The sequence below is a fragment of the Tachysurus vachellii genome, chromosome 1 (assembly GCF_030014155.1).
Source record: "Tachysurus vachellii isolate PV-2020 chromosome 1, HZAU_Pvac_v1, whole genome shotgun sequence".
Classification (NCBI taxonomy): domain Eukaryota; kingdom Metazoa; phylum Chordata; class Actinopteri; order Siluriformes; family Bagridae; genus Tachysurus; species Tachysurus vachellii.
In genome coordinates, this window is record NC_083460.1 from 14,114,183 (window position 1) to 14,175,130 (window position 60,948).

At 41.4% G+C, this 60,948-nt stretch overlaps 3 protein-coding genes across 4 annotated transcripts in view; 2 read left to right on the forward strand and 1 right to left on the reverse strand.

Annotated features, from left to right (window-relative positions):
- The window catches only part of lyn (LYN proto-oncogene, Src family tyrosine kinase), a 15,384-nt gene extending 5,445 nt beyond the window's left edge, over window positions 1–9,939 (forward strand). The window contains exons 2-13 of one of the 2 annotated variants that reach the window (XM_060873638.1): window positions 1,806–1,942; window positions 2,685–2,739; window positions 2,831–2,936; window positions 3,283–3,381; window positions 3,622–3,725; window positions 4,175–4,324; window positions 4,451–4,603; window positions 5,806–5,988; window positions 6,317–6,393; window positions 7,329–7,482; window positions 7,669–7,800; window positions 8,626–9,939. In XM_060873638.1, coding sequence (XP_060729621.1) covers window positions 1,811–1,942; window positions 2,685–2,739; window positions 2,831–2,936; window positions 3,283–3,381; window positions 3,622–3,725; window positions 4,175–4,324; window positions 4,451–4,603; window positions 5,806–5,988; window positions 6,317–6,393; window positions 7,329–7,482; window positions 7,669–7,800; window positions 8,626–8,828 — 1,548 coding nt within the window. In that variant the 5' untranslated portion in view covers window positions 1,806–1,810 and the 3' untranslated portion in view covers window positions 8,829–9,939. The remainder of the gene's footprint in view (window positions 1–1,805; window positions 1,943–2,684; window positions 2,740–2,830; window positions 2,937–3,282; window positions 3,382–3,621; window positions 3,726–4,174; window positions 4,325–4,450; window positions 4,604–5,805; window positions 5,989–6,316; window positions 6,394–7,328; window positions 7,483–7,668; window positions 7,801–8,625) is intronic. The other variant, XM_060873647.1, reaches the window with a different exon arrangement.
- Window positions 9,940–10,911: 972 nt separating this feature from the next.
- Window positions 10,912–16,853, forward strand: urod (uroporphyrinogen decarboxylase). The gene is made up of 10 exons (XM_060873660.1): window positions 10,912–11,145; window positions 11,817–11,929; window positions 13,377–13,456; window positions 13,550–13,612; window positions 13,756–13,953; window positions 14,217–14,378; window positions 15,130–15,267; window positions 15,640–15,740; window positions 15,834–15,900; window positions 16,442–16,853. The coding sequence occupies exons 1-10, from the start codon at window positions 11,123–11,125 to the stop codon at window positions 16,604–16,606; spliced, it is 1,110 nt and encodes a 369-aa protein (XP_060729643.1). The 5' UTR covers window positions 10,912–11,122; the 3' UTR covers window positions 16,607–16,853.
- Window positions 16,854–21,056: 4,203 nt separating this feature from the next.
- On the reverse strand, window positions 21,057–60,065 carry zswim5 (zinc finger, SWIM-type containing 5). Its single transcript, XM_060873672.1, has 14 exons — window positions 59,488–60,065; window positions 33,734–34,090; window positions 31,797–31,945; window positions 31,306–31,456; window positions 30,185–30,361; window positions 29,483–29,659; window positions 29,222–29,368; window positions 28,025–28,162; window positions 26,630–26,887; window positions 26,393–26,528; window positions 25,515–25,672; window positions 25,197–25,360; window positions 25,006–25,087; window positions 21,057–24,871 (listed from the first exon to the last, which is right to left on the reverse strand). Exons 1-14 carry the CDS (start codon window positions 59,996–59,998, stop codon window positions 24,009–24,011), a joined length of 3,468 nt encoding a protein of 1,155 aa, XP_060729655.1. The 5' UTR covers window positions 59,999–60,065; the 3' UTR covers window positions 21,057–24,008.
- Between the last annotated feature and the right edge of the window lie 883 nt (window positions 60,066–60,948).

Sequence of the window (60,948 nt, forward strand, 5' to 3'; positions counted from 1 at the left end):
TTTTTCTTTTGTTTTTGTTTGTTGTGAGACATTATCACAGATGTTTCTGGTAGATACCCACCAGCCGGTCTGGCACCAGCAGAGTTTTTATGATTTCCCTGATCGTGATTGTTGTGAACATTACTTAAAGCTCCTGACCTGTATCTGCATTATACCATAGCCACATGAATAGCCGGCTCATAACTGGCAGGTTATTGTATGAATAAACAAACTCACAGGTTTCCTTAATAAAGTGTTCGGCGAGTGGAGGATGTGGTGCCGTCTTTAGATTTCCTCAAATTAGATTTGAGGAAATACAAAACAAAGCCAATTATTTGCAGATTGGACTTTGGCCTCAAGAAAGAATTGAGTCTGAATTGTGTTTAAGATTCATGTTTTTCCACCAGAGGGAAGTTAACCTTTTTCCCTAACAAGGAAGTAAAATGACCGAATAATGCCTCAGACGTATTGTTGTAGGTTTATACATGGCAGGTCACCCTGTCTCAATTCTCCTGACTTGTATTAGTTACTGATTAAGTGGCACCTATTAATTGATAAACCAAGCCGGGTTTTGGGTTTCGTTGAGGGAAGATTTCCTGAAAGTGTAGTACAGCTTGCGTTGCATGTCAGTATTTTATTCTTATCTGAAAGTGACGACTGGAATATTAGACAAATCATTGCTCTCTAACAGTGTCTTACTTCACCGCTTGAACTTTTCTACATTGTTTATTTCATTTTTATTCTGAGTTTGTGTAACACTTCAAGATGTGAATTTCCAGCTCTGTAAATACACCTGGTAGAAATATTTCTTCAAAGGCATTAACACCTGAACTTCTTTGCGTGTGTATCGGTAAACTCTTGGTGTAGAGTGTATATGATGTAAACACCTGAGATAGAGCAGTGTATCTGTTTTCACCCAGTTTGGTCTTTAAATGTGAGAACAAAGAAGTGTAAAGTGATTGTTCAGCTAATGATAAGGTGTAAAAGATTTCTACCTCCACCCTCAATGGGATTAATCGGTCAAGACATGTCCGTGCCTGTTCTTTAGTTTTTAAATTTAGTACAGCATGATGTTCAAATCGTCAAAATCAGCTTTCTCTGAACATGAATAAAAAGATACCCCTCACATCCTCATCAGTTTCATTTGTATTTGAGTCCAAGACAAGATCTGGAAGATGATTATTAATTATTAAGGTAATGTAATTTTAATGTAATTTTAAAATGACAAATATCATGTTCTAAACAAAAAATTGCTTTATAGTTCACATTAGAGAAAAAAGTACAAAATATCCTAGTATAAAATAAATACCAAATGATTTATTCTGTATGACTATTTAGATTTTTTTTAATTAATTATGAATTTGTGATGAAAATATTCACATCCCTTTTAGCTGTTTATTAAATTATCTCTTATTAAAGATATTTAATTGTTGATTTATTTATTTATTCATTCATTCATTCGTTTATTCATTCATTCATTCATTCATTCATTCATTCATCATCATAGGTTAGCACTTTATCCTGGTCAGAATCTTAATGGATCCCTTTTGGAGTGTAAGCCAGGAATATTGATTAGCTGTGACATCAGTACACCTCAGGACACACGCATCATTCCCTGTGTACCGTTTTCTGTTGTAAAAATGTCTTTCTGTTATTTCCTGAAAAGTGTTTAGACCCATTGCTAATCCGGAAGCTATAAGCTACATGTTAGCTATATTAGCTCAAGATTCAACGTTATCATGTCTAATCAGGCAGATCAAATGCTTGTTTTTGTCTGCAGTGTCACTTGCGTCTCCTGACTGCTCTTTTCGTCTCTTCTCTGACAGAAACCATGGGTTGTAAAAAATCCAAGCCTGCCGAGGGGCAGAGTGGAGGTTCGTTTGGTGTGAAGAAGCGCGAGCCTGTACATCCTGAAAAAACGGTATATGTGAGAGATCCAACCTCCCCTAAACCCCACACTATAGTAAGTAGTGAGTCAGGATGTGAAAAGTCTTCTCACTCTAGCTGGCACCTCTACAGATGTTTAATTTCAGATCGTATCAATCGTATCAGTCTCATGAATGTCACGGGGATGAGTGTGAACATATTATTTGTATATTACAGATAAGAACTGAGGAACATTTCTCTGTTAAAGAGCTTCACACTTTTAAGAAGTCTTTCACACTTGTTGGGTTTGTTTATTTTTTCCTTTATGTTTCAAACACTGGAGCAGTTTCAGTGTTAATAAGCTGAGAGAAAAATCCCTTGCAGTATATTTTAAATGTGCTCATGTGGAAATACGTGTGAAGGTGACTGTTACACCCTGTAAAAAATAAACATGTGATGATGTGAAATCCTGCCTGTGAAATATTAGCATGTGAAAGTAAAGGTTGCAAAAAAATTAAACCAACAAAATTGGTGAAACATAACATGTGACTGTTCTGTAAGGGTAATGACACCCAACACACACCCTGTCTAAACTAGCACATGCTAGGCTAGCAACGGTTAGCATCTGTTAGCATTTTGCTAGCATCCGGTAGCTAACTCACTAACCTATCTATAGATTAGATTTATTAAAATTAATCTTTGGGATATAAAGATTGCTGTTCAACTCCTGAATTTTTTCTTCCAAAGCTACAATGAACACAAACAAAAACACATTAAGTTTGAACACATCTTTACACACTCGCTCACTGAGGTTCTCACTCTCCGTTCCCCAATTACAGAATAATGCTCCTTCATCAGGACTCCTACCCGGGCAGAGATTCCAACAAATGGAAGGTTTGACATGACTGATATGATCAATGATTAGTATGTCCTTTTTTAAATGGCTTATGGATTATTTAATAACTAGTTTTCTTTTCTCCCAAAGAGCAACACGAACACGGCAAAATAGTGGTCGCTCTCTACCCCTACGAGGCGATCCACCCGGATGACCTGGGATTTAAGAAGGGGGAGAAGATGCAGGTTCTGGAAGAGTAAGTGTACAGTACGACTTGTGTTAATGGTTTAAGGAGATATTTTAAAATGTGAACAATTACAACAGAGCAAATGTTGAACGAATTCTGAAATCTGATTGGTTGATTCCTTTTTTCCTCACTTAGCAGACTTAAGTTAATGAGCTTGTTACCGTTTCCATAGTAACAGCTCACTTGAAATTCGTACGCTCCACATGATCTAAGACTAACCAAAAACAGATTACAAAATCTTTGTTACAGCAAGGTTTTCTTTAAAGATGTATATTTAATTTTTATTTATAGAAAGAGTCTCCACTGTTAGTGCTCTTTTTGTTCATTTTTTTAAATCATTATTATTTTTGTGCAGACATGGCGAATGGTGGAAGGCAAAATCTCTGAGCTCAAGGAAAGAAGGTTTCGTCCCCTCCAATTATGTCGCCCAGGTCGACACGATGGAGACGGAAGAGTAAGTGCTATAACACAATTACTGCCATCCCACTATTATTTTTTTTTTATAGCATGCATAGCTTGGCATTATGGGTCTATGCTACAAACAGGTCATATCCCAGTCCTGTTTAGAGAGCTAAAAACCCTGAACAGCTAATGGATTACCTAGCAAAGGATTACCTGTTTTGTATGAGCTAAACATTTGTGACGGATAGTTATCCAGAAGTGCCATTTTTTTTTGTTTGTTTCTGATTTTCAGATGGTTCTATAAAGATATCACAAGAAAAGATGCAGAGCGACAACTGCTAGCACCTGCTAACAAACCTGGTTCCTACCTCATCAGAGAGAGCGAGACATCCAAAGGTTTATACTACAATGCTAATTAATTAGACAATGTACTTGAGATGTTTACATGCAACATGTGTTTAGAATTTGGGGTAATTAATTATAAAGATGGATGCTAAGCTAAAGCCAGCATATGAAGCAGGAATAACAACATATCTCCAAGATGGTAAATTACTAATATAAATCTCCATATAACTAAAATTACATTGCAATGATGTTCTGTGTGATTTTTTTGCAAGCTAGCAACTGATTGAGCCTTATGATGTAACTAGCTAGGATAAAATTAATTAAAACAATGGAAAATTGTTGGAAAATTACTAAGAATTCATTGATAATTCATTTGGTTCACCAAAGAGTGGCGTATAACTAGCGTACGTTGCTACATTACTAGTACATTATTCCGGTAGATGATGCAGATTCTCGTAGAGCTTACCAGTTATACAGTTGTTTGACATTCCTTTTCACAGGAAGCTACTCGCTCTCCATCCGAGACGTAGGTCCTCAGGGTTCAGATGTTGTAAAACATTACAAAATCCGGAGTCTGGACAATGGTGGCTACTACATTTCCCCCAAAATCACATTCCCAGATATCAAGAAAATGATCCAGCATTACCACAGTAGGTAGCACTCCAATAAAACCAGCTTTGATTTATAATAAAAGAAGACTTGATTTGGCTGCACGGTTCTGTATCAGCAACAGCAGTACTTCCCTTTACTGACGGTTTATGTTTGTTTTGACTCAGAGCAATCAGATGGACTTTGTCGTAAACTGGAGAAGCCGTGCGAAAAGCCAAAAGCCCAGAAACCATGGGATAAAGATGCCTGGGAGATCTCGAAAGAGTCCATCAAGATGGTGAAGAAGCTTGGGGCGGGGCAGTTCGGAGAGGTGTGGATGGGTGAGTTAAGGGATTTAATCTCAATATGACAAAATACAGGAACTGCTCCCTGTTTTAGTCACGTTTCTAAGCTAAAAAACAAGTAAAATAACTGCGTCTTTAATGGTGTATCAGATCTGGAGCTCTCAATTGGTTCATTCCAAACTTTTAATCTCTTATACATCCTGTATCCTGGGCAGGCTTTATATTAGCATAACATTAGCCACATAGGAACCACATAGACAGTCGTCAACTTTAGTTAAATGTCTCCTGCTGCTAATTGAAACCTCAGAGCTGAGCGTCTGCCACCAAAGCCACTTATCAGGAAGATCGAAGAAGGAAGCTGTGGTATGGTTGGTGGTAGATTTGCATTCGCATTAATTTTTCCATTATTATTCGCTCAGCTTCTTCCCGCTTGGCAAGCGCGATGAGTGCAGGAAGTGGTCGACTTTGCAAATATACAAATAGAACTCAAGGCTTAAAGCTGTTTCCTCATGACATGTGCTACCGGTGCAATGCCAGATCTAAAACCTGCAGGTGTCTAAATCGGTAGATCTGCTTCGTGCAATCAGCTCCCCATGGTGCTTGGGGCCCTATTCATTGCACTTAAATTAAGTTGATTTTCAGTGTCGCTAATTCATTTATGACACTAGCAAAAAGTCTTAACTCATGTAAGTCTTAACTCATTGTAGCGACAGAATAATGAACTTTTAGATTTAATGAATAACTGGATAATAGATTACTGGATCACTGAATAATAAGCAGAGAGTTTATGGACTTGCTATAAACTATTAAGAGACCAAAGGCTACAGTAGTTACAGTACAGTTAGGTAGCTAACTGGCTAGTTGCAGGATGAGGATACGGTTATTCAGCAGTGTAGGGTGTGTGTACTGGGAAAGCATGGTGTCATGTTTACAGTAATGTTCTGAGAAATGACAACACTACATGTGCTAAACACATGCTAAACATACTATATCTCTCTATCTTGCCTCACTAGTATTGCAAAATATGGACATGTGTGTGTCTGTATTACTTATTTAAGTAAACTTTTTGAAAGCAAAAAGAGACAGAAAGCAGTGTCTCAAATTCCTGTAGCTCTGTTGAAACAGGCAGGAATTCCCCAGCTGCTTTCAACATTTCTTTCCATCTTTTGTCTAAAACCAACTCAGTGACTGACCTTTAGAAGCGACCGTGACCTCTGAGAACCCTCATGTTTTCACAGCGTATTACAACAACAGCACGAAGGTGGCGGTAAAGACACTGAAGCCCGGCACAATGTCAGTCGAGGCTTTCATGGAGGAAGCGAACCTGATGAAGACGCTTCAGCACGATCGGCTCGTTCGACTGTACGCCGTCGTCACCAAGTGCGAGCCCATCTACATCATCACCGAGTTCATGGCTAACGGTACTGCTGGATAAACACACCTATACATACTGGATAAATCACCTAGAAAATAATTTAAATAATATCCAGAACTGAGAGAATTCAGTTTTAATAACAGCACAGCTTGGGGCTTGGATATTAGTCCCAGGTCTAATAATGTGCATGTTCTATAAGTTATCGTTTCCATGGTAACAGCTCATTTGATATAGTGAAGTTTCCTGTAAGGCAATGTTTTTATGGAAGGAGTCTCCAATGTCAGCATTCCTCATGTATATGATAATATATGATGATGATGATAGTCATTACTGTGATGTAAAATCCTGTACAATTATGATTTTTCTCTTTCCAGGCAGCTTGTTGGATTTCTTGAAAAGCACCACAGGCTCCAGTTTACAGCTTCCCAAACTGATCGATTTCTCCGCTCAGGTAAAAAAAATGCTGAAAATGCTCTGTGGGGAGATTTTGTATTTTATTTGTTTAATTTCTTGTCTTCTTCCTCTTTTCTCTCATGTCGTAACTTTGGGCATCTGGGTTGTGCTTGCATGCAGGGTTTGGAAACGCTGATGTCACTGTTTCCATTAAAAAAGAGGAACCAGTACTTTGGTGTCAAGTCTGTCTTTATAAAATCACCCACAAATTTCCCGAAAGTTTTAAACACTTAAAGATGTTTTTTTAATGATCCGGGTTTATTCGCTTTAATTGATCAAGCTTTTGAAATATTGATTGTATTTTTTATTTAAATTTGCAAGATGCAAGAATGGAAAAGGGAGCAGGAACGATTCTTTTTATTAAATTTCACTTTCAACTTTCTCCAAAATTGCTTAGAGTTGCTTTTTGTGAAATCCAGCTTTCGACTTGTACATCCCGTTTCTGAGAGGAAACGAGGGACACCGAAGGAGAAGAGAAACTTTATTTATGTCTCTGTATAGACCAGTCCGCATCAACGCCTCTCAGATAAAGCAGTGTGGTTAGGTTTGGGCTTAAAGGAGAGTATTTAAGTATAAGTCTTGTTTCATTAACTAGAGATCACAGTCTAGCTGCAGATTTCACACCAGTTCAGTCCAGTCGTAAGTTACTGTGGTTCTCAGCAGCGACTTTTTGTAGATTCCGGGCTTTGACCTCACATCCTAATTATCAAAACACACACGTCACACATGTCACTTTTACACCACAGAGACGTTAGATATTACATACAGCATGGAATAAAACACTTTGTGGTGTAATGTCTAAAATAATGTCTCAACAGCTGATTGAGAGTTTCCATTACTACCTTGAAAAAGTTGATTACAATAAATTTACTAATTTGCTTCATTTACTAATTTACTTGACTCTGGTTTTTATTTATTCAACGGCGTGTGCAGATTGCAGAAGGCATGGCCTACATTGAGAAGAAGAATTACATCCACCGAGACCTGAGAGCCGCAAACGTGCTGGTGTCTGAAAGCCTGCTGTGTAAGATCGCAGACTTTGGCTTGGCCAGAGTTATCGAGGACGACCAGTACACGGCCAGAGAAGGTGTGTGTGTGCGTGTGTGCGTGTGTGTGTGTGCGTGTGCGTGCGTGTGTGTGTGTGTGTGTGAGCGAGGCGAAGGTCCTCTCTGCAAGTTTCAGAGGTCGTTCTCAGAGGTTTTTCTTTTCCTCTTTACAACAGAGAGTTTGTCAGATTAATAAATGTTTATTGTTTATTAAATGTGTCTTACAGGAGCAAAGTTCCCCATCAAATGGACCGCACCAGAGGCAATAAATTACGGTTCCTTCACCATAAAGTCTGACATGTGGTCTTTTGGTATTCTCATCTATGAAATAATCACGTTTGGGAAAATCCCTTATCCAGGTAATGAACGTGTTTTTATAAATCACTGACTAACATCCATCTTAAAGCTGTTACTCATTTCTCAGTAGTTATGAATTGGAAGTTTGGCATTTAATCCTGCATCGCCCTCTTCTGGAGAAGAGCAGCAACTACAAGAGACAAGTCATGAAAAGTTCTCTTTCCTTTATTTTTTTTGATGGCCGGAATCCACATGAATGAAAATAATAAGATATAAATATACATATGTTGCATATTATCCATATCTCAATACAATTGTTGAATTCTTGAATTCTTGAATCTCTTAACAAGTTTGAAATTGACCTTAGATTGAAATATCCACCTCTATTAGACTTTTGGAATTATTTTTATTTTCTCTGATTAATCTAAAAAAACAGTCTTTAATAGTTTATTAAGATAGAGCGTTTTTATTTTGACACGTTTTTACACGTTTACGGCGTCACAATTTCATCTTGCTAGTGAAATCCCTGTGTGTTTACTGCTCTGTTCTGCCCCCTAGTGGAATAGCAGAGACTAGCGTGTTTTTTTTTTAAACCGTTCCATTCAATTAACTTGTATAGTTTGTAAGTCATATAATCTGCAATATCATCTTAATTAACTTTAACCATCTTAATTAAAATTTTGTATATGTAGCATATTTTATTTATATTTCATTTATATTTATTTGTCTTGTATTAAGTGTATTAGTGGACTCCCTTTATGAGCCTGAACTACGCTGTATAAAAATGAAGATTTCTGATTTTATTTTCCCAAAAGGTTAATAATAACCTGTGTATATTAACCTTGTCTTGCTTACACTTTTGTCACGTTTTATCTTTCTGTCTTTAGGAATGAGCAATGGTGAGGTCATGACCTCAGTGCAGCGTGGTTACCGCATGCCCAAGCCTGAAAACTGCCCTGCCGAACTGTATGAAATCATGAACTCCTGCTGGAAAAGTAAACCCGAAGACCGACCCACCTTCGACTACATGCAGAGCGTCCTAGACGACTTCTACACTGCCACCGAGGGCCAATACCAGCAGCAGCCCTGAGCCTCACTCCTGCTCTTCCCAGGCACGCCGCTGCACCTACGTTATTTATACTTACCCTGAAAAACCATGCGTCTGGACAACATCATGTGTAAATGTATGTAAATAAGTATAATAAATGTGTATATATAGATATATTTTTTGCTGTCTACCAGCTTGCTTGCTTTTAAGCAAGATCTACACGGCTTCTTCAAATTGAAGTTTTAGCTGCTTGCATGTAAAATGATAAAAACGATTATTGTGATTTTACATGAAATTTTTCTTCCAATTGTATAATCCGACTGTTAAAAAAGGCCACGGAGCTATGAGAGCGATGAATTTAGAATCCAACACTTCAAAAAAACATGCATCAGGACATAATAACAGAAGTGTAATAATATATATCTTAATTTCTGCTTCATTAGCCAGTAATATATTCGCAGACGTTTTATAGAAGCAATAAACATGTATTTTCTATCCGTAATAATTAAAATATATTCAAAATGGTTTGGGATTGTCAGGAGAAACTGCTCCTGATTACTGTGATGATTACTGTGTGCTAATCATCAAGCTGTAGCTGATTTGTCGGTCATGTCGTTAATGTCAATCACTTTGAGTCGACTCTTAACATGTATATATACATGTGCCATCTTCTTCTCTTTCTTCTTCTTCTTCTTCTTCTAGTTATATTCAATAACTTTACCCTCTTGTTAATTAATTAATTTATTTTTTATTTACTTTGTATATTATATATTAATCCATAAGGTGATGGTATAGTATGAAATACATGGTATAGTATGATCTAAGATGCACTGAGGTTTTGAGCAGGATCGCACATGGTTCTGCAATAATATGGGGGGGGCATCTTTTTAAGGGACTGATACTAAAACTGTTCAAATCCTGAAATGATTCATTAAAAAGGTTCATTTAAGTGAATGCACGGTACTGTGTTGATATTCAGTTGTAATTAAAATCTTCTTGTATCTTAAATACTGTTAATGAGATTTATGAGATGAGATTAATGAGATTATGTTTGCTGTACATAAATTTCTGTGTAGAAATATTAGACCTGCTGTTTTGATATCAATGTGCGTTACATTTTTACATTTTTAAAATAAACTGTATAGACCTTAAATCTGTCTGCAACTTAATGTCTTTACTTGTCTCCTTTTTACTAATGTGATATACAAACACTGGAATAATAAAACATATTGAATTTATTTATGATAACCTCCATAATTAAATTCAGTTTATTTACAATAAATGATTCTACGTACAAAGACCATATTGTAACAATTAGTACTATTCATTCATTCATTCATTCATCTTCTACCGCTTATCCGAACTACCTCGGGTCACGGGGAGCCTGTGCCTATCTCAGGCATCATTGGGCATCAAGGCAGGATACACCCTGGACGGAGTGCCAACCCATCACAGGGCACACACACACACACACTCATTCACTCATGCAATCACACACTAGGGACAATTTTCCAGAGATGCCAATCACCCTACCATGCATGTCTTTGGACCGGGGGAGGAAACCGGAGTACCCGGAGGAAACCCCCGAGGCACAGGGAGAACATGCAAACTCCACACACACAAGGCGGAGGCAGGAATCGAACCCCCAACCCTGGAGGTAACCACTAAGCCACCGTGCCCCCCTATATATAGATAGATATATATATATATATATATATATATATATATATATATATATATATATATATATATAAATATAGGGTGTGTGTGTGTGTGTGTGAAAAAAGGTTACATGAATGTAGTGAAATTAAAGTTGGTAAAGTTTAATTTAAGTAAATAATTAACTTTAATTACTAATTTACCATAATTAACACACACACACACATATACAGTATGTGTTAATTGTGAAGCCATGTTCACACTTGTTCACTTTTTTTAAATATATATATTCTTAATTTATAACAATTTATTTATAAAAAAACATTTATACCACAATGATGTCTTTGTTTTATTTGCAGTATAAAGTTTAACAGTGATATAAGAATCTAATGAAACTTTAAAGCTATGTCGACTTTTTTCAGCCCTAAAAAACAAACCACGCCCACTCGTGATCACGTGACCGATTCAAGATGGCCGCGCCCTTGCGCTAGGAGGCGGAACGTCGGTTAAAATACAAAGCGCTTCATATCGGCCTTATAGTGCACTGTGTAACCCTTCACTCCATACCCTTAGTAGTGCACATGTGGGGATTAGTGATACATTTCGGATCCAGTCGTGTTTTAGGAACGAGTCTGTAGTTAAAGACGCTGTTGTGTTGATCTTTCGAGCTTTGCACGATGGATAAAGACGATCATATCCTGTAAGTGTATTTAGCATCCTGACTGAGACTAGAAATGTTTGTCTCTGTGTGCATTTTATGGAAATTAATGCAAATCCTGTTGTTTTTAAGGAATCAAGTGTTCAGTCGTCACATGACAGCCTTGTATTATTATTATTATTGTTGTTGTTGTTGTTGTTAATAATAATAATAACAACAACAACAACAATAATAATATCATATTCATCATTATTATTATTGCTATTATTATTATTTTTATTATTATTTGAGCTTGAATACTGTCACATTCCCATCTAGAACTCTTGATCAGGGTATAGAATAGTTTTTATCATGTTAGATGTTAACTCATGTTTGTGACAATCACTAAATATCATTTGCTTATATCCACGTTTGAAGTGTTTAGTGTTTTATATTGTTATCTATTTAGCTGTTCTTTAAATAGTCCTATAAGAATAATGAGCTTTATTTGCAGTGTCTGCAGACTTCCTGGGGAATTGTACCGTTATTTGGGAGTTATGGGAAGGTCTTATCTTGTCTCTCCACCTTTCCCTTGTTAAAGCTGTCGATCATGATTACAGAGAGAAGAGGGAGAGGCAGCTGAACCTGGAGACAGATGATAACCCCCTTACTGCATTGTTAGAGTTGAGGGTTCGAGTCATGAACATTTCTAAACTCACTGCTTCCCTTTACAGGCCAAAAGACTTTCCTGAGCTGAAAAATGACACGTTTTTGCGAGCAGCTCGAGGTGAAGAGGTCGAGTATGTTCCAGTGTGGTGTATGCGTCAAGCCGGACGATACCTGCCAGGTATGTGCGTGTTAATCCGTCATGTCTCTACTTGTCTTTATTGTCTTGTGTACAGATTGAACTGACTTACAGGATTCACTGTTGGATTGATCATGCTTATGCACAAAGAACCCAGAGAAGTTGATTACATATCGGAAGGTTGTGAGTTCAATCCCAGGTCCACTAAGCTGTTGGGCGCCTGAGCAAGGTCCTTAACCCTCAATTGCTCAGTTGTATAGAAATGAGATAATGTAAGTCGCTCTGGATAAGTAGATGATAATGTAAACGTAAATGTTATCCCTAGGACTAAGCTACAGTAAATAGGAAGTTGTGTATGTGCTGTCTGTGTCCCTACACCTGGAAATAATCTCCCTGTTTCCTGACATTTAGTTTTTCAGATTCAGTAAACAATTTAAGAAATATCTTAAAAGCAAGTTTAGCAGTCTTACGTTAAGCGGCTCTTAGTACTATCACTTTTCTTCTCATCATATTAGTACATGTGTAATCTCTTCATTTCTTATATTCTGTCTTACAAATGCACTTTATTTGTATTATTTTCTGTAAGACATACAATGGATTATAAATAAGATTTACATACTTATTTACATTTTTTTCAAATAATCTAAATAACATACTAATTTATTAACTAAGTTACTGACTTACCATCTGAGTATCTTACTAACTTACTACCATTCCTACTTACTAACTTCTTTTCTAACTAAGAATCTAACTTGTTGACTTACTATCTTAAGTACATACTAACTAGCTTACTAATGTATTTACTACCTGACTTACTAATCTATTCACTCTTTAACTTGCCCACTTACTAACATGCCTGCTTTATAATTTACAGTCTGACGTACTCTCATATTAACTGGCGTACATACAAACTACTTGTTTTTTAACTCGCTTACTATGTAATTATCAGCTTATTACCATGCTTACTAAGTCACTAACTTGTTTGCTTATTCAATTACATATGAACTAATTAACGTACACGTTTATATACTTCCTAACATGCTTACTGTGGGACTAACTTACTAACATGTACTCAATAATTTACTTATTTAACTATTTAATTGATTGCGTGTGTGAATGAGAGTGTGTGTGTGTGTGTGCCCTGCGATGGGTTGGCACTCCGTCCAGGGTGTATCCTGCCTTGATGCCCGATGATGCCTGAGATAGGCACAGGCTCCCCGTGACCCGAGGTAGTTCGGATAAGCGGTAGAAGATGAATGAATGAATGAATATTTACTAATTTTAGTAACATTCTAACTAACTAGATTTTGTCAGAGTTGACATTTTATTAGCTGAAATCACCATGTAGGTCTTGTATAACTGACTGTAGGCCATCTATTAATCTGCACAATATATTGGCACCCCTTTACCCATGTGTGTGTGTGTGGATGGACACGTACAACAACAAGTTTAAAATGTAAAAAAAAAGCTGATTGCACTTTTATTTTAGAGTTCAGGGAATTCAGAGCAGGCAAGGACTTTTTTGACACGTGCCGCTCTCCAGAAGACTGCTGTGAGCTCACGCTGCAGGTCTGCAAATTAACACGCACAAACCTCTAAACTGACATGTCAGAATTTGCCTCTGAGGTAAATTAGTACTGTAAATGTCTTATCCTCCTGCAGCCACTGAGACGATTCCCTTTTGACGCTGCGATCATCTTCTCTGACATCCTGGTGGTGCCGCAGGTAAGGAGATACTTCAGTAATTTCACACATAAAAACATTAAAAATAGAAAACTGAAACCCAGTTTCTCAGCACAGTTTTAATGAGCACGCCTGGAACAATAATGCAACATAAATATATTATGTGTGTGTGTGTGTGTGTGTAGGCTCTAGGTATGGATGTCCAGATGGTAGCAGGAAAAGGTCCAACATTCCCAGAGCCCCTGAAAGAGCCGGATGACCTGCAGAGACTCCGCTCCAAAGTAGACGTGGCGTCTGACCTGGGCTACGTGTTCAGGGCTATTACACTGACACGACACAAACTGGAAGGCAAAGTTCCTCTCATCGGCTTCAGTGGTGCACCAGTGAGTGGATGGGGATTAAATACAATTTTCTTTTTACTTTTAATGACAACACAAAATCAGCTGCAGGATGATGTGATCTGAGTGGAAGAAAATGGGAAAGAAGAGTGACAGCCCTGCCATAAGGATTGGTACTCTGTGGGCAGGATGTGACTGTGTGTGTGTGTGTGTGTGTGTGTGTGTGTGTGCGCGTGCATGTGGGTGTTTGTGTGATGTTAACTGTAAGAAATAATGAAACGGTTTCCGTGTTTTTCTCCAATGTGCAGTGGACTCTGATGTCCTATATGATTGAAGGCGGAGGCTCCACCACCCACTCGAAGGCAAAGCGCTGGTTATACCGACACCCCGAAGCCAGTCACACGCTCCTCAAACGCCTTACTGATGTTATTGTGGAGTATCTACTGGGTCAGGTCAGAGCCGGCGCTCAGGTGAGGGGTTTCTTACACAAAGGTTTTTTTTTATTAACCCGAATGTAATTTTGTGCAGGTGATCATAATTACTGTAGTTTTTTTCTGCATTAGCTTCTATTTTCTGGATGCATTTTAGGTGAAAAGTTTGACACGTGATGTTTTAATAAGGCACATTAGGACAGGATACAGACATTTTTAGGAGTTTGAGAAAAGTTGCTTTTGGAATATCTGCATTTTAATCGTACTATTTATGCTTTTTTTTTTTACTACATTTTTTCCTTTTTCACCTGGAGAAATGTTCACGATCCGCTCGAACATGAAAAGTCTGCAAAATTAATAAAAAAAAATAAAATAAATAAATTCCTTGTTGAATATCTTGTGCTTGGTTACCTAGCGAACATTGACCTGTGAATTCTGAAAATTTGAAAAAATAAACAGGAGGTGAAATTGTAGGATTTTTAATTGTGGAACGTTTATTTCCTTTTAACTGAGGCTGATTTTGCTATTTTAAGGTGAACTTTAACCGTTGGATGTTCAAATCGCATTTTTGTGAGCCGACAAAAAATTAAAGAGCTACTAATTATTAAATTAGCGATCACACGACTTTTACTGTTTGTGTGTTTTCGTTGACCTTGCACAGACATAGCTGTTTTTTTTTCTTTCTGCCTGCTAGGATTTTCTCATTAGTAATGTTGGCACCTGTGTAGAAATGTTGATGATCATAGTGTGTGTGTGTGTGTGTGTGTGTGTGTGTGTGTTTGTTCTTCAGGCTCTGCAGGTGTTTGAATCACACGCTGGCTGTCTGGGTCCAGTGGAGTTTAAAGTGTTTGCTTTGCCGTACCTCAGGGACATCGCACGCAGGGTAAAGGACAGGCTGAAGGAGTCAGGATTAGACAACGTCCCCATGGTGGGTGAAGTGTTTTCAATCTTTAAATATTGACCACAAATGTCCTCTTATCCCATCATCTGCTCCTGTAGTATTATCTAAGTTCCATTTGAGTCTGGTTTGTTTTCTGATTATGATGTTGTGGTCATTCCGGTTATTATCCTCACTGTTTTTTTTTCCTTATTTTGAATGTCGCACATCTTATAAAAAAAAAAAATACAAATCATGGGCAGTAATTCTTTGTTATTTATTTTTTTTCTTATTTTTTCCTTGTCAGAAGTGTTGGCTCTTCTGAAACTTGCTATACTTGCTAATCCTTAGCAGGAGGTGTCAGTATTGGGTAACTCTTGTGTTTCAGTTTACTAACAGTGCCCCTGTTTTCCTTCGGATCAGATTGTATTTGCGAAGGACGGCCATTACGCTCTGGAGGACCTCTCCCAGTCTCACTATGAGGTGGTGGGCTTGGATTGGACCATTGACCCTCGTGCAGCACGGTGAGTCACCCCTGCATCATGGTGCATTCCAGTTTCTCCCAAATACTGTGCTGAGGATTACAGCGTGTGTGTGTGTGTGTGTGTCTTTCACAGGCAAAGGACTGGAGGGAAAGTCAGTCTGCAAGGAAACATGGACCCCTGTGCACTGTATGCTACTAAGGTAACAATGTCACCTCAGACAGCACAGAGCTATTTTCTGCTATTTTTGGGGTGCCAATAATTTTAGTTACAATTCAAACTGTAATACTGTACTGAGATACATATATACATCAACATCCATTCGTGTTCAAGGTGAAGGCCATGGTTAAGCAGATAGAATTAACTGCTAGTGATGTATCGTTTGTAAATGATTTGACTCCTTGAATCATGTATTTGACTCAGCTCTGGGAGTCGGCTCTTTGAAACGACTCCTAGGAGAGACTCGTACATCTGAGATATTCTTTTTCTGTTTTTTTATCCTATTTAAGGCAGTGATGTTTACTTTTTCTGTTTTGTAATGATTTATGTAAATCCATGTTTATGTAATCTTAGAATAAGCAAGAAATTCAATATTTATTTGAAGCTTTCTCTTAATGCATTCTTTTAGTTGATGGTAAGAACGTAGAAAATAATTAGCATATCAGAACAAGACATGTAGAAAGAAATGCACAATAAAACCTACATAAATGATAACCTAATTGTTTGTGTGTTGTTTTTTTTAGGAGAGCATTTCTGATATTGTAAAGACGATGGTGGAGGCGTTCGGCACCAAAGGCTACATCGCCAACCTCGGCCACGGTTTGTACCCAGACATGGATCCTGAGAGTGTGGGCGCTTTTGTGGAGGCCGTGCACACACACTCCCGTCGGCTGCTCAACCACAAATAAGTCTATCTGTGCAGAGACAGCAAGAATCATCACAACTACATACACACACATTCTGAGCCTGTTTATAAAATGAGCTATAGGTTTCATCCGCAGTGATGTCCGATGAGCATCAAGGTTGAGATTGTATTGTAGACTTTCAGTGACCAATGTGTGATTTGCAGTCAGGACTGAACCAGAAATAATTTTTATTGATATATGTATAAAATGGTTTTATATTCAACCAAATAAAGTGAGATCTTCATGGAAACATTTTGTGTGATATTTATTTAGCCCGAGGGCTTAAAGAAACAGTTCTGTGGAAACTTACAGGACGTCTCCTATTACTATTATTATTATACTATTATTATCTATAAACATGAACAAAATGGTCGTGTGTATGCGCGTCGACCAAATCAACAAAATTTACTGTAATAATAATCTAATATTCCAGCACCAGTGCTGAACTGAAGAAGTTGGCAGGAACGCATCCTCGATGAGATGCTAGTCCATTGATGGACTTTGTGTGAATACATTCGTACAACAATTTAACGTAGCCAAAGGCAAAGTATTGTTTGGTGGAAGGAAGCCGAAGAACCTGGATGAACCACACAGACACGAAGAACGTGCGAATAAAATAAATAAAAAGTTTTGTCTGAATAATGGAATCTGCAATCCCCAACACATTTCAATCATGTTCAGGATTTGTGTGTGTTGACGCTCTCATCAGAATCTGCTTGTTTTTTTTTGTCCTGCCTGTGAATCATATTTGTTTTTCATATCCCTGATTGCCACTGGTGCACAAAGCCAATGCGAATAGGCTGCATCTCATTCTCTAGGTGTCTATTGTCTCTGAACAAACATCTCAACTGTACACAATGGGGGTGGAAAACACACTCGCACGGCCATTGTGTAGGAGATGGTAAGCAGCTGCAGCTTGTCCACGCGGCATACTGTTGTCCTTGATTGTAAAAATAAATAAATAAATAAAAATGCTGCAGTCAATTTGCTGATTAGCGCCATAGCATTTCTAGCCCCTGTCACTCCAAAGGGCACAGCTGGGATTATGGAGGCTTGGATGTACCCCATCCCTTCTATACACACACACACACACACACACACACGTTACGAGCTACCTCAAGGGGCTTCAGACATTATTTTTAATTGCAACAATGAATCCACGCACCGAAAAGCTTGATTCCCCAAGGTCTCCTTTAAGGACCCAAGAGAAGAATAAGTGAGAGAGAGAAACAGAGGGGGGTTATAGGGGTTCAGTCGCAATCTCTCAGCGAATCAGCGGGCCTGAAAATCCAATCTGCTGCAGCAGACACCATGCTGTACATCACTTGTCAGGCTCTGGCACTATCAGTGCTTTATCAGACGCACAGGGCTTGGCCTGAGATCGATTCAAAATATTAGGGAGCGCAGGGAAGGTGAGGTGAAGTTTGGACGTGTCCTCATGGCTCCGAAGCAAAATAGAGCTCGGAGAAGGGAACGACAGGTCCTTAAAGTCATGACCGATGGTGAAAAACAGTGTCACTTGGCATTTGTGCCTCTGTGGATAAACAGTAATTCATAAATTTCATCTACCTTTATATCTGCCTGTTTGTTTGTACAGTCAATACAGGTCATTGGTTTTATATATTTCACTGATGACATACTTTTAATAATCCTCAGTTGCTCTAGATGAGCATTTCCTCTGCGAAAAATCACCAGCCCAATTAAAGAAGCACAGTAGGAAGATCACCATGGCAGAACAAAGCTGTGCAAATCAGCTCCCGTAAGAGCAGACACTTCACAGTAGATCAACACACTTTAGGAAACTGCTAAATTGAAACTTCAGAAAAGTATTTAATCCACGGCAGAAGAGTATTAGAGGACCAGCAATACTCTAGTGTGTCATCTTGCCGATAATAAAAATAACATATATATTATTAATCTTGCTATAAGATGAACATTTTATATGAAATTTACTGATGTATGTGTATTGTAGGATCTCGTTAGACAAATTATTTTTATTACAGACATTAACTATATTCACCTCCTCTTTCTACTCCTGAATTTAGTTTGGAGTGCCACAGGGGTTCAGTAATCTTGGAAATGTGATACTTCTTAGTCTGGGGATGCGACAGGGTGCAATTGAATTTAAGGCATGATGCCTCCAAACTAAATCCCCCCTGTGTAAGTGTTGTCCTCCATAACGCACAGTATGATGTTTGTCTGACAAAAAAAATGGTGAGGTTAGTCTTTGTGTTTTTTTGACAGAAAAATTTTGTTCTCATATTTTTACAAAATGATTTATTTTGGGGTGTAAAACTTACAGGTACGACAGGGGTTCAGTCATTTATAGGTGCGACACTTCTTAGTCTGGGGGTCCGACTCGGGTCCACTTAATTTTGAGGCATGTTAGCTTCATGCTAAATCCACCCTCCATAACGCACAGTACGAACTTGGCAAAAATCGAAGGACGTCAAATCTTTGTCCCCAAAAAATACATTAAATAAAAAATACATTTTTTGATGAAAAATTTAGCTTTCTAAAATGTTTAACACATTCACACCATGTTAGGGAGGCCAGGAGTAATACAGGGTTACAGTTGTGACGCTTTAGAGGTGCAACAGAGGTGCTCTTAACTTTTGAGGCGCAACCCTTTCCCTGTTCTACATCTGTGTTAGTGTTAACGTTCGTAGTTCACAGTTTGAATTTGGCAAACATCTGAGAAAATAATTGAGATTGGATTTTTTTATCTATATAATTAATTCCCTGAAATTAACCCATAGCCTCCAAAGCAAAAAGGTTCACACTATATTCAAAGAATTCTGAGCTATCTTTAAATTCAATAGCCATTGGTTTGCAGTCTGTCACCTTTTCTTCTTAATATTCTATAACTAAAATGTAAATATTACATTCACATTCATTATAATGTTTCTGCAAAGCCTTGACTTTAACCTCATTCTCATCCTTTTAGAGCTTTTATAGCTTCACTCCAGTCCAGTCCTAATCTCACAACAATGTGCGAAAACCATTTCTTTCCTTTCCTTTTTCTCCCAACATGTCAGTTCTGCTTTATCAGCAGGCTGAGGAAAGACCATTGACCCTGTCTATATTTCATCATGTGACACTCACTCGTTTACTCGGTGGCTCTCGTAGGACCCAACACACAAAGATTCAGGACTCTGTGATGAATGAAGGAATTTGTACAAGCAGGTCTGGAGTGTATTGCTCCTGTCGAACGGACCTTTGTTATTCCAGCGTGAGCTCTCTCCATGTTCAAAACAATACACTACAATAAAGTACATATGTTCACCTTCAGCAATATCATCTTCCTGCAGGTTTCGGTCATCAGTGTTAAATTTTTAAAAAGAATTTGTGAATTATTTAAATTGTAGATATGCAGATACACTGGCAACTATCTAAAGGACCACTGGGTGAAATAAAAGTCTATCTGAACTCAAATATGTGACTTTGTGAAATATGTAGAAACAAAAAAAGACAGCACATTCATCCTTCTCAAAATACACTTAACAACATATACATATTCATATAGGCAGTAATTTATAAATGATAAATAACTATACATTTCTATAAAGCTGCTTTGTGATGGTCAGTTTGTAAAAAAAAATAAAAAGCGATATAAATACAATTTCATTGACTTAACGCTTTCAATTTCAACCCTAAAAGAACCATGAAAAATATATTTAAAAAAAATATATTTAAAAAAAGAAAACAAAGAATTTAACTCCAGCATACAGCTGAGATGTCTGTTCATGGTAAGACATGCTTTACATTTGCACAATTATATTTTTAAAGTAACAGGAACATTGTGGTGCTGGAGGTAGTGAATGGTTTAATATCCACCTTTTTTCATAGATTATGTTTAGCCAAAGTGATGGTGAGAGCATAAGCAATCTGATCTGGGAAAAATACGAGCTACGGTTTACCTTCATTCTTCCTCCAGCTACAAGCAATGTCTGGGTCACTAAGCTCTATCATCCTGTAGATCATCATCAGGATCCTCCACTTTATCATCTTCAGTCTTTATGTCTGTCTGAATAAGAATCACAGCTCTGCTTTGTCGGCATGTATGAGTAAAATTTATGAAATTGCATAAAAAAACATTAATAGTAATAATAAGCTTTATAAATGTCTGCTATCTTGAAGACTTTCTCAGACATTTAGCCTTAACTGTTACAAGGTGCTGAAGCTGGAGACTCCTTCCATAAACATGTCCTCACACAAAGCATCACATTATCAGTTATGATATATTTTTAAAAAGATTTTTAAGATTATTTTATGTAGTATATCCGACATTGAGGTCCCCGTGAATTAGCTGTTATTGTATCGAATTATTATCGTTACTATAGCTAATACAGACAATGAATCAACACTCTTTGACCAATCAGATTCAAGAATTCAACATAAACATTTTTCACAGAACCAAAAACGCTTCCATCAGATCACGAAGAGACCGAGACGTGTTTCACACTTTATTCATAGAAAAAGCACTGAAATTCAACACAAATCATATAAAATGGTAGTAGCATTACATAAATAGTAATAAATTTTTGTTTATAGACATTAGCTCAAGAGGTTGCACAAACGAAAAAAAAAAACCGTTGTCGAACTATACTTTTGTGGCAACAAATACTGGATACCTTTTTCATAATTTCAGTAGCACGGAGAGGTGACAAACACTTTTCCCTTAAATTAAAAAATGAAAGAAAAAAAAAAGTCAAACAGTAGATGAACTAGTGAACAATCTCTACCAGCGATTATTATTTTTTCCTTCTAAACTCTATTGACAGATCCGAACACTGGTACAGTCAACACATGGACACTTAAAAGAGTTATGGGAAAGAGAGAAAGAGTGAGAAAAGTTAAGAGAGGAAATAAAAAAATAATAAAAACTCAGAGCCACAGAAATTCTGGCATTTGCAATGGATCAGCAAGGCGAGCTACGAGAAGAATGAAGTTTGTATAAGCAGGTAGCTACGATCGTCCTGCATTCGTCAAGAGGGGAAAAAAAGGCAAATTTAATCCCAAAACCTGCAAAACATCTGGTCGATTTTCCACCGAACCGGTCACGGCTCGATCCGGTCCAGATTACACTAGACTCGTTTTTTAACGTGACTTACGTGGCTAATCGTTTTAAGGAAGTTACAGAAAGGATCTGGAAAAGTGACTGAAAATAAAGTCTCCTCTTATATGTGGACAGAGCGGCGTCTTTCGCGTAGTCTCAAGGCAACATCATATGAAAACAGCGCTTTTCTTTAATTCCCACCATAATAATACAGCCAGTGGGTTTGGACCAGGCATGTGCCGATAATCCATTGAAAAAAAAAATCAATCAGAAAAATAAAAAGAAAACCAAAAAAAAAAAAAAAAAAAAAAAAAACGCTACATTCGCTTTTACAGATTTGGCCTGCCAAGAATGTCGGTGTGATTCGTGAGAGAGTGAATAGTATGTAACTGAATTTTAATAGAATTTCCTTTGGAAAAAAAAAACAAAAACAGTGGACAAAACTGCTGCTCTGACCGAGGACTAATTCAGAATTCTACTGGTTTAATATAATTCGCTTAAACAAACATCAGAATACGACCGTGTAAGATCGGCACATGCCTAGTTTGTACAGCATCCTTCTGTAATCCGTCTTTCTACATCACTCTGAGAAGATGATAAGGCTTCAAAGGAAAAAAAAAGAAAGAAAGACATATGCAAGTCGCTCGAAAGGCAAAAGTCCTAAAACTGTCTGTTCCCAAAGAGGGTTAAAGAACATAAAATAATAAAATCAGGAAGTGGTTCTGCATAGTCAGTTCAACGGCTGTTCTTCCTTTTTCTTTCTTCCCTTCAGTTTATTTTATACACGCCATGCTTCTCTTGCAAAAAAAAAAAAAAAAAAAAAAAAAAAAAAAAAAAATTTACAAAAGACCAAAAAAACCCCCCCAAAAAAACAAAGAAATAAAAGGAGAAAAAAAGGAACTGTTCACAGGAGCACCTGAGAAATGTTTTTTAAAGTCTTTCTGCCATCACATTCCCAGCCCGCGACAAATTCAAGTATCCGAAAAGAAAACAACAAAAAAACAAACCATACAGTTATCATAAATAATTATAACTTTACAATTTTTTTGAATTGACACTTTCATATTTACAATATCTTAAATGCTTATGCTACTATTTTTGTTTTGTTTCTTTAAGTGATTCCCTGAGAACTGAGTTGAGCAATTTGTCCTTTCTCTCCAGGTTTCCTTCCGTTCGTAGCCGCCGAGTGCATTCTAAGTGTTGGGAGCTGAACCGAGTCGAGTGGAGTGGTGGGGAGTCGAGTCGAGTCGAGTCGAGCGGGTGCTTGTAGGGTGGTGGCCGAGGGGGGCATCTGGAAGATGTTTTCTTTGATTTTTTTGTCCTCTTGCATTTTAATCTCTCCAAATTTTGATTAATGCTAGGCAAATATAATTGTTAATGCAGACCTGGTGATGGGGGTGGAGTCAATCAAGTGCTTGTATTACAACACAACTACAGTTTCTACTTTTTTGTTTCTGAATATTTTCTGCCCAAACTTAATTAGAATGTCGCCTGAATAGGCAGCGAAATTTGCCAAAGCATTGCACTGCATTGCATGCATGATGATGCTAAGCTCTGACGTTACACGAGTCTCAGTCTGCATACCCCCCCCCCCCCCATCTTTAGAAAGATGATTTTTTTTTTTTGTTCAGATTCAGGCGGAGAAGGAAACCCTGTGCTCTTCTCAGGTGTGGAGGTGTGGCTCTCACTAACGTTCCCTTAAATCTCTTTCTTCCCAAAATGAGAAAAAAGGGAAAAGACAAACCAAGAGGAGTGGACAGAGGGGAGGGTGGTGTTCATGGCTTCGTGGTCTGATTCCTGGGTTACGTAGAATTGCGTTAAGATGAGGAACACCTCGATATTTCAGCTAGCGTTGTTTGCTCTACCCCGGGAACAAGGCCTCAGCCTCACCCTGTTAAAGCTGTTCCTTAAAATACGTTCGAGGTATGACTAACACTGTGTGCGAGTGTTTTTTCTGTTCTTTTCGGAATGACTGTTTTGAGCGTTCGAGCGTTCACTTTGCCGAAAAACATAAAAGAATAATAAGAACCACCAATCACCGAGATGGAAAAGGCTCAAAATACTCCGCCTATCATTTGGTTTCTCTTTATGTGCCACTTCTGCATCTGTAGTTTAATACAACTAAACTGTATTAACTGTATTAAACTAAAGCAAGCATAAGCTGAAATCAAAAGGTTGTTCTGGCCTCCACAGGTTCTAACAAATCCGTGAACATTTTTCGTTCACGGAACACAAACTGTATCAAACTAAAAATACAAACTAAAAATACAAGATACTCAGAATATACAGGAAGAAAATAATGCCTTAAATAAACAAGGAATGAGTGGGGAGTCTTTTATAGTCTCCTCAACCGAATCGCTCACGCACGAGCATCATGAGCTTCTTCTTGCCCTTGTAGATCTGTTTGAGGTTGTCAATAAACTGGGAGAACTGCACATGGCCGTCGTGCGCCATAAGGAAAGTATCACGCGCTTTGCCGAGGAATTCGATGAACTCACCATAGTGACGTGGGCTGATGTGTGTGAGGCGCGAGTGTGTGGTGCTGATGTAAGCGCCAATGGCGGCGTCCAGCAGTTGGCGCAGAGGCGCCTTGTCCGTGCTCATGAGCTTGCCTGAGCTGCGGCGACCGGGGATACCGGCCAGCCCAGGAGCCGTCACTGTGCAGCGGCGCAGGATGTCCGAGAGCACGGTGGCACAGCGCACACCCTTTACCACCAACGGCACCATGGCACCCAGCTCGTTCTTTCCCAGGGAATGGCTGAGAGCACACGCCCACAGGACATCGTTGATGGCCGGATGCGTGTCCTGGTTGTACGCCAGACTCACATGAGCCATGGCCAATGACGCCAGTTTGAAGGCACGCAATGGGTAGCCGCGGTGCTCCATGTATCGCGCGATGGTGAAAAGCTGTGCGTGCGTCATAGCCGTCGCCGCCGCATCTACTGCAATCTGGTAGGCTGTCTCGAAAGCCACATGCTCTTTCTCGCAGAGTGTGAGCGCAGACAATGCGCAATTGGCTGGGTCCTTCATGGCACACTGCAGTGCGAGCGTTCGGGCACAGCTAGCCAGCTCCTCGCGCTGCCCGTAGTCCAGACTGAGACGCAGCGCTGTCCCATGAGACATGACCGCGGCAGCAACAATACTCGTAGCCTCAGTGGGTGTGAACAGTGTATACCAGCTCTGTAGTATACTGACCAGAGCCCGCAGACCTACAGAGACAGAAGATGGACAAAGAGCCCGGAGAAGAGGAATGTGAGAAACAGAAAAAAACAATGTTTAGAAATCAGCATTTTTATATGCAATATTACAATAATGTAGAATGTAGGTGGAGTTTGATACAGACCGACTTCAGTAGCGCAGGTGACGAGCCAGCGTACCATCTCTCTGCGTCTCCAGTTCAGCGTGGACAGTGTCATCCTCATCACCTACAAAAAATATAATAAAAAATGCAGGATATATCACTGACTAACTCCATACAGACGGACAGACTAAACACACACACACACACACACACACACACACATATACACACACCTGAAGGCCGAGCTCCAGGGCCACATTGAGCAGCGTGATGTCAGGTGGGCTGTCTGCAGGCGTAGCGATTTTGAATGCATCTTGAGCCAGTTTGAAGATGAGTGAGGAGGAGTGGATGTTTTTCTGGATGGCCTCAAGGACTGTGCGCAGTCTCAGCATATCTCCTGCTCAAAACACATCATACAACATTAGCTGCTTAAGCATCAAAGCTTGAGTGGAAAAGTACAGAATCATTTTCCAACTTTAGTTTAATACGATGGAAGAAGAGAGAGAGAGAGAGATATAAAACTGCAAAAACTGTGTGTGTGTATTCCTCACCCTTGGCTGCAGTGAGCATGGTTGATGCCAATTCACACTGCTGGGACTCCAGGTGCCCGAGGGTGAACCAGCGCGGGTATCTGCTCGGCACAATGGAGATGCCATGGTGTGGGTGACCCACGTCGCCTGACGGAGCTGTGGACTCCAGCACAGGCAACCTGCAACACACACATCACATTACAACAGATTTACAACCACCTCTGTCTCATTTCTAAACATTATGTACACAATAACACATAATTCATATATTCATGACCAAAACTAGGGCTGTGATAGTTACTCATATGCAAATTGAAGGTCTTCCCACTCATACATATGCATGACCTACATTTGTATACTGAAACATGGCTTTTATATACATTAAACAATGTTTTGGGACACTTTGCGCTGTAGCCTTTGCACTTTGAAGCCTTTGTGCCGAGGCTTTAACTCTACTTTTGTGCTCTACTTCTGAGAGTGTCTGAGAGTGCAGAAGGTGACGATCACCACTGATCGATCAGTAATAACCAGGAGGTTCTGTGACTGGCTCAGTGACGGCACAGTTATAAAGGCCAACAGAGACTTCCCATAAACACACAGATGCACCATTACACAAGACACATGGAGTCCTAGAATGTAACATGACCACAACAGCACTGTGCTGTGTTTTTTTTTCTCCTGTAATCCTGATTCAGCTCATCTAGAGATTTGATAATAAGCTGACGAGTTCATGTGAACATCACTGTTCATCTGTATACAGCAGAAATCTCTAAACTGGAGCTTTTTTTAATAATTGTTGTAATTATTTCATGCTAATTTGAGTCAATGTCATTTCGATGTTTAGCTACTACTCATCTGAATTCCAGACTGAGCTTCTTATATCTGCATGCAGTTCTCACCTCATGGCCCTCAAGCCGATTTTGTAGGCCAGGTCTGTGTCATGAGGAAGGAGTGCTGTGAACAGGTACTTAGCAAACGTGTGCATGGGTACGCTTTCTCTGTGGATCACTTCTCCCAGGCCACTGAAGGGCCCGCCTATATACATACACACACACACACACAGAAGATTCAGTCAGAAATCAGCATATCTTTAGGAGTCAAACCTCAGTAAGTTGTTGCCTGTGTTCAATTCGTACCTTCCAGCAGAAGCATGGCCTGTTTACGCAGTGTATGCACCAGCAGCTCGTCCAGGTCCAGCTCCTGCAGCTTGGCGACGATCTGCTCCTCGTTGCGACACACCTTGTCCTGTGCATACAAGCCCTCGGGCATCAATCTCTGCTGCCCCATTCCCATCAGTGCTACCTCAAGAGCCAAGGCCAGGTAGGACTCGCTGGCATCTGGGCAACCCCAAACGGGCACGTGCTGATACACCGGGGGCTTGGGATCACCGGAATCTGGAAGAGAAGAAGAATAACATAAGTCTAGACTCATAGGTTTGGATAGAATTTTAAACAAAAATATCTAAAACGTGTTTGTACTATGAATGCATTTGTGTATGAGTTTGTGTGGGTGAGTGTAACCTGGGAAAAAAAAACACCATCTGTTAGACAGAGTGTCAGCACGAGCCTTTAAATCCTGGCTATGATTCTTGTGTTTGCATTAGATGGTGTGAGGGAACACCAAAAACAACACACTAACACACACACATTGTGCTATATATATATATATATATATATATATATATATATATATATATATATATATATATATATGTATATATATATATATATACACACATACACACACACTGTATATACACACACACGTACACACACACTGATAAAGCCTGGCAGACACCTACTAAGTGACAAACGAATGCAATTTGCTAACTCACACATGTATTAGAAAAGATAGAGTATGCTTAGGAAGGTGTGAACAAGTGTCTGGAGATCATGAAGTTTTTCTCGCAGAATAATGAAGAAAGAAAAAAAAAACAAAGCCAGCAGGAATGTGAGAGGGAACGAGACTGGGCAAGAGAAACCAAGATTGAAAAGAGGAGAGAGAGTAAACCAAAGAAGGAGAGATGTTTGAGTTTGGAATACACGCTCCAGCTGTTGTTAAAGCTCTGGAGCATTCTGATTGGATGAGGTTTTAGGCCACACCCATTGTGTTACAAAAGTGCCAGATGTTTCTAAATGTGTGATGGAAGTCAAACAAAGAGCTGTGCTACGTACACCCCTTACACACTCCAGCACGCACGCACACACACACACACAGTACCACTTGGCTGCATTATTCCAAATCACAATAGCTCCCTGTTGACTTTGCACAATAGCAACACAAAAGGCAACACTGCAGCTTGGAGCGATGTATGGAATGCAAACGCTGATTGATTTTATACATATTACTCCACCGTGTCGTCATTGAACCGCCGACCACGATACAACCATACACACACAAACACACACAATAATACAATACTGTGGTGTTTTAAATGCCATCAAACACTATAGAAACCTAATCTAATTTCATCCAGCACACAAAGTGCACACATGCTCCTTCCCCTGGTCCAACAGCCCATAATAGTCTACCTCCAGTATCCATGGCGTTGTCATCTTCCATTCGACACGTCTCTGTTAGAGTGGCAAAAAGGCAGCCGATGGGGTCGAGTGGGTGGCCCACCCAACCCTCCAAATTGGTAGTGCTGGTCATTCCTCTCTGCAGCAACTCTGTGCGCACACACACACACAAACACTTCAATGAATTATGGGTGATAAAAAGGTACAATTTAATCAGAACGGTGAATTTGCTATGCTCCTCCGTGCCCCCCGACGTTCAAGCTCTAGATATACGGCAGACGGTCTGAGTTCAATTCTGATGCCCGAAAATAATAGACTATCGTAAATTTTCAATCTTTTCTTAGCTAATTTATTTTTCTTTTTTTGGGAATCTTTTCTGTATCTACAACAAATTTAGATTCATATCCACAGAACTAATTTGCTGACCTGATCCTGATCTAGCAAGCTAACATCACTAGATAATTTCTAAATAAAAAAAAAAAAAAAAAAAGATTGGTGATGTTATGCAGGCCACACAGGCCAGCATTGACAAAAATGATATGTAAATATAATTAAAAACGATTGGTAAATATGCCAACACTGTTAAACTCATCAGTGTTTAGAGCTGCATTTTTTGTTAAGACTCAAGCAGGTCAACATAATTACAGCTGGGAGCAAGCTAAGTTGGCAAGCTAGTCAAGCCAACATTTGCTAAGTTTAGTTAGCAAACTGTCAAAATTTGCTAAGTTTGAAAGATAAAGTAGATAAGCACAGATAAATGACTAAATTACCAACTCTGCACTTTATTAAGCATTCATAAGGATTGCATAAAAATTTTACCTCATGATACAATTCCTAAAACTTCGCTAACTTTTTTTTTTGTTTTAACATAAACCATCAAATGTAGCTTCATAATATAAGAATGCAAAACTAGTAACTGTGTTCTGAAGCTTCAATGTAGGTTTCCAGTACACAAATATTAGCCCAACACATCTCATCAGGACTTGGCATGGGTTCGAAAATAAACACTTACAAAACACAAAAACAACCTGTGTGATGCACTGAGGCCTTGTAGCTCTATATAGTGCTAAAGGAGATAAGCTAAAAGTGCACACTTTGGAGCACAATGGAGCTTTTGTAGGTTTTTGGCTTCAACAGGCATGGTAGGATGCCAAGCAGATAAAGATTGCTGTAAGGTCATGTTCCGTTCTGTGAGTGTGTGTGTGTTACCTTTCTTCTGGTGTTTGTAAATGTCCAGCTGCCTCTGCTGCTGCAGCCGGAGTGTGTTGATGATGGCCACGGCCAGTCGCAGGGCTTCTCTCGGGTAACCGTGGGAGCGCAGGGCGTCCACCCTGGCACAGGCAGTAGGCACGTGATCTGTAAGAAAGTTCATGTGACACTCAGTTAGACATGGACATATATGGCCATGTTTGCACTTGTGCTTGTGCTTTGGGGTGTGTGTGTGTGCGCGCGCATGCGTGCGCGTCTTACCCAGCCACAGTGGCAGGCCTTGCGGGTTAAAGAGCAGGTTCTCTCCTTCTCTCTGGTAAGCGGGTGACACGTAGAAATCGCTGCTGATGATTCGCTGCAGGTGGCTGTCCTGCCAGTGCAGGTCGCACGCCTCCATGGCACGAGTGAACACCGTCCGCCTCGGCCTGGCCAAGGAGTCTAAAACACACACGACACGTAGGCGGAGTTAATGTCAGTCAGGAAACACATGATGAAGAATCATCCAGTCAGAACCCTGCATGAGTCAGTTATTTCAATTTCTGCAGTAATAAAGAATGACAGTATTTATTATCCATTTATAGCTACCTCTAAAAAAAGCAGAACATCCAGCCAGGAACTTAGCTCTGATTATCACCAATGTTATAATGGCAATAAATAGTTTCTTTGTCTATGGCTGCTCTTTAAAAGTACTGACACTGGAGACTCCATACAAAACATCTTACTCCATTCTAAAATGTCACCATGTCTACAATTATATGCTTTTCCTTTGTTACCTAAAATGCATTTTTACTTTATCTTAAGCTTATTTTAGAATCGTGTGCCACATCCATTATGCAAGGCCCTGTGAATGAGTCGTTACCATAGAAATGATAACAGAATAATTAATATAAAACTACTGTCTGAGCGATTAGAACTGGTGGTATAATCGTTCTAAGCTCTACTCAGTGTTTTCCAGGTGCCCACCGTGTGCCAGGTTGCTTTGGGGCAGGGCATTGGTGATGTTGGGGAGCTCGCTGCCGTAGTTGCCGTCCTCTAGCGGGCAGATATCCATGTCGCTCCACTTCTTCAGCTGTTTGAGCCATGTGCTCTTCTCCTCGCTCTTACAGTGAGGGTTCAGCACAATGCACACCCACAATGCACCTGTGGTACAATGAGACGGGAACAGAGCATCGTTACCGAGGAGCGTTTCGGAAAACTAGAGCACAAGGGGAACGGAGATAAAGGGGCGACTGAAAAGATGAGAGAGAGGACAGAGAGAACAGAAAGACAGCCTGAGGCAGAGAGGAGGAGGAGAAGGAGAAGGAGGAGGAACGGCACTCTGTCTGCCTGCAGCGTTTTAATGGGACTTTAAAGTGAAATGGAAAAATGAGAAGCCAGTGTGTAATGGAGTAGGTGCTGGTGTGTGACTGTCAAACAGTAGAGCTGGAGAATTTTTACAAGCTCCAGACACACACACACAGCTGGAGAAGTAGACCACTGTCATGACCACTTACTCATATATGTGCATCGATCCTAATGGGACTGGGGCGTCCAATAAAAACACGAAAACACATAAATCTCCTCTCTTATTGGCTGACAGAATTATCATACAGCCAATCCGAGTGCTCGGTTTGACCTGAACTCGCATCTTAGCGTGAACGTCATGTCGGTTAACACGCGAGGCGGAGCTCTGAGATCCAGTAGTTATTTTCAGGAAGCAAGTCTACTCTTGTAAATGGCCTGATCAATAGAAAGCAGGCTAAAAGAAAGGCCATTGATTTTGTGGCCATATTTGATGGCTAGCACTTCCTTTCACGTCAGCTGTGTCCACTGCTTTCTGACGCATGTCTACACTTTGATGATCTTCAGAGGAGGATGTGATTTAAAGTAAAGGCTAAGCAATAGTAATAGTAAACTAAACACAAAAGTGTTTAGCACAATAGATCGTACTAACTGTTCAGCTAGTTTCTGCTCATACTCAGTCCAAGCTACTTTCACGCTAATTAACATCGTCAATACATCATAACATGTTTGACGGCACGGAATAGAGATGTAGCGCTGGAATTGCATCACACAGCACCGCAGAGACAGAGGAGACGACTCACCTAGTTCGTCCCATAGCTGCCGACACTTGTCAGTCATCCCTGTGCCCTGCTGTCGCCATAGCGACAGGCGTGGGTCAGCCATAAACTGCTCTGTAATGAGGGTGAGCATGCGAGCTCCGTTCGAGTCCCGCATACGCAGCATCTCCCGCACCTACACACACACACAGATCATGAATAACACACTCACAAAAACATTAGTTTAAAGCAGGTTTGTATTGTTTCATCGATTATAAGCACATATAAACACAGGCTGATGGTAACAATGACCAAATTCATCAGCTGAATCTCTCTCCCACACACACACACACACACATACACACACAGGAAATAAGAGGCTGCTTGACATTTTATTAAAGCACATTGATTTAAATTGTCCTCACAGGATTTTATAGCACCATCATTTATCACAATAGCATCTTTAATACTGAGCACATCTTCCACTTAATGTGCCGACACACACAGACACACGCACACACACTAACGTCGCTCACCTTGGCAAACATGGAGTTGAGCTGTTTTCCAGAGCCGTAGTAGCCTCCCTGTGAGAGGAACTGTTTGACCTGCTCGCGTACCTGCTCCTCATCCAGGTGCCAGCAGTTATCATCATCAATACTGGCTCCTGCCGTAGGGTCTGGGGCCCCTGAAACACATAAACACACAATATTTAGCCCTTGAAGCATTCCAGACCTTTTGAATCAGTTCATGTATTGATGTGAGTGAATCTGAAACTATTTACTTTTACTATAAAAAGTCCACTTCTGGACTACCGGAAAATAAATTGCTGCCATGACAGCCATATTGTTCGGTCACAGAACACACCTCTGTTCTTTTTCTGTGTAACTAGAATGTGACCCTCATGGTATTTCACTCACACTTTATCGTATTTCAGATGTTCAGGCGATGAAAAGTTTCCGTGACCGCGCTTAGATCAAATAACTCCAAAATACTCCAAAATTTCCAACCTGCAAAAATGCTCTTAAGGAGTGTTTTCCTTCATCATGCTTCTCTCGGGATAATGTCACACTTTCAGCAAAGCACACACACACCGATCCGGTAATAACAGAGGCGAGATGGAAATCATTAAAGACCTCGCATTTCATCGCTTTATCAAGAGAGATCACCGTTTCTAAGAAGTAGGTTTATTTCAAATCGACTCCTGATCGGTGCGCTTTAAAGCATACACACACACAAACTTTTTCTATACTAACATATTCACAAACAAACCTACAAGAAATGATCGATAAAATACGTTTTCTCTAATGTATCACTTATGTTTCTCCCTTTATGATTAATATCCACTTGTTAATTTAAGTTTACAATGAAAGTTTCTCTTTTATAAGCTTCTTATTACTCAGGATCATTTCTATTTATATGTAAAAAAAAAAAAAGTTGTAAAAAAAAAAAACCCCAGCAAATTGTAAGTCATGGAAAATGTTTTTATAATTTTATTATCTGTAAATTACTGGTTGTTTTTTTCCTATAATCTGGTCACAAAATAGACAGAAGAATATTTTAAATATATATAAATGTGTATATAGTATCTGAGGAAGAGTACAAAGCTAAAATGATGCAGACATGAAGAGAGAAAATACAGATTTATTTATTGTGAAGTTATTAACATTATTATTACTGTATTATTAACTGATTTTTTGAGCACGAGTTATCTGCCTTGGATATGAGACCATATTCCTGAAATTCCACCGTCACTGCTGAGCTCCTGGTGAGTGCCTGACAAGCACACTAGTTAACTCGGACAGAAAGAGGGCACTTTCTGGGCAGGTTTTCGGTCATGTGAGCTGAGATTGACTTTAGTGTTCCACTGGAGGACAAATGAAAAGGGAAGAGAAAGTCTGCTTTCCCTCATCTATCCACCTCCGAACTAATTCTGGGACCTGTGAGAGCTCGGGACAGTGTAACATAAACTGTACAGGGATATTTCAGCCTAAAAAGCCGCACTTGGCAGAGCTAAAACTAACACGGCTCCCCGATAGGGTCTTAAAACTAAACGCTTACGAGTTACGAGCAAACACTTAAAGACACTTCTAAAGAGAAACCAGTCACGTGACCGGATTCCTGGCAGGCTGCGTCCTATTTCCTAGATTCCCTGCTCATGCTGGATAGTCACCTGGAAGAGCCTTGGCTGATCGTTAATGATGATGTAAGGCAGATGAGCACAGTATGTACGTTAAAACCAGGCTTTTACGTACGGTTTGAAATGCTTTACTGTTTAGTCATGCCAGTGAAACTGCTTTAAATGTGTAAGTGCGCTCTCTGAACAAATTTCACTATTCAAATGCTTTTAAGATTTTCATAATATTTACCTACTCGAAGGCAAAAAAAAAAAATCTGCATCTGACAGTAGTAAGGATGGAACATTGTAATGCCAGTAAAAAGCTTATTTGAATCTGTAAATAGATGTGATCCTCACCGTGCACTTGGTTGATCTCTGAGTTGGAGGACAGGATCTCGTCAGCGAGTTTCTGCGCCGTGGGCAGCACTTCGGTGTGATGCGCAGTGATCAGATACTGCACCAGTTTCTGGAGCTGGTCCCGGTTCATCTGGAAGAGCGTCTCGGAGATGGGCAGCCGCAGCTTCACCTGCTCGGCCCGCCGGATGCGGTACAGCGACAGGGCCACCACGTGGGCGCAGTAGAAAATGTCGCGGTTGCCACAGCCGCATGTCACAGACGTGATCTTGCAACGGTCGAAGCTGATGGCCACGCGGTGTGTCACCTCGGGCTCTGAGTGCGTTGCCGGTTCTGTTACTGTTCCACTAAGGTGGAAACCTGAAGATACGCACAGAGAGGAACAAGAATCTTGTTAACCACATCCAGATCAGAAGAAAATCACTTTTTGCAATTTTTGCTGATAATCACACAAGTGGAGAAAATAAAATCAAAAGCATGAAATGTATGCTGGGTAAAAATGATGTTTAACAAAATATATGCCGAGATTTTAAATAGTCTATATTGATGCATAACATTACAATTAACATTATAAGCCAAAACTAACTTTAGTCAGGAATAAAGGAGCAGTTTGTAATTGTTTCTTTCACACCTCATTTCAGGGCCATAGAAATACAACCATAATTCTGAAAGCCACTGGGATTTAGAATTGCTTACCAAAGCATGTTTAAGAGACGTCTGAAAATCAGATTAACATCAGGCTAAGAAACACCTTTAAACATGTCTTCAAACTTTAGCTTTAAAGTCCCAAGTGCACTGTATGTAGTTACCGAAGCCCTGCCTGATAACCTGAGAGGGGAGGGTGAAGGATTGAGAGGGGAGTAGGGCGTAATACAGCAGTTACCAAAACACCACCAGGGCTGTACTGATCTTACACGGTAATGGATTAAGGTCATCCAATCCTCTCTGAAAAAAAAAAAGAAAGAAAAAAATCCCATGAGAGCCCAGAGACTCATATGTCCTGGTAAGAAGGGGGGATACAAAAGGAAAGTAGATCCTCTGCAACCTTTAACCTCCATCTCCCCACAGGCCGGGGCCATGAATTCGTCCTTGGGGAGAGCATATTGAAGTTTTAACACACCCTGTAAAGGCGAGGCTGATGGGTAGGGGCGCTGCAAAGTCTCACCCCGAACAAGCCCCCAAGGATGCGGGGGTTAAAATGTGAGGCAAATAAGGGTGCAGGGCTAAAGAGGGAAGGAAAGGGTGTACACGGGTGGGCAGAATTGTTGCCAGGCTTTGACTGGTGAATTAATGATATTAATGATTGGGGCATGACAATGGGGTGGTACCACAAGGATTATAGTGTCACTCTAACCCTAACACTACACCATGGCAACCCAGACTGGTCTAACACAAGAGGTGGAGGATTACTGAAACATCAAGCCAAAAACCCACCCTGTTAAACACGCCGCAGGCGCTAATCTTATCCAGGTCTTAGCATAACACACAACAGGAAATGATGCCAGTTTAGGACCTTGTTTGGTAACATTTACTTGCTAACAATATTGACGTAGTATCTGATTCATCCCGAAACCCGACCTGTAGATATCTGTTAGCTTGAACGCAAGATATCTGCCAGCAGAAATTACTGTTAGCAACAAATAAAATGACAAGGTTTTAGCATTAAAACAATGCTATGTACAATTTCAGTGTAGCCTCTAGATAAAGACAGACATTTAGTAAAGTCTATCTAAAAATTTTCCCCATACACAGATTATTCTGGAAACTGTAGCACTTGCGCATGGACCGACGCATTAGACATCTAAAGAAGACAAACTCCCAAAACACATCTTATACATACACACAAAAAACATGTTCATGCACATTCGCCTACAGGTTGACGTATTGTGTGTGCCAACATCAAGTCTTGCTTTAGACCACCGTCTAACTACAGCTAGCAAAGCTGTCTTTAGCTGTGCCAAATCCCACAAAAGGCTTTTCCAGACGAGTTCTCCTAAGAAGGCGTCCTCCCCGTCCCACCCCTCCTTGAGATTTTTTAGAAAACAAATCCGACGTCCAATTTACTGCCGAGCGCTTTCAGGCAGAGCCAGCAAGCGCTGAGGCACCTGATTAAGGCGAGTTTATGGTGATGTCTGTTTCCAGTTTGATAAAAGGCTGAAAAGGAGAGGGGCTAGCCTCGCTTCAAAGCAGATCCGTGCACAAACAAAGACGCACGAGACAAGAGCAGAAGGTGGTTTTACGGACCCGGGAGTTTCTTTCAGGCTAACGTACGAGCATTTAAGCTTTGTGTGGCCTTCATGCTGCGCCGAGAAGAACCGAGACGCCGCCTGTTAAAAAAAGAGACAGAGAGAGCTAGAATGAAATAAAAGGAAACGCATAATGGCGAGATGCTATCTTTTTGCTAACTCTATAGCCGACATTTTACAGCAAGGTTGCTAGATGAATACTTGGACAAAAACCTAGACTGAAGCTTGAAACGGCTCGTCTAGCGCAGATCACACAAACGTCAAAGTGTTTTCCTTTTCAAAGTGTCTTTGGCCTTGGAGTGGACTGGGGATGCAAAATCGGACCATGGCGAAAAGACAGGAAAACAAAGGCTCCGACAGTACTGCTTGCGATGAAAGAAGTTCAGAACAATATTTTTAAATATAAAGAGTATACAACGTGTGAATCTTTACAGCAAATTGATGTGACAATAGAAATAAAATGTTTTTTGGGTGATTCTGCTTCGGCAGAATAACAGGATCTCCGCTTTATCGCACTATACTGTCGTTGACAGGATTAGTGCCTCTAAGAAATACACCCATGTTTATTAAATTTACCCACAATATGGACAAAATTTTATCTTGTGTATACAAATGCTAACAAAACAATGGATCGAACAGCATCTTCTCCGATGACACATGGAAGTGACTATCTGCAGTGTCTGTGAAATACAACGACCGTTTTAAACCTTAAATTTCTGAAATGAATTTTAGATTGCTGTTACATAGCATGTCATGGCTGTTAGGTTGTTGGAGATCCCTGACTAACACACACACCTCAATTACATGAACCCAGAGGTCCATGACAATCAGCACAACAGCACGGTCTGTTACAACAACAAAACCGCCACCACTGTGCATAAGCGGTCACTGAAACGCTGTAAATCTTAAGGCTGAAGCTGAAGGCTGTGAGAGTAGAAAGTGCTCTACTCCAGCCATTCTCCAGCCTGCCTCCTCCTCCTCTTCCTCCTCCTCCTCCTGCTGTCCTTGCTGACTCCATTCCGCTAAATTGCTCTTTATCAGATACGCCAAGGGTGACTCAGGACTTCTCATCTGGCCAGCAGGAGGGAAAAACACCAGAGTGAGAAAGAGCAAGAGAGACAGGAGGATGGCAAGGAGAACGAAATTGAGACTCTGTGTGTGTGTGTCAGAGAATGAAAGACTGTGACACTGCAAAACAAGCCACAGAAACCTGCATCACTAGCCTCCTTAACATGGATGAATTCTACACACACACAAACACACACACACTCATTTAACTGTCAAGTTCCAACACCCTCCATCAACAAGACTCCACTTCCATTACTTAAGCTTGTTACACTACATACTAAAGTAATCAATAAATTTTGTAAAGCCTCTAAGGCCACGTCTCCTCACTGAGACTGAAGCACACAGGCCACGCCTCCATTCCCAAAAGTACTCTGGTAATAAACAAATATGTTACCAATACATAATACTTGAAGAGGGGCGGGGGAAGATTTACTGCAAAAAGACTATAAAGGGCCTCTTTTTCCTTTCAAAACAATCCTTTTCTGCTTCTGCAGTACATGCTTCACTATCATCATCTCCATGGCTGATCTATTCACACTGATGAACGCCACGGCTGTGTGTGTGTGTGTGTGTGTGTGTGTGTGTGTGTGTGTGTGTGTGTGCGCGCGCGCGTGTTGGCTGCTTCCTCTACCAGTTCTTTTTGATCATCAGGTACCTGGCTGAAAGCAGGCCTCGGGCACAGATCAGACAAAAAAGAAAGAGAAATGGACAGAGAGAGATGGGAACAGGGAAGACGTCGTAAGCAGATGGAGTGCCAGTGTCGTTCACAATAAGCCATATAGTGTCAGCCTGGAGGAATAATGACACTGCTCCAGTGGTAATGTGGGTCATTGTGCTCACACACACACACACACACACACACACACACACACACACACACACACACACACACACACACACACACACACAGGCTCATGGGCAGGCATTCAGACTACTTGACTGGCTTGTTTAAGATAAACAAGGCTGATTCTAAATGAGATGACGCCAGTGCTTAGTAAACAGTCCAATCAGGGGATGGTAAATTGAATCAGATGCACTTAGCATACAAAATAAAATAAAAATCTTTATAGGAATGAAGACAAAACAGTCATCAGGCGAATCCCCCTCCCCTTCCCACCCACAGCCTAGATCTAATCTCCATGCCACGCTGTAGCACTAAGCTAAGAGACTACAACATTGTAATCCAGCCACAAGCTAATTCCCTCCAAACCACAATTATTATCCAACAAATCTATTCAAGACTAAGCTACTCACTGCATTAAACAGCTGATTAGCTGTTTAGATGATAGTAATATTTTATTGTGGTCTACAAAATATTACTAAGACCGTAGTGTTAGATGTACTACATATTTGTTATCTTTTTTTTTTTTTTTACAACATATTGCAAAACTTACATGTCTTCATGGCTCATGGCATCCTCTTCAGGCCCGGTGTTCGATTCTAACAGTCATAATTAATCTATTGGCACTGGACACTAATTCTCAGGGCTAACAGTGTTGCTTATAGCAGGCCTGTCTATCAGCCATCTGTTTGTAGGGGGATTGTGGGGGCTGATACTACTGCAGGCAGCGGTGCTCATTGGGAAACAGGAGGAGAGGACAAGAAAGGAGATAGACACTACACACTCCCTTGGCACCATCTGCCGGCCTTCAAAGACACCCACGCAAATACACGTCAGCCAATGGCAACACGGTCCCACCCCTTAAGGCTACAAAGACTTACCATGAAGGACTTCAAGGCCCCTCCTCTTCTCCAGTAGACCCCTCCCTTTGCCGCCCCCTACCTCCCATCTGTTTCTGCAGCAATATGGTTAACACCGCATCCCCCCTGCTCCACCTATCTATCTCCACACAACAGACATGCATACGCACAAAGCCACTCATTGAGGCCAGAGCCGGGCCCCAATGGCCACTTGGATAAAAGGCTGATTTGTTCATGACGGCTCCCGTAAGCCAGGCCTTGCGCCTCATTTGTCATGATCGGCCGCAATTGATTTCTGATCCGAGGGCCTCAAGCGACCTTGCTTTCAGCCACTGGCATCTAACTCATACCAGGCATGCGCCATAGCAGAGGACGAAACACACAAAAGATGTAATTAAACAGCAAACGATCCCACCCCAAAATAAATCTCTCACTGGAGTTCTAGATGGAATCCAACTAAAGAGCTTTCTTTATCTTGTCACTAATAAACCTGCTGAGAGTTCGAGAAACATGAAATGAAAGGAGACCTAAGGGAGAGAATGAATATGGAATATAGCAGGGTGATAGAGGGGAGATGTATCGCGCAGGCCATAAGAAGCATGTCCCACTGCAGATATAAGCGGACACGCTTGAACCGAAATGGTGCAACAACCATGGAAAAAGGAGGGAGGATATCCTTTCATTGTATTTCTGTCCCAAGGTCATCTTGTGTCTGCAATCAAAGGATGCTGAATATGTATCCAGGTCTTTTGCCTGGTGTGCTAATCATGGCTCTTTGAAACAGGAAGTGGAATGCTTGGTTAATGAGGTTCCAGTCCAGTGACACCTTGAGATCTACTTCCTTTTACACAGACACATTTAAATTAACACTCCCCTGACTGTATGCTTGCCAACTGACGGCATACGACTGGAATGGATCAAGCACATCAAGGAAGTGGCCCGGTCATCCAGTCTGCTCATGCGCTTCCTCCAGAAACAGACCACCACCGATTTTCCAGCCACAGGGAGTCTCACTTGTGTAAGAGAACCTGACAGGTCCTAAAGGTCACTTCTTCTGTGATAATCTGGTTCATTTGGTCCATAAATGGCCACCGCTATCACTGGGTGTGCATCATAGGTCCATGGTGATGTATCTGTACAGCATGGCCTCCTTATCTTTATGACATGTTGGCCTTTTGCTGCTCATTTCCCCCCAAACAGAGCCGGTATTAATATGTGATCGCGAACAAACCATCTGCTCGCCTGCAAATGACAAGCAGCAGTGGGAAGGCACAATGGGCCTTTGGAGTGAGTTTCACAGGCTCACTCATTTTGCACAGCTGGTGGCACTACAGAAAAGATTTAAAGCTATATTCCCTTTATAAAGTTAAAACCCTTTTTCAAAACCATAGAGCACAATATAAAGCCTCCATCTCGAGTGGTAGCTTGCAATTACCTTTGCAGAGGTTTGCACCTCTTTAGCAAACCTGGCTCTCTCTCTCTTTTACTATGGTAGCTATCACGACCACCTTTGAGCTGGTCCACTCCCACTGCATTCCATCTTTTTAACTGTTCCATGCAAGCACTTTGGACTTCAGTCTGCCCCACAGCTGTAAAACATGCACCAGAGCATAAACACCACCTCGGAAACACCTAGAAGCCTGTACAAAGTTGTGTACTTTAACTTTACATCTACAAGGTTAGAAAAAGTCAATATGTGCCCAGGGCTTGTCCAAACATTTGCTAACGACTTTCTGAAAGTTAACTATTGTCTCCCACTCTCCCTCCCCCTGTCTGAGCATACACATGATATCAAACTCATCGAGCAGCATGAGGAAAGTGGACCGTCTTAGCTGCTAGCATTCAAAAACTGCTTTGGCGACAACAGCATTGTTGATCAGATTCACTCTGCATAAAATGCTCATAAACACAATTTTAACATATGGACAAGGACAACAGAACGATTTGGTTGAAAAAGGAGGGGGTCGGGAAAGCAGACACACAAAGCGAGCATGCACAGCCCTGTTGAGACCCTGAAGGTGTGCTTTGCTTACACACTCAGCTGATGGCCTCTTCTCTAATTACCAACTCTCATCCCCCCCTTCCTTTCTGTTCCAAACTTCTCAAGCTTCTCTATTGTCTGTGCCTGCCCTCCCTTGTCTCTCCCTCCTACAGCAGTGCCATCCAACCCCTGCGTTGTCCTCCATGCTCCCTTAATCTGTCCATGACCTGCTTTATTTGCCTCAGTCCCGCTGTTCTCCGGGTTCCCACCCTCCTATTTTTGTCTCTGCGGGGCCGTCTAGGCCTCGGGCTGGGATCTGGCTTGCTATTGTCGATGGCCAACAGCAGTGAGCAGGCGTCAGCTTGGAAGCAGGAGCTTGGAGAAGAAGACAAGAGGATGGCAAAGACTTTGATGCCAGATAGAGTGAGACAAAATTCTATCGTAAAATGCATCCAAATATTCAACATCTTGTTGCTGTTGTTTTGCCTTTCAAGAAGCTAGGCAAGTACCATTACTGAGGAGATAATTGGACAAGAGTATTAGATCTTCTAGATATCTTAGTTTTGATTAAGCCAAGGTAATTTTTAATTGTTAGCTGAAGTAGTCAGTGAAAACGCCCCATACTAAATGCAGGTGAGAATGGCATCATCTGGAGCATCGAGCTCCATTTTGAGGACTGTTGTATTTTGTTGACAAATGCTTCTACCTCAAAGGAGTTATAGGCAAAGTTAATGATGCAAGAAGATGAGTACCGAGCTGGCTACATGCTTACAAAGAGGTCCTTGTTCAACTGGAATCATCACATGCTCTGAAAGCAGTTTCCCGTAATCGGTTTCTCCCTTAGGCCATTTCTTGTCACATTCCAACCAATGCAAGCAAAAGCAGAACAAAGACTAAGACTGATTATGAAACGTATGTGTCCTTTTTGGGAAGCATCCCTCCCCTTCAGACACAATCATAAACGCATCACCTCCACACTAGCCCCACCCTTGCAGAGTTTTAATAAAACCCTAAATTTGGCCCAAGCCCCCATAATTGGCATGCCTTTCTCATCTAATAAAGTCAGCAGAGCAAGACAAAGCTGCTTTGCAACACCCGAATGCATGTGTGCAGATGGTCCGCTGTGCATCAGCCATAATAGCTGATGTCATCTCTGCGCCGGCGCACTGAAGAAGGAAATCTATTCATTAAGGGGTTTCATTGTCACAGCTTACTGACCTTTTTCATTTCTGCCAGCCATGTGTGCACCCATAGTGAGGTTCCACACTAAAATATTAAGACCAAAGGGAATTTCTGAAAATGCTGACTGATAATCTGGTCAGGCGCATTTCTAAAACTTAAGCTACTCGAAAAGAAACTCCACCTTATTGCAACTAAGACTTATCTGAGTCGTGCATTCATATGCACACATGTGCATGCATACTGAAGAATGGGAAATGCTCTGTAAACAATGCTACACAATGCGCCTTCGCTGGGTTCTGTGCACAAAGAAAGGCCTTTTGCCAAGCAGCCATTCATTCAAATGGCCCTGGAGCTCTCCAAAGAGCAGCACGCTAATAACAGCTCTTCTCTACGGCAAGCCAAGAGGGACCCACAAGGTCACATCTTTAAGGAGGCTGGCTTTCTTTTGAATAGGATGATTCATCAGCCCTGACCAATCAGAGTTCAAACAAACTAAAAACACTGGAAAATATCTAAAATGGCAAAAGTACCAATGAAGCTGGGGTAATGTCTCTTTGTACAAGAACCAAAGACGTGTGTTTATAGGGACAGACAAAAGGTTACAGTGTGGCAACGGTGAAAGCACACAATGCAGTCCAACAACCTTGCATTCCCGTCAAAGCTCCTACAATGCACAATTACACCTCGTTTATGCTTTATGAGGCTGCAGCTGCTTTAAGTGCCTGGACACTCATCCGCAAGGTTTAAAAGCAGCCTTCGGCCTCTGTGTTTCGAGGAGCTTTAGGATGGTGAGGGCCTGCCATACAATGGCAGCTTGATTACCAAGTACAGCTCCTTCTCTGTCGAGTGTCAAAAGGAAAAGGCCATCTGAAAGTCACTTAAAGCCAAATTATGCAGATTTAAGCACTGCTTTTAGTAAGCAGGGACAGCGGCATGAATATTCACGCTCTCAACTCAAAACCAGCTGTGAAGGACAAGGAAAGAAGAGACAAAGTGGAAGGTGGCTGATGAACCTGTAAGAACCTTTGAACAGGACGACCCTATTACCTCTGTAGGGAATAATACAGGACAGTCACTTGTGGGGTTTTCAGCCATCTGTTCTTATGCTAATTTACATGCACATAAGAAACTGATTGTCATTGGAGGTGGAAATAGTTGCCGTACTGTACGAGTAAATGCAATAAAATGTGATGAAAAGATTTTTTCCCCAGATAAATAATACTTCCAGTGATTTCCAGGTTCTCAGAGACTGACTGGCTCTGTGGTTACATCATCCTGTGCTGCCCTCTGAAAAAAGATTTTTTGGAACTCTGCTTTAAAGTGCCACTGCGTTTGGATGGGAAATATAAATAGTGACATTGCAAAAATGCAACAAAACAGCTGGTGTGGCTACACACGACAGCGACAAAGTAGTCAGCTCAACAAATTTCATTCTCCATACCAAGGTCGTCAGTATCCCAAAGCCGTAACTTGGCACGAAGAAGAAAAGCAACAAAACAAAAGCCTGGGCTATGCCAGCTGGCCCTGGTGTGACGACTTTGGAAAAGGCTAATATGCCAGGTACCTTACATATAGGAAGAGAGGGAGAATAACTTTGCTCTTTCATTCAGTCGTGAAGGAGAAGCCTGATGCCCCTCATTGGCCTGCACTGCCAGGGGAGTGTGGTATGTGTGTGAGGTGTTTGTGTATGCTTTTCCCTGCCTGGGATTAGAGGACTCAGCAGGGCCTGGCAGACCTTAAGGCAAACATTGGGCAGTCCAGCAGCAACACGCACACGCTCACACACTTTCACACAGACCATGCTGGCCCATTAGCTCGTGTGCCATGAGGGAGAATGGAATTCTACACACCCTGAGCTGAAGTGCTCTGAAGGGCTGGGCCACGGGGTTTCCTGTTACCGTGAAGGAAAGAAGTGCATGGACACACATACACACACAAGAAAAAATACACTCTTTAGAATTTTGCTGTGTGTGACTGCAGCCGGAACATTCTGCCATAATGAGAAACAGGAGCTGTGAAAGGCACCTTTAATTGCTGAGGTAAATGCGGAGAAAAAAAACAAAACAATCTCTTAGGAGAACATTCCAGAAGATCCAGAACACTAGGCATACCCAACACAAGAGCAGATTAAATGTCTTAAAATATCTTCCTCTGGGGAAACTTGGGAATTTTTCTGTGTAGGAGCTTTAATCACCAAAATATTTCCCCATTAATCATAGCAGTGACGGTTCAGTCAGGCAACTAATTAAAACAAAGCAAGCTGTGTTACAGACTAACAGACTAGCCTGCGCTAACATAAACTGAGATATTAATTCTAAATTAAAGGAATAACATTTAGTATAATGGTGATTTTATTATGGATAAACAGGTGATAAGCAAATGAATGTGTTGAAAACCAGTGTTAGCTAGATTCGTTAGCTAATTCAAAGCTAAATCAATGTTAGCATGTGAACAATAAATGAGAACTGATTAAGATATTACCTAGTTAAATGTTAGCCTGATACATAACCGATATCAAAACAGTGCCAATTGGTTTCTAATTTATTTCTAATCTAACCATAAATCAGAAAGCATTCAACAAGCAACTAATATCAAATGTGAAACGAAAATGAATCTAGCTACTTTTCTTACTAAATGCTACTAACATGGCAAGTCTCCACTAAGATATTGACAATTATATTGGCTAAAAAGAAAGTAGAGGTATAACTATGTTATAACATACTCCTTTACATGTTATTCAAAGCACTAAGTAATAAAGTCAATAGTAATACAGACGCACTTTCAGTAACATCACAGTGGCTTTTGTTTTCATATTTGCGTCAGAGCCCGCCTCCGCTTCAAATCACGCTTCCAATCAGCATCGTTTATACTCCAAAAAAAAAGGTTTCACAATGCCACAAGTTAAAAAAACGTAATCCGCTATGGGAAAGAAGAATGGAATGCAGTGATGCATCTATCTGTGTTGCTGATTTTACAAGTCTTGAGAAGTCCTGGTTTGGCAACTGAGCAATAGTTGCTATCCATGTACATGTTGAGACAGGGTCCCGGGATGCCCCCTATGAAGGGCCACGTGCCAAACATAATGACCCTCTCACCACTGCCTATGCACTGTGGAGACAGCAGGAAGCCTGTGTATGTAACTGTGCGTAAGGCGGTCCAATGGAATGCATTACTCAAATTCCATGGGCTCACCGCCTCCCTCACCAAGGCAACAAAAAGAGGAGTGTTTGGACTTTGAGTTGGAGTGTGTGTGTGTGTGTGTGTTTGTGTGTGTGAGTATGTGTATGTGTGTGGGTGGGTGGGTGTGCAAACGAGGGGAAGAAGGAGGGAGAAAGACATCAATGGAGAAACTGGGAACCAAGCCAAACTCCAGGACTTACTATAGTAGGGGAGAGAGAGAAACACAGAGAGAGAGAGAGAGAGAGAGAGAGAGAGAGAGAGAGAGAGAGAGAGAGAGAGAGAGAGAGAGAGAGAGAGAATATGAGCCTGATATCTCACTGAAGGTGAGGGCAATTCAATTACAAGTGGAGTCGGAGGTGTGAGCGAGCCTCTCATCTCTCCAGGGGACAAGGTGAGCATGGACATCAAATAATATCTACACAGGAAGCGGACACAGCATGTTGCAAAGAAAGATGGGACAGAAAGCAAAAGCAGCAGATAAGACAGAAGGAAAAAGAAGAGCAAGTATTTTGAAAGGAAAAAAAGAACAAACCTCTGCCTAATATAATCCCCTCGGATGAATCCTAGCAGGATGACATTGTTGCATCCTAGCACACACTGAGCTATTTTTCCTTCAACAGCAGAGTTGTCAGTCAAATACCAAGCACACCCAGGGTGTCTGGACAAAACAAGTTGCAAAAAAAAAAAAAAAAAGATCCCTAAATGAAAAACTTGTTTTTCCCTTACAAGTTGGTCCAGACAAAAGGGACAGAGCTTCCTGTCGAATAAGATCAAAGCCGATCCTTAATCAGAACCTGCGAAGCTTGTAGAGGATGATTCTGTTGTCTATAGCTAGCTCTCTGCATCCTAAGCTTGTTAGAGCTACCATAAACTACCTAGCCTTGATAAGTGATCTGACAAAACGATGAGCTTTTTAACAACCAGGTTAAGCGCACAAATCTCTCAAACAAGTCCCATCAACACGGCCATATACATCAGCCCTCGTTTACGTCCTCAGATTGTCATGTAACAATCCTAGTGGCAGTGACATATTTTTGTTGCCTTGAGCGTATGCCAGGGATTACCTTCAGCCAGAGAACCAAACCCGCAAACCATATGCATCCAAAGTTTATTTTCTTTAATCGTTAGTCTCTACTGTGCTAAGTGCAGTAAAGTACATCCATCAGTAGCATGGCTCAGTTGGACCGCACAGACCATTAGTCTCGATCTGGTCTCTGATTATGTGGACAGAGTTTGAGTTATAGGCGCAACATTGAGCTCTGTTCCTATGGGACATGGGCATCAATCTTGGTTTGGGCTCTGTTTGTGTGTCCTTGAATGCCCGCTCGAGGCAGAAGTTTGGGTTGTGTTGAGGATTTAATCAGGTTTCTACAAAGGGTTTTTCTGTAATTTGACCTCAGGAATCGCAAGCACAACCCGGGCTCCTTAACCTGATTATCTCAAAGGGATAAGCAAAAGAGATCCGACATTTTCAATATTCTGCAGTTCACGCTATGCGTTTGTGTGTGTCTGCACACGGGGGGGGAGATGTTACTCATTTACAAGGCTCTTTCTTTTTAAGTTGCCCCGGGATGAGGAAAGGGTTTAATCAGCATGAGAAGGCAGATCTATCAGATATGCTAATCAGAGATCTTACCTGAACAAATACCCTAAAGAGCAGGCTCATCCATCTTAATTGGGAGAAACCTCGTTAATAATGCAGAGGGTTTGGGAAAGAGGTGTTAATAGAGGCAGGGAGGAGGGGGAGGGGACTTTTCGGTCTCATCAGAGAGGGAACTAAATAGAAATAACGTTTTTCAATAAGTCGTCTTGGGGTGTCTGCAGGTGCGAGGCAGTGAGGTAATCTAGCTAGTAACAGCTTTGTCAGCACAATTCATAAGCATTCTTCCAGCAAAATGTCCGGAAAATTTGTATTTCACGGTATCTTGTCAAAAAAAATAAAAAAAAATTGACAAAACAATCCTCTACTGTCAAGTACGACATCTTGCAAAGGAATACCAAAGAGAATTATCTCTGAACCAGGCCCGCATTCAGCCAATACACTGGAACACAATCCTTCCTAAGTGGAGTGAAGAGCAAGCTTTGAACATGAGCATAAAGCTTGCACAGCACAAAGGGGCTTCTAGGTTGTCAGCGGAGGCGAATGGAGGGCCAGTTGTCTATTGTGCCGTTCTTCTGGCTTCAAAGCCCGGGTGCGTGTTTATGACACATGCACCATGTTTGAATTGGGCTGAACTCTGAGACAGGAGCACCCGAGGGAAAGGAGGGGGAAAACCCCAGCAACACAAACACACAGACACACACATTACACACACATTACCAATGTAAAGACGTTTATTCTCCAGACAGGAAAAACTGAAATAAGATCTTCATCTGGCATCATCCGTTTTTTTTTTGTTTTGATTTCATCTTTCAAACTTTTCATATCCTTGCTGTAGTTTGCAATTCTGTAACAACATGTGAGAAAGTGAACCACTCACAAACTGCCTTCCCTAAGGACTGGAGCTGCCAAGAGACCTGGCAAGGAAAGTTGGGGTCTGAAGCATAGAAGTGACAATTGAAGGGTTCTGATGACATGGTGTTCTGGGACTACTTGGGAAGTTCCCTTTGTAGCACTTTTGTAATAATCAGTCAAGCTCCAACCTCCTCAATTTACATGCCATCCTGGAACCTGCTCGGATAACACAATGGAGTCTAGTGTTCATGACAGGTTTGTCACCCCCAGTGCTGACTGAATAGCTAAGCCAGGTGCTGCTAACCACATTCACCTTATAGATCATCTCTAGGTTCGTTGTCGTTGGCTCTCATACGCCATCAGTATTACTTCATACTATTTTTCATCCCTTTTATGTTATAAGAGTGACTGATCACAATAAAATTGACTGAATCATCTGAAAGCAAGTATGACACAGGTGACAAACCAAAAGGAGACCACAGAGGAAGTGTTTGCTGCTGTAAGAAAAAGAAATATGAGGCTGACTTCCTGTGAATGCGTTGTTTTTCATGGAAACCACATGCACTGGGTAAAGTTATGATTCAGTGCAATGGCTGATGCAGTTCTATTTGTAACAGAGCTCAGGGACTCCCGAAACTATGACTCGTATCTGCCAAAGACTCCTTGATGGCCCATAGCAAACATGACACATCTGTGAGGAAGAACATACTCTGGGATATTCGAATTGGTTACGATTCAACTTTGGGGCACTGCGGCTGAGGTGTGAAGAGTTTAGTTTAAAAAGGCTAGACAACTTTTTATGGCAAGGCTCACACAGTTAAGACCCTTTTCCATGTTGGACCTAGAATAGTAATGAGAGTGCGAGTTTCCAATCAAACTGAATTATCCCAGAAAGGCCTCTTCAATCACCCACTGATTTGCCCTCTCCCCACCTCCAGTTCTTTTTTCCTCCAATCCCCCTTACTCGCTCTTTCACTCCCTCCCTAGGCATAAGAAAAAGCCTATGATGAAAGATACTGGTCATGAATATTCCTTTATATCACTCTCTAAATGAAACCTTGGAAGCAGGAGCACACCTGTTTCCAGACTGCAGAGAGCAGGCACCGTGATGAGACCTGGCCAGAGATGCTGGCTTTCATTAGGAAGCCCTTGCGCTTTCCCGTCACAGCCACAATGATCCACCATTTACCAGCTGATGAAAACAAATTGTGCAGCAGGCGCAGGTCAGTCGGTTCCGAACACATCCATTACTGAGTAATATCTTTAGAATAGTAATAAGCTTTGTGAAGAAGCAAACATTAAACTGCGTCCACCGTGACAACCTGCGCCGTCGAGTCTTTCGGGTGTGTGCTTGTGTAAATGAAGTCTTCACAGGGCTACACAAAGAACACGTGGACTAATGCTTAGCTTTATGAGAGGCATTAATGGCATGATATGCATTTCTATCAAGCAGCTCAGCGTTACTTGTCTTGCTGCAAACTTTTTTTTGGCCTCTGGATACATCTATCTTGCCTTTCAAAACTTAACTGAAAGACCTTTGGTACATATAGAAGAAAAAAACCTCTAAGGCTGATGAGACTTTCTGAAGGAATCTGATCAGATAATGTTTAATTGCATCTTTCATGGGCTGTGCCTTAACGCCACTGTAGCTGGCTTGTTTTTATCTTTAAGATAAGCCGGCGTACTTTCAAAAATGCTTATTGCTCCCTAGTTCTGAAGAGAATCTAGATAATTCAAATTTAAAATGAAGTAGACAAAACAGAAAACTCTATGCAAAATTGTTTTTTTTTTTCTTTTTTTTTAATTTGTCGGCAAACTTTTTATCAGCTAAATGAAAAATCCTGTGGTGAACCTTAAATCAAAGTCAGTCTAGAGACCTTATTGATAACATGGCCTTGAATCGCTGACTTTGGATCACAAAAGATAAAAATCATAAACAGGGGGGTGGGGAGTGGAGGTTGACTGTAAGAAGGTTCCTGAAGACTTCCTGGGGACATCGGATATTATCTTCTTCTTGACTCACGTGGTTCTTATTTTAAAGATCTCAAGATCACAAAGAGCATCCTAAATAATTCTTTGTGCTTGACTCTCGAATAAAACCCAATGGCAGCACAGTTTCCACATCCTGCAGCACACCATTAGTGAGAAAGGACCATATCGATCTAAAGAACTCTTGAGGAACCCTTTTGATTTCTAAGCGGCACCCATGCTGGGAAAGCACGAAAGGGACTCTGTCCTCTGTCGCTCTCTTCTTACGCTCTTTCCTACAGTCGCACAATGGCTGCCCCATACGCTCTGATCCTGTTACACCATGACAGGAACACAATCCCATTTAAGAGCACCCCAACCCCACCCTTGGCCTATACATCTGCATGGTGCATTTGGAGCATTGTTTTCTCCTTTACACATGACTCCGGCTGCCGGTCAGGACAGGTGATGGAAGATGACTGCTGTGGCACGTCCATACGAGGCACTAGGACAATGTGTAAACAGTGGGACTGGATGCCACGTTGCTTCAATATGGATGAAGATGCCAAGCACAAAGTGAGTCAATTGATTATTGTGGCTTCTGTGTAACACGGACGGCTAAAACTATTAGAGCTACCGTTTTTCAGAAGAGAGCTGGAGTCTGCTGTCTGTCGCTGAGGGACTGCTGGCTGTCGCTTATGTAATGAATTGGATTTCCACTGTGATTTGGGAAAGGAGGGGTTTGGTGGACTTGTACGGAAGTTGCAAGGGATGTTCGGATGTTTGGGGTTGTGTGTGTGTCTGTGTGTATGGACGTTTAGCCCAATGGCTGCTGCCTATATTAATCAAGCTGGAGAGCCAGAGGGAGGTGTGAATATATGTGATGGTGGGTGGGTGGAGGACAGACGCAAGAGCAGGGGGAGCCCCCTCTCTGCATGTCTGCTCACCCTGACGTGTTGACTGTCATCCCCCAGCCCCGAAGTCAAGGAGGCCTCCAAGACTAATGAGGTGTCTCTTTCTGTCTTTCCCTACATCCACGCTCGCCCTCTCCACTTGCTAGTTATTTACTCCACCTTTCATGTGTCAGTCTGATTGTTTTCTTGCTCACCCTCATACCCTCCCTCCCTCTGTCTGTCTGTCTGTCTGTCTGTCTTTCTTTTTCTCTCCACCCGTTTTCCCGCAATCATCTGTTCCTGCGGAAAAAGTAAAAGCGAGTGTGTAATGGGCCATATCAGTGTGAGCACTGCTGGCAGATAGGGCTGAAATTGAAAGGGCACAAAGAGAGCCAGGACATAGAGAAAGGGCTATTGATATTTATATTGTACTAGCCACACTGCTAGCCACTCACACCATCCTTAGTTTTATCAATATTTCATACAATACAGAGGAAGGCGGGGTGACGTGCGTCCTCTCTGAATAACACTGGGGTATGAAATGTGGATGCTTCATGAATAGCCTTTTCATTATTTAGGACTCATGCCGTTTTTTTACTCCTCTCATTTGCTAGCGCTGACAGACACGAAGGCCACGATGAAAAGACTTAAACTTTAAACCTAATCTGTTATAATGGAGGACCGAGCCACATCTGCATCAACACACACACACACACTTAAAGATATTGGTTTCACATTCACTCAAAGCATTGAAATATTAGTGCTACTTATTTCTGTTGCTACGTGCTGTCAATGATCTCAGGTTTTCGCACTTGGCTCGTCTTATGAAATCGAGACTGTGTTTTTTCCTGTTGAAAAATCTCATTTGACAGAGCGACAAGCTGAACGTGCAGTTTGAGTGTGAGCTTGTGCAGAGGTGATGAAGCAGGAAAACTGCTGCTTGTGTGGTTACAAAGAAAGAGCGAAACCTTCCACATATATCTTTCTCACACACACACACATACAAACCACAGTTTATAGTTCTTTGTCAAGCTGAACGTCTCGCAAAAGACCATGACTCACCAGAGATCTGAAATCAATCATAACACTGCTGCTGAATAAGTGAATATGTAAGAGACACATTTCCTGAACACTTTTTGTCATGATTCATCCACTACACATTTCACCCAATAAATGATGGACTTCCAAAATGTATAATATTAAAATGTATCACCATGATCATTATCAACATAATCTTTCTGTTCTTTGTCTAGTATAACAAAAGGAATCCACTTTAACAGTCATTTGAAGGTTTCATTTTTTGTACACACTTCTCATGTCTCACTATTCTCACCTAGCCTTTCCCTCTGTGTCAAAACAGACACTCGGGAGTAATCTGCCCGATCCTACAGCTCTACAGACTTCACATTAACACTCAATTATCAAGATTTTATCCGTTCACGCATTTGAGCACCTGTTCTGATGCTAGCATCCATGCGACTTCGACTAAGAGCGAGTGCGTCAACGTTGCCAGCGTGGCCACAACAACCTCTTCGAAGAAAAGGGGCCCTGAGGTGCCTCCGAGGCGAAGCCGCTAATGTGCGTTTACCTCAGGGTGGAGGTGTGTGTTTAGCTTTTAAAGACCATACTGGTTATCACACGTCAACATCAGCAGGTAGCTTCACAGAGACGTGATGAGAGACTGGTTTGGCCTCATTCTCTCTCTTTTAATATTTTTTAAAGCACAGGGCCCCATCCTTAAACAAAAGACACCTTCATTTTGAGCTCAAATTCAAGGCAGCAAGCGTAAGGAATCTGGATGTTAAAATAAAGGATGATTTAAAATATTCGCGATGAAACTTTGCACAAAAGCTGTAGAGGCTTTAGCGGCTTAAACTGTGTCTGTGTTCGTCACATAAAGTGCAATGTTGAATCTTAATTAATAGAGGATTAATTAAAATGGCTCATCCCTTAACACTTAAACAGTCGCCTTTACACGTCAGTTAGCAAGCTTCTTGGACGTCGTGTCAGCTTTTTAAATATTCATGAAACGGAAAGCCCTTCGCCATCTGTGTTTAACGCTGCAGCAGTGCTACAGAACCTATAGAACGTGACAAAGATACCAAAAAAAAAGATTATTGTACTAACAACAGCACATCGGTCGACCTGCAAACAAGCTGCGATTGTCTGACACACAATGAGACACGCGCGTAGAATCGAACCCGATCCACCGAGCCCAGGTGCTTTGCATGGCTCTTCTGAGCACACGTTAAATGCAGCCTGCGTTAAATGCACGTCTAAAACAGCCGTGCGGCATTTGCATAGAGGTTTGCACAGCACTAACTGCCATTGACTGAGGCCCTTTTCCCCTTCTTTTGCCTTCTGGCAGGATATTTGACCCCATCTCCAGCGTGCATTATCCTTCCTCCCTCGTCCAGACTGAGAAAATTAAGTTTCCATGTGAACTGGCCACAGAAGGAAGAAAAGAGATGGAAAAAAAAACCTCGCCGCAAATCTCAGCTGGATGAAAGGGGCTGCCGTGGGGGAGGGCGGCGTGAGTTTCCTGCACTCCCCAGTTTAGTCTTACAGCCCCAGATGGAGGGCCTTTTCTCCTCTTTTTCCTCTCAAGCCAAAGTGCAGCTCCGGTCTCTGTTCTCGACCTGCTTGAATGCACCTCGCGTATTATCCGTGCTCAAACTAACCCCCATCCCCCTCACCACCACCTCCAGCCACAACCCCCAATAGGTTACTATTCTACTTTAGACGAATTGCTTTAGTGATCATTTTCATTTGGTATTTATACAAGCAAAAAAAAAAAGAGAAGTATCAGGTTATGGGTCTTGCTTGAGGGCCCAACTGTAATCCTTTACCAGTCCTAGGATTTAAACCAACAACCTCGCACGCACACACACACACACACACACACACACTTAACCACCAAACTGAGTTACTGATTAGTGTAATCAAATTTTATTTATTTATACAACACTTACAAAGAGCACAAACCAACCATTACATTCCCTAAACATACACAAACACGGACATGACCGTAAACTAGCACAAGTTTGAAGTTGCAGGTTGTGTAGATTTAAATCTTTTGGAGGGAAAAGCAATACAAATCAATTTAAACAGCTTTTCTCTATCGTTTCCCATCGAATTGTACTGCATTTGTTAGGCAGCCCAATGCACTTCTATTAGAAGCGTGAAGTAAGAAGAAACACATCCTGAAAGCTGAGGTGAGAACTGACTACATCCCAAGAGCAAAGAATGTTAGAATAATAAGATTACAGATTCAGAGAAATTTGTTCATCATGATCGATCCTCCTACATTTGTTTCATGCTGTTCAGTCCACACTACAGTTCCAATGCTGTTTATTCAGGAGAATGTTGTGTCGATATGTAGCAGAAGATCAACGGCATCACGTTTAGAAACTGAAGTGAAGACGAATTCTATGCCGATAAACGGATTAATGGTCACAATTTTAAACTAGAACACTGGAAGCCTGAAGAAAAATAAGCAGGTTTTAGGAAACTTCAAGCCATGTTGAGGCTGAAGGACAATCGTGGGACTGTTTGTATATTCAGCAGAACAGGTCCCCAGAATGCACAGAAAGTGGCACCAATAAGACGAAGGACAGGGATGGGAACTTTGGCCTCTGGTAAGGAGTTACTACTCTAATCAGCAAGGGGAGGAAGAGAGTCTAGAAAGTTCAGAGACTCCTCTGCTATTTAGTGTTGGAGATAAAGCTGGCTTTACGGTAAAGACCCAAACACATGTGTGGGAAATGAGGACGCTACCGATGTATCATACAACATTTAGCACCATCAGATTCTCGATTCTGCTCGGGTTAAAAGGTGGATTGTGTTTCTACAACTACAAGATGAACGAAGGAGCCCTCACTTTGTTCCAGTCAGAAGTATAACGTTCATGAATGTTTCTTTAAACAGTTTTAGTCAGAGCTTCAGATTTTTTCCCTCTGATCGGCGACAGCACAGCCCCAAAGCCTCCACCATAACAATAACAATACCATGTTGCAAAATACTGTAGAATTGATTATCGTCTCTGTCCCTCTCCAATTCACTCTTTCAGTAAGTCACTTTCTCTTTCACTCTCCGAGTCTCTCTGACATTGTGCTGATGAGGTACCTGCGTCGCTCGCTACTTTCAAATTAATTTCCCTCCTTTGATAAAGACTTGGAGGAAGAAAAAGGTGCTTAATGACCGTGTCCTTCAATGTCGACTCTTAATAAGTGCAAAAAAAGACGATTTGTTTAACTGATTTTCTTTGAGACTCGCAGGCATGGAATTAATTACCTTGATTAAACATTGTCGCAAGCGGGTGCTGAAAGACGGAGCGGAATTAGCGCTCCCTTGTTGAACTCGTGTGGGCCTAAATGAGACACGTCCCCGATTACAATGACCCAAATGATGCCGAGGCTGGAAGGAGACAGAGGGCAGTAGACATCATGGCGTTGTCACTGATCAGACACCTGAAGCTGATGCATTTTACTCATATAGAATTTTTTTTCTGTCCAGAAAAGAAAGTACAAAAACAGATGGTGTTCATCTGGATGAGAAAACAAAAAAAAAAAAACGTGCTTGATCAAACCATCACTTGAAAAATTTGGGGTTGTCTGAATCGGTTGAGGTCGACCGCTGCTAGTGGTACCAAGAATGTGCTGCAGGATTTGCCAGGGTCTTCAAAAGCAAACAGGCTTTTGTGTTTTTAAATGAAAAATAATAAACCAAGATAAAATGAAGGAGGACTAGCTGAATTAGCAAACACACACACACAAATAGGCACCCAAACCGCTGTGGCTTTGCGCATTCCTGAAGGAACCGCTAACACTGAAAAGGCCCTTCAAAATCTAAGGACTGAGCAGGAGAGCGGAAAGCTCGAGGGTGAGATAGCTCTGGAACACTGAGATGCTGAAAAAGACAAAACTCGGGGGGAAGTATATAAGGATTCGTCCCTCTGGGATCCTGGTGTAACTTTTGCCTCTGTAGGAGGCTCCATAAAAAAGCCCCACCACAGCTTTGTGCTCTTAACAACCCCCTATCACACACACACACACACACACACACACACACACACACACACACACACACACACACCTCCCCTATTTGAAAACAAGGAGTTTCTACAGCTGGGTAACAAAGCATGACCCATAATAATCCTCAGGCCTGACTCAAAGCTGGAAGCTCTTCTAGCAGAAGAGCCCGGAGTGGGGGAGGGTAATTACGCAAACACACTCTGGAATTAATTATTCTGATTAACACACCGACACAACGGTGCGTCAAGGGTCCTCGCTTTAGCTATGGAAACCTGAAAAGCCATCAAACACTCTCTGTTCAGATCAGAGACTTGCTGAAGGTCGCCTTGCGTGCTTTTGAGTGCCCTGGTACACTCCTGAGCCACGTAGCGCACCTGTAGGCTTTGACGAGTCGCACAGTGAGCTTGTGAGCCACCTATGAGACGTTGTAAGGCTCTTTGCATCAGCTCAGACACACAGGAGGCATTATTAATACACTAGACTAGTCATGAGTTGCCTAGCACACATGATAGGGGGCCAAGCACTAGTGAACACACTGGAAACACGAGAGTTGCCTAACACAAAACGTGAGTACTCAAACACATTGGTGAGCGAAGCTGGCTTCCTTGCACATGCTGTAGTGTGAAACTCCAGGCCCTGTGTAGGCGTTAAACATCAGAGCAACTTTCTGCACCTCATTTGTGGTTCCTTTGTGACAGGTTCAAAGAGAGGAGGACAGAAAAAACGGGGCACAGAGAAAAACAACAAAAACAAGTATTAAGTCTTCTGGCACTTAAGTGTGTCTCATTCACCGGTGACAGAAAAAAAAAAAAAAGGAGGGGCGAGGTGGGGGAGGAAGGATTTCACACGAGCACACGCCTTCACACAACCTTGCTGAGCACCCACGCACAAGATGACAAAAATATCTCATCTCGACATGTGTGGACATTTTCATGATGTGTGTGATATTTACATTTAGTGTCGTAAAGCGCGTTTAAAACCAGCTTTTTATAAGCCAATGAAACCCAGTGGGCTTAAAAAACAGTTTTGCTTAATGCCTGGAAATTAATGAGAAAATAGATTTTACATCTAATTAGAGCTGGTCAGGATTATTAAAAGGAAGACGACAAAATCTCTCATTATTCTAATATCACATCACCATACTGCTTTTTTCTGACAAATACTGCACTTAATAATGAGAACAGGATAGCTAACTGTAGGAAAGGTGAAAGTGTCCAATCAGCTGCTTGTTACTGTAACGCAAAAAATGAATAACGAATAAAAAATGAACTAAAAGTTAGTCCCTTTATATAAGTGATGCAAAAAGGAGAAATCCCCCTTTTTCCCCCAAACAAGGCACAATGTAGAGATGTGGCTAAAACTAAACATGGCCGTAAGTGACATATGTTTTGCCAGATGATGAAACGAGTTTTGTTCACGTTAATTAACCAAAGCAAAAATCATACACTATTGGGACTCTTACTAAGAAAACCTGTTTAGTGACATACCTCGCTGTTGCTGTGTCGATGCTTTATTTCTGTTCACGTGTTAAAAAACAGCTGAGCTTCTTTGATATTGACATTTTTTTGTCCGCAAACATTTAGGGCATTTTTCAGGATTTTCAGTGATCGGACGAATCACAGAATTATTTGTGTTTTATATTGCTGACTTTTTGGAAATCTGTTGTTAACTTACCAGATTTTGACTAGAAAAGCAGCAGTTGATGTACAAAGTAATGCCTGAGGATGTTTAGGACACTTTCTGAAAATGCACCACAAATAATAACACTGTAATATCAGCAGCATGTACTCCGAAAGGCTGAAAGTTCAAATCCCATGCTGCTGAAGAAGCGCAGGTCACACGGCTCCTACCTTACTTGATGCAAATAACAAAGTAAATAAAACGATTTAAAGGACTTCCTCTTTTAAAGCACTTAATTGTTTTTGCAGGAAGATGAACGTCTGATATTCCGTTACAAAACAAACATAATTATGCGTACATCTTAAGTCAGCTACATCGTGTTTGCTGTGCTAAACAACCCTAACATGTTTCGTGGTGAAGTTTTCCTCCTGAGAAAGAGGACGCGTACGTTTTCTGTAAGCCGTTGAGCAGACACAAACGAGCCTTTTCGAGGTGGCTAAATAAGCGGCCGTGTTATTGCATTACAGAAGAGTTATCGCATTTCCACATACGCAGGAACACAGTAGAGCTTTGTAAGAATAAACCGGTCACGGCTTCTTTATTCAATCAGCTATATGAATGCTTTCATGGGCCTCCAAACACCTAAGTGTAATGGGGATTTGGGGAATCCTATAACTTCTATTTCAAGAAACGAAAACACACACTAAAGCCAGACGACTGATAAAGGTGGGCTGTGTTTCGCTGGAAGACACGGCCTACGAATAACCCTGCCACTGAGCCACACGCTGGGGATAAAAGGCTCAAACATCACCAGAGCAGGCTAAGAGCTATGAGGTACTGTTTTATTTACTATACAAACTGTTAAGTAACAATGCATCTGCTCAGGGGTATAAAAGTACTAAGAATACTCACAAAACTAGTAAAAAAAAATTATTACAATATCAGGATCAATAGTCATGCTATTAAAGCTTAGATGAATGATCTCTCTTCTTAAATACAATCCTGACCACAAACTCTCGAGGTGTGTCACAGCAACGATGTCACCAAACCATAGACACTGTACATATCTTTATGCAATCATGCACAAGATACACATGACTTCTACCGATGTATGCATCATGCCATGCATTCTACATAGTTTAAAATCCAGGTTCACCTGAGTTTCTCCTCAGCCACCAATCTATTTACTGAAACGCTCATGGTGCATGACTAAGCCTGTGTGTCGGCTATCCTGGCGGCTCGCCTATGTGAGCAAGTAAAGACAAAACAGATGTTTAAACAGTCAACAAAAGCACAAACATAAATGCTTTCTATAGTATACATACATGCAAGAGGAATGGATCTGTTGTGTTTTTTCTTTGTCTGATATAAAGCACATTGTAGGAGAGGCTTTCTTCCTGCGCTGATTGATGGGAGAGAGCTCTGTGTCCTATCATGGGGGGAGGAGAGAGCTCATTGTGTATGGTATTCCAAGCCTAATTTTACTAAAAACAAACCCTTTATTCCTTACAAACATGCACATCTTTTGACAGAAACCGACAGTAAAGCAGATAAAGCATGCTATTTTAGTGTTGCTATTAAAACGGATCCAGTTCTTTTGTCCTGATCAAGCAGCAAATAAACAAAAGCCATGAGATCCGGATTTGAAGCAAATTGTATTAGAGTCAGAGATCTGAAATAACCTGATGCAGGAGTCTATATATATATAAAAAAAAACACTTATAATAACCCGATTTCATCGAAGTGTAAGTGAAAACTGGAAAAAACATACAACTCTGGCTGTGTAAGCCTCGGAGCACTGAGGCAGATTATACAATAGGGATTTGTTTTTTTCCTTTCTTTAGAGAAGGGAGAGAATGGAGTGTCTATTGTGAGAGCTCAAATGTCGGGTTTAAAACCTTTCCCACTTGCACAAATTGCACATCTTGCTTTTTTTGGATGGTAGATAATCTTTCTGTATGAAAATATATCCGTTTAAAAGTCCGACGGGACACACAGGGAGAAACAGGGACCTGGACAAACAGGGACCGGAACAAACAGGGACACACGGGGACCGACACACACAGGGACACACAGGGACGCACAGGGACACACCGGGACGCACCAGAACGCACCGGGACGCGCGGCCCTTTAATCTTTAAAAGCCTGTCTTTCATCATCATCAAATGAAACTCGACCCATAAGCCTGCAAATCCGACTTAACGTTTCTTTTCCAATTCAGATATATAATTAAAAACATTCTAATAGCTGTGATTTTCAGAGCGTTAAAGGGTTTTTCTATTTATTTTTCAAAATACTGACAATAAAAATTGTATAGTCGCCAGAAACTTCGGAAACAGGAGCGCTGTTTTTGTTTTTTTTTTTGACCCATTTCCGAGAATTCAGTAAACAAAAGGGGCCCCGTGTAAAAGGAAGCCTACGCGCACTTACCGACTTGGAGGACGTTTTCCACACAGCCCATTTCCAAAAGGCGGATCCCGCGCCGGAAAGGGAGACCGTCAGCTCCTGCGCTCGCGCCAGCGCCCGTGGAGCTCGAGCTGCCCGACGGGGTGGACGCTGCTCCGGGACCTCCAGCGGATACGGCGGACGCGGCGGAGCTTCCTGCAGTGGACGGAGACTCCTCAGCGGCGGCGCGGCACTGAAACGACGAGTACATGCATATCTCCCGCTCGTTCCTCGGAAAGGACCAGAAAACGATGCGGCGCTGAACGGGTTCAGGGATCCTCTCGAAGCGCTCCTCCACCCGCTCGAAGGCCCACTTCTCCGCTACGGCCTTGGCGGCGCAGTCCAGCAGAGACTCGGGGCAGCGAGGGCGCCCGCTAGACAGCCCTGTCCCGGGCCCCGGACCTGGACCTCGCGGAGCAGGACGCAGACACGGACGCTTGCTGGCCGGCGGCGAAGCGAGCTGAAGCGGCGGTAGATCGCCACGTCCCTCCGCCATGACAACCGACTGAAACACTGCGACTTCGAAGAAGACGAGAGCGTGGCTCGGGAACAGACCCGGAGAAAGTGGGGGGGTGGTTGGAGGAGGGGTATGAGGAGGAGGAGCGAGAGCGGTGGAGAAACACGTCACTAGTAATAACAAACGCGCTCGCCAATCCAGAGGCAGCGCCGCGCAGCCCGACGCTCAGCCTCCGCAGGGACTCCGTGTGTGTGTGTGCGCGCGCGCGCGCGCGCGTGTGTGTACTCGTGTTGCACAAGTTGACAGGCTCACGAGAACCCGTCGTAACTACCGCTTTCGCTTTTATGCCACGTTCAATAAGTGTGCCTCTTATAAATATGGTATTACCGGGTCAGAAGTTTGCACCTCATATGTTCCAGTACACACGACGTGCGCGCGTGCGCGTCAAATGAACACACGATGGTCCTCGTTCTGAATCGGCATTGAAAGTATTTAAAGTCCTTACTTTTTCGCTGCTTTGGTGGAACCGGACCTCCTTATATGGGCATGGATTTCATGTCACATAAAAAACACAAAAGATTCATTTTTCAGACAAAAAACCCAAAAACTTTACAGTAAACTGGGACCTAAACAATAGACCTAAGTATTGAAGTATTTAGTATCCCATATTTTTGGTGTTTGTATTTGTATTTTTTTTTAAAAAATTCCATCACATTCCGTCTGTAATTTAATTATCACCCAAATAAATCCAAATAAATAAACAAATGTACAGAACAACACATTGTTCAGTATATAGTATATAGTACACTAATTTGGAAATAACACTATTTCTATTAAATAAAAAAAAAATAATATATATATATATATATATACCCATAATGCAGTTTCCCTATTATTTATAACATTTATGGCCCTGTTTTAAATGTTTCATTTTCACCTATTAATTTCAGACTTTTTTCTATCAGCCATTGATCACCGTGTACCATTAG

What these genes read in the sequence shown, in the direction of transcription:
- urod (XM_060873660.1), top strand. Translation starts at nt 11,123, where the DNA reads ATGGATAAAGACGATCATATCCT. An exon ending in TCGGCTTCAGTGGTGCACCA is followed by an intron (nt 13,954 to 14,216) that starts GTGAGTGGATGG and finishes TCCAATGTGCAG; the next exon opens with TGGACTCTGATGTCCTATAT. An exon ending in GATTAGACAACGTCCCCATG is followed by an intron (nt 15,268 to 15,639) that starts GTGGGTGAAGTG and finishes CCTTCGGATCAG; the next exon opens with ATTGTATTTGCGAAGGACGG.
- zswim5 (XM_060873672.1), bottom strand. Translation starts at nt 59,998, where the DNA reads ATGGCGGAGGGACGTGGCGATCTACCGCCGCTTCAGCTCGCTTCGCCG. An exon ending in GGAAAACGTCCTCCAAGTCG is followed by an intron (nt 34,091 to 59,487) that starts GTAAGTGCGCGT and finishes GCGTATCTTCAG; the next exon opens with GTTTCCACCTTAGTGGAACA. An exon ending in CACCTGCGCTACTGAAGTCG is followed by an intron (nt 24,872 to 25,005) that starts GTCTGTATCAAA and finishes CTGTCTCTGTAG; the next exon opens with GTCTGCGGGCTCTGGTCAGT.